Source organism: Dioscorea cayenensis, chromosome 1, assembly GCF_009730915.1.
Source record: "Dioscorea cayenensis subsp. rotundata cultivar TDr96_F1 chromosome 1, TDr96_F1_v2_PseudoChromosome.rev07_lg8_w22 25.fasta, whole genome shotgun sequence".
Taxonomy (NCBI): domain Eukaryota; kingdom Viridiplantae; phylum Streptophyta; class Magnoliopsida; order Dioscoreales; family Dioscoreaceae; genus Dioscorea; species Dioscorea cayenensis.
This window is the reverse complement of record NC_052471.1, coordinates 9,650,123-9,722,211: the sequence shown is the minus strand read 5'-3', so window position 1 is coordinate 9,722,211 and position 72,089 is coordinate 9,650,123. Positions and strand designations below refer to the sequence as shown.

Here is a 72,089-nt window from a genome sequence, read left to right as displayed (position 1 = left end):
TTGTGACTTTTTTAACCCAATTTCTTAAAAAAAATTGTTATTTAAATAAAAATATTATTTGAAATTAGAATTATTATTATTATTATAATAATAATAATTATTATTATTATTATTATTATTATCAACGCGAGAATTATTAAAATGGTAATTATTTTAAATTATTTTATTAATATTTTGATTATTATTAGAGTGGCAATTATTGAAGTAGAATTATTTAAAATTATTTTTACTATTATTAGTAAAATAAATTATTTTAAATTAATTTTATTGATGATTTTAATTATTTTATTATTATTTATTTTAAGAAAAGATATTATTCCGCCCTAACTCGCCCTTGCCGAATGGTGGACCCCAACCATGTTGTCCTCCGTTGCGGTGCCCCGATGTCCCTCTTAGTGGGGTAAGGGAGGGCGGACACACAAGGTTATAGCGTGTCTAAGTGGCAGCCGGTAAGCCACATGGACCTCTCTTGGGTGTCAGGCGACGTAGCCACGCTTGTAGCGGAGACGCCCATCCCTGGGAACCTGGTTTTATTGGACTTGGTGAAACTTGACCAGAGGGGTTTCATGTGATACCAAGTGATGTGGCGTGAGGGACAGACCGAGATGTTGCCATCGCCTGGATGGCCCCACCAGCTATGTTGTTCCATACAGAGTGCGCTCCAATCAAAGTCATGATTCGAACATGATTTCATCAATAAAATTGATTTAATATAATTTTCACTGTAATAATAATATTTTACTACTAATAATTGCCACTCTAATAATAATCAAAATATTAATAAAATAATTACCTTTTTAATAATTCTCGGGTTAATAATAATAAGGGAAAATTATTTAAAAGTCCCTGAAAAATTTCAAACTTCCACTGCAGTCCCTCTGACAATTTCATTTCCCATTAGATCCCTCCTTTTTTAAGCCAAGTTCTCTTTAGCTCTTGCTGTTACTTCCGTCAGTTAAGTGGAGGTAAAATGACTCAAATGGTCATGTACGCATGTGAGATGGAAGAAAAAACAAAAAGTTTCACTCCAAGTCACATCACATTTAATGTAAAGTATTGTCATATCTTCCAATAAAATTTTTTTGTCAGAGAAGAGATGATATTTCACTCCTTCTTCTTATCATTTTTGCCATTGTTTTTGAACTTCTCCTTGTTTATCTCGGTTTGGTCGCTGAAGCTTCAACTTATTTGGTTGCTGAAGCTTTAACTTCGTCTTCCATCTTGTTTTATTTGCAGCTTGAAGTGAAGATATTTACACGTAAGTTGTTGTTGTTGTTGTTCTTCTTCTTCTTCTTCTTCTTCTTCTTCTTCTTCTTCTTCTTCTTTTTCTTCATCTTCTTCACCTTCTTCATCTTTTTCTCTTCATCTTGTCTTTTTCTTCTTCTTCTTCTTCTTCTTCTTCTTCTTCTTCTTCTTCTTCATGTTATTTTGCATGCTTTTGAATCTGTAATATAACAACACTTTTGTCATTTTTTTTGTGTGTGTAGCTTCTTACAAGCTTTTTGCAATTTCATGTAGGCATCATTAACAATGGAAACATTTTTCGCCGTGGTGTGATACAAAGCAGAAGGATGTGTGCTTCAATTCACCGTCTTAAGCTCATGGGAGTCAATCATGGGTGAGATATGTGCGCGTTGGGCTCTAAATGTTTCTCAAGTGTGAGTGAAGTTCGTAACGTACGCCTAACTCATAGAAAACACTTTGCCCAATTGAGTCTAACACGGATTTTCAACGCACGTGTCATATCTACCATAGTTTTAACAAATTTTACATAGACATCATCATCGAGGAAGCTAGTGTGTCTGCAGATGGAAACTTGGCCTCCTTAATCCCATCGTAATATAACAATGACTACTATTGCTGGTTACTTTTTTTTATGTGTTCCTGTGTTTTAGATGTCGTTTATGTGTATTAATATTACTTCATGTGTATTAATATCATTTCCTGTATATTATAACTATTTCCTATGTATTATTGTTGTTTCCTGTGTATTATTTTGGTTTCATGTTTATTATTCTGGTTTCCTATGTAGTATATATGTTTCATGTGTAGTAATAATTGTTCCTGTGTATTTTGCATTTTTTTTACAACGCAGAGAGTCCTTGTTTGACAGCATGAACCCTAATAATGATACTTTCTTCTCCCAGCATCCTTCTTCTGGGGCACTTAGTATTACCGGGTGTATCCGATACACATGATGGGTCCACTTTAAAAGTAAGCCAATGGTTTTAAAAGTAGGACAACAACAACGCATCCAAAAGAAAGCAAGAAGTGGGTTTTTTTGTTGGGGTTTAAGCATGGGTACATGCCATTATTTTTATTTATAGAACTCATTTGCTGACCAAGTATAGTGAGACTTTGTTATGGGCAACATCGAAAGAGGACAACGATGGTCTGTTCCATGTAGCATTTGCTATCGTCGACAACGAAACTGATTAGAATTGGACTTGGAAGCCTTATACGGTCAGGATGACTACGATAAAATTATAACATTTATATCAGAAGATGGGAAGTACATGGGCTACTGTGGAAGCATGCATGTGAGGTGACCATGCAAATAGACACGAATGTCCATTCTTACGTTGACGATTACTTAACATTGGAATGGTATCGTCGGGCGTATGCGAATCTAATATCCCCTGTTCCTGATAGTGACAAACCATCTGATAACAACCGTCAACTACAAATTAGGCCGCTAATATCAAAGAAACAGCAAGGTTATTGAAGAAAGAAGAGAATCGAGTCACAAGCTTTCGATATCCGTGAATTACATTGTAACCAGTGCTATCAAGGTGGACATATATAATCATTGATCATGTAATGCAGTCACAGTGGCCTGACCATGCTATCTATAATGGTAGCGTACATTATTTGATTTTTCTTTTGGCATGTTTGTAAGCTTGAACTATTAATGATTTTCATTTCCTGTGTAGAAATCCTTTTCCTTGTGTTGTTTATTATGTATTATATCTGACTTCCTGTTTAGTGTTTTGCTTTACTGTGTAATATACCCATTTCCTATGGTTTATAATGGTTTGATGTGTGTTATTTATGTTTTCCTGTGTAATTGTTCGCGTTTCTGTGTAGTGTATTTGCTGTCTAGTATAGTTTTTTGCTTTACTGTGTAGTGTATATATTACCAATGTTTTATATTGTTTTGGTGTGTATTATTTATGTTTTCTCTATATTGTCAACCGTTTGTTGTTTAGTAAACTATGTTATCTACATTATTTCATGTGTACCTTTTCCTTTGTATTTACATTTCGGATTTCATAAGTAATTGCATAACCAAAAGTTTCTTTGACAAAAAAATATAGGAAATAAAAATATAAGGTATAGAAAATTTATTGGTTATGAAGTTGGAAATACATTATAACATATTTGAGGCCTATTCAACGTTTGCAACATCTTCATTCTTAGCATTTTCAGAGCCCTGTATAGTTTCATCTGGAAAATCGTTTAAGTCAATCGTGGTTGTGCTTTTCGCATTGGTGGCAGTATCCTGCCTCGCCTCGTCCTGCCTCACTTCAGTGTCGGTAGTATTCTCATTAGCGGTGGCTATTAATTACCAAGAATTATGTATATTAATTACATTTCCTGTGTATTTGTTTCCGTTTTCTGTGTAGTAATTCCATTTCTTGTGTATTATTTATGTTAAGTGTGTAGTAGTTTTATTTCCATTTGGTATGTGTTATTTCTGTTTACTATGTATTGAGTATGTTTCCTGAGTATTACCTTCGTTTGGTGTGCATTATTTATACTTTCCTGTGTATTGCCCATATTTTCCTGTTTAGCATGCTCTTTGATGTGCATCATTTGCTAAGTACATTTCGGATTTACGACTAATTTTGTAATTACAAACAAGAATATTAATCACTTACAAACAACAAAAAAAAAATGATAGGTAATAATATGGATAGTGAAGTTCTTAAAATGTTAATGTTTACATTAACTACTTATGTAAGAGCCCTGCAAATTTATCTCAGGTTCGGTGTTTAAGTCTACCGTTATCTCCTCCATCATGTATAAAACACCATTAAAATTAAGAAAAGCTTAATTTATACAATTAGTATATATATATATATATTGCATGGACCAATTTTTCAAAATTATAAAAATTAAAACCAAATTACAAATTCAATAATTCTTCAAAATTGTAGAAAAACTTAACATATATTTTTAATTTTTTTATGAATAACTGTTTGGTTAGATATGAAATGTAGTTTTTTTTATGAAGTTGAATAAATCATAATTTCATTAACAAAAAAACTACAAAAAAAAAAATGCAAGGTAGCATGACAAGAAAGAAGCAAAAAAAATGGGATAGATCATTGGTCGTGATTAGTCTTCTTACAAAATAAAATAAGTTTTATTAATCAATATAAAAACAATTCCATTAATTGCTTAAAAAATAATAATTAAATATTATTTAAAACTATGTTAATCTTTAAACAAAATTAAAATACTATAAATTTTAAATTTATTATCTTTAAAACAATAAAACCAAAAGTTCAAATTCAATTTTTAACAAGATAATAATAATAATAATAATAATAATAATAATAATAATCATAATAATAATAATAGAATGTGACATTCACCGAGATAAGAAAGAGGCAAAAGGATGCAGGGTTTCGTCCTCGAATCCCAACAACCCGCACTCCCAACCATCCTCGCCAGCTATTCCCAAGGAGAAAAGTAGGGTTAAAAGCGTCATTTTAGCCAATTGAAATGATGGCCAATTAAATCATCTCACAGGTTATCTCTCAAGGGCATTAGTGTAATTTCACAGGCCATTTAACACTTTCCGTCTTCTCCGTTAATAGATATTGGACTGAAAAGTAAATTCAAGAAAAAGGAGGGACCCGTGAGGAAACTTAATACTTTGGGGGATTAAATAGAATTATTCAAACTATTGAGTGATCGTAATAATTATTATTTTAATTTTAAATAATATTTTCTATTTTAATAACAATTTTTTTAAATAAAATTGGGTAAAAAAACCACAAATAAGCTATTTAATAATTACAAAAGAGAAGACTGGCTAAAACGAAAAAAAATGTAATTTAAAAAAAAACCGAGTCAGTAGCCAGTCAGCACTCATGTGCTGACTAGACATTGATGTGATGACCCTAGGGCTATTAACCAAAAACTGGTGTCTGACTCAGTGTATGATGTATAAAATTTATCGCCTGATTAAGTCATAATAAATGTCAACTAGCAAGGCTTCTTCATCATCTCCAAATGAAAATACAAACATAAACTCACCAATCACCAAAGCCACTGCTTGCATTAAATTAACAGATATCAAATTTGGAAACAAGGAGATAAAAATCTTATAATTGCATATATATACAACAGTAAAAATTATATTTGTGCTTGTACTATATAGAACACTAATATTTAAGTGTCTACCTATTTGATGAGATCTGTTAGGGTATCACCGATTTATAACCCCAAATTTCTACCCAAATCTCAAATTTGGTTATGCTACAGTAATTATACTTCACCAAAAATCCCAAATTTTACACCGAAGAAGCATATTTTCAAAATATTCTTTCCACATTTTTTTATTATTACTATTCAATGAAAAAAATACTTGAAATTAATCATTTTTAACAATAATTTAATTAAATATTTATTACAATTTAATAATTTATTAATAAAATCAAATTAAAAAAATTTTACATCTAAAATTTTTTAAATTTATGATTTAATTTATTTACAAACTGAATTATGAATTTCTTAATTGTCTTTTTTGTATAGCAAGAAAATATTTAATACTTAAACACATTATTAATTAAAATTTTAACAACAAGAAAATTACTTTAATTAGATATTTTGCATTGAAAATCATAGATAGACATACAGCAGATACTTAATATTACAACAAAATATTATAAAGAAACATCGACTTATTGGTTTTAAGAACTTTCTGAATTAGTATATTGCTCCCACAAATGCTCTATCAACGCATTTGCGAAATGCAATGTGAGCTTCTTCATCTTTAATTTGATTATATCGAGCTATAAACTTTTCAAATCAAGCATTTTCATCTTCGATGACTTCCACAGTTGGTCCAGGCATATCTGTCGATTCTACAATCGGTTCGTTGAGGTCTCTTTCATCCTTAACTATTATGTTATGCATGATAATACAACCTTTTATTATGTCACCCAACACATCCTTGCTTCAAAAATGTATAGGTCCTGCAATGTAAATCTTGCTTGTAGAGCTCCAAACGCATGTTCCACATCTTTCCTGCATGATTTTTGTCTCATGGCAAAGTACTTTTTTTCGGCTACATGATTCGAGAATAATTTGCACAATAGTTGACCAATTAGGATATATGTTATTAACTAAATAGTATCCCATGTTATATTCTTCGCTTTGAATAACATAAAATTTATATTTAGAGGCGTTTTTACTAAACGCCGCTAAATTCCTGATATTATTAAAATTCAAAGTCATAAAATTTATATTTAGCGGCGGTTTTGCAAAAACACCATGATAGTAATATAATTTAGAAGCATTTTTTGTAAAAAAACGCCACTAAAGTCCCGATAATGTTAAATTTGTAAGTCATAAAATTTATATTTAGTGGCGCTTTTTCATAAACGCCATGAAAGAACTGTAATTTAGGGACATTTCTGACTAAAAACGCAGCTAAATTCTTGATATTATTAAATTTGAAAATAATAAAATTTATATTTAGCGGCGGTTTTTCAAAAATGCCACAAAAGTACTATAATTTAGAGGCATTTCTCACTAAATATGCCTCTAAATTTATGATATAATTAAAATTGAAAGTAATAAAAATTAGATTTGGCGATGTTTTCGAAAAAACACCGCAAAATGGTATAATTTTTTTATTTGAAAATTCATAAAATTTAAAATTGGGCAGCATTTGTCCCAAAAAAAACCGTGAAAATATAAATATTTTTTAATTTAAAACTTACAAACTTAAACTTTAGCGGCGTAACGCCGCTAAGATTTAATTTTTTAAAAATTCAAAATTTGCGCCATCTTTTTTGAGAAAATTTGAGTTTGGCACCATTTATTTTAAAATTTTTATTTAGCGGCATTTTTTTAAGAAAAACAACGCTAAATGCCATCAGTTTTTATTTTCTATAAATATCATTTGATATTCAAAAGAAAAAAAAAGTGTAAAAGGATACCAAGATGATGAAGAAGATGAAAATGAAGAATGTGATGGTGATGATGATGATGATGATGATGATGATGACGATGATGATGATGTGATAAGAAGAAGAAAAAGAGAACAACAAGAAGAAGAAAGTACAAGAAGTGAAGAAGAAGAAGAAGAAGAAGAAGAAGAAGAAGAAAAACTAGAAAGAGAAGAAGAATAAACAAGAAGTGAAGAAGGAGTAGGAGGAGGAACTTGAAAAGAAGAGAGAAGAGAAAAGAGAAAAGAGAACAAAGAGATCATAATAATAATAATAATACTAATAATAATAATTAAAAAAGAGAAAAGGAAAAATAATTAATAAATAAAAATAAAAACAATCTAAAAAAGGAAATAAATAATGATAATAATTAGAGGTAATTCATTTTTTTTTTTAAATTAGGTTAAAAAAAATAACATTATATTTTAAAATGAATTTTTAAAAACACCGCTAAAAGTCACAAAAATGCCGCTAATTTAGGATATATAGATAGCCCTAAAAACCTAATAATTAAATGTACACCTTATTAAAAATAATATGTATAGTTTTTTTTTTCAAGGAAATAATATGTATAGTTATCCCCAATAAAACACTAATCTTTCAATGTTTCCTCTTTTGTTATGTAACATTAGTGATATGTTAGGATATGCAAACTTATAATCATAATTACATATGTAGTGTACCTTATGAAAATGTCCCAAATATCATTAATAAACTTATAAAGGGGCATTTGGTTGGATGTAATTCTAAATGCAGTAAATTTTCAGTTACAATGTAACTGGAAACACTTGGTTTTCAAAATACAGTGCAACCAAATCTTGTGTTTGGTTGAATGTAACTGGAATTACTGTATTATTAGATTTTATATTTGTTTGGAATGATTTATAAATCTGGAATTAAAAAACACATGTGTATATATGCATATATGTATATGAGTATATATATATGTATAAATATATGTATATATGTGTATATATGCATATGTAAGTATGTATGTATATAAATACATGTATATGCATATATGTATGTGTTTGTATAGATGCATATATGCATATATGCATATGTATATGTATGCATACACATGTAAAAATACCTATATATGTTTATATATATATATGTATATGTATATGTATATGTATGTATATGTATATGAGTATATGCATATGTATGTGTATATGCATATATATACATATGGATGTATATGAGTATATGTATATTAGTGTACATATGAATATATGCATATGTATATGTATGTATACATATGTAAAAATACCTATGTTAAATATATAAATGTATATGTATATATATGTGTATAAGTATATGTATGTGTGCATTATGCATATGTGTATATGTATATATGTATGTATATATGTATGCCTGTGTGTAAGTGTGTATGTATATATTTTTGTATATGTATGTATATATATATGCATATACATTATTTGTGTATGCATGTGTGTATATATATATGCATATATACATCACCTAAGGATTTTCAACTCCCAGGATTTCGACTTACGCCCAATTTGGGCGTAAGTCCAAATATATTTATTGGAGTAATTGGTTTTACCTTGGTATTTTAAATCCCTCAAACCAAACAAAGGATTTTTGGATGTGGTATTTGAAGTTACATTGTAACTTCAACTACTTCAAAACAAACACTACCTTAAATTTTTCAAAGTTCATAAAATTTTTAAAAATATACATGCAAATCATAATTATCAATTTTCTTTCATCTATTATTTAGTCACAGCCAACGTTGTTTTTAATCTTGGATGTATACATGCAAATATAAATGATTTGTCAACTTCCATGTGTAAATATATATATATATATATATATACATATATATATATTAGTGATTATACATTTATGGATTTTTTAAGAGTATATATATCTAATTTTTCTTATATATATATAATATGTAGAAGTCAACCGTTTATAGCATATTGACAGTGGATAATATCAAACTCCTTTGGACACACAAGATGTGGTCAAACAAAAATCCACACTTGTCACTTATACAGGCTAATTCAATGTAATTAAAAAAAAAAATCCATGTAGCCTACAATACAATGAAAGGAGTGCTAGAAATGGTTTCTATTGGCTATCAGAAATGGTGCAATTAGGATTGCTGAGTGCTGAATCCTGAACCAGTTCAAGGAGAATTGGGTTCAGTTGAACTAAGCCAGTTCAAGAGATTTTGTATAAAAATTAAAATTGGTTCAAGGCTTGTTGGTTCAATTAAATCTGGTTCAGTGAAATTGAGGTTGACTTAGGTTGGTACAGAAGGGTTCAGTCTAAATTGAGTTGGTTTAAGTGCAAGCTGGAGGCTAGTTTGATTATACATCATTGGGTTTGAATCGGTTGGAGTGCGAATGAGCCCCATTAGAGAGAGTCGGTTATTATTTCTTGTATTTTCTTTTGGGTTCAGTATTGTCATTAGTCTGTATTTATTTATTTTATTATGTTCTCTTGTTGGGTGGGTTTCCTGCTTGGGAGAGAGTTCCAGGTCTAGCGGAAAACCCAAAGGAGACTAGGTGAGTTGGTAGTGACTACTATTTTGAAATAATTACTTATTGGCTACTATTTGAAAATAATTGTTTAATTATTTCATTTTATTATGTTTAATAATTTATATTGTTAAAAGATATTTATATTTATTTGCAATTTGCTATACCATAGAAATTATATTAATACATCCGATTTTGTATAATTATACATAGTTTCAACTATGGTAAATATCTGTATATATGATTTAATTATTCATTTAATGTATTTATATTAATGGTTACGTATACCTTGACTTTGAAATGATTTTGTGAAACTGTGTGTGCTTATTGATATGGTTTTACCATCAATGCTTGTGGAATCAGTTTTCATTCTTGATATTGGGATGGTGTTATGGATTTGGACTTTGAGGGTATTATGCATGTATTGTACTATTGAGCTTCAACAGGTTTTAATGGTGACTGGGAAGAGCCCTTCCCTGCTTGTAGTGGGCGGTGTTCACAGCCATCTTGTTGGGGTGGCATGTAGATCGACTGAGTTATTAGTCCAAATAAGTTGGGAAGAGTAGAGCCCTGATTGGATACACATTGGTAATCCGGAGTCACCACACGGATTCTCGGTGGACCAACATCAAGGTTATGAAGACCTTGAAGGGTTCTCAACCTAGTCGTGATGATAACTAAGTTAAAGAGTATTTTTATGCCATTGATTTGAGAATAGTTTTACAATTCAACAGTGCAAAACATGTTATTTTGGATTGTGATGAGGGGGAGAAGCCTAGCTGTAGCTTTTGAGAGGGCAACCTCTTACAAAAATTATATTCTTTGGAAAATTTTATTTGATGAGGAGTTTCATGTCTTGATGGTTTAAAACTTGTATGATGCCAAATTTTGGTATTTATGAAAGTTGGAAACTTTATTTGAGCAATTGATCTTTATATACATTATATTGTTTTTATTTGAAATTATTGAGCCACTATTAACCAATTGAAATGTGTTACAGTTGAAGGAGCAGGACCCTACTACATCGCTTGTGTGAGTATAGATCGCTAGTTAGGGTTAAGTCCAGGGTAGCAATGGATCCCATTCCTTTCTATGTGTTTGTGTCGTGATCTAGTAGTGACTATACTCGCATATGGGGGTAATTATATTTGATATATATATATATATATATATGTATTTGAACTTGTAGTCGGTGTAAAAGTTATTAGTTATATTTTGTAAATTTGATTTTATTTTACAAAGGTATCGGTTTTCCAGTTAAAATAGTTTTTTTACTTATGAATGCCACATTTACCTTGGTAGAAGATGTGGGTGTGATAACGAGACTACAATGTGGTTCTTATTTTAGAAGTTTTTTAGTCATCAACAATTTGTCAAGCTATGAAAAAAATTATAATAAATAAAATCATATCTTACTAAGTCATTCATCAGGTAATAAAAACATTTAAAAAATTATATTATTAAAAAGTTTACCTTTTTATTTGTAATAAATGTTTATCAATAAATGTGTTTTTTTTTTCAAAGTGTTGCCTATGATCTTTAAAATCATGAAATTAATTATTTATTGTTGAAACTTTTTAAAATTTTTTTCTCAAATGTGGGTTAGCTATTTCTTAGGGGCTAGCACACATGTGGAGCATGATTGCAACCTCAATAATACTTGTACCCTCACATTGCACATTCTAAGATTTGAATTAGTCTTCTTAACGACATACTAACACTTTACACAAAAAAATTAATGCCAATAGACCAAGCAGTTATTGAGAAACCGCTAGAATATATCAATATCTTGAAAAATGGTAAAATATTTAAATATATAAATAATTTCTATAAGTTTCTAAAATTTATAAATAATTTAAAATTATTAAATTTTGCAAATTTTTAAGGCATTTTGAAATTCCTATTTTTTTAATAAATTTAGACTATATAATATTTTTATATAAAATTTGAAAATTTTAGTTTATAAATTTTGGAAATTTTAGTATATTTATAAAATTATTCATATTATTATTTTTTGACAGAATTAAGATTTTTAAAAATAAAATATTTTTCAAATTTCTTTAATAAAACTTAAAATTTTATTTTAAAAAACTATATCCAATCGAATTAACAAGTTGTATCATACTCCCTACATTCCTTTTTACTTGTCACGTTTTGGAGCACTTTCTCTGTTCTTTTTTTACTTGTCACATTTGAAATTTTGAGCAGCATTAAATATTTTTTTTTTCTTCTAAATTTACCCTTTAATTTAATGCACTTGTACAATTTTTAATAAACCACAATTAACTAAGCATTAAGGGCCCGTTTGTTGGGCATGATAAAAACAATAAAATATGATAGACTATCATATCCTACTACTTTTCTTTTTTTGATGTGCCAATAGGATATGATAGTTTTATCCTATTGGCTCACTTTATCCCTGTCGGTCACATGATAATAAATCCTATGGGAGGAGTCAGGATAGAAACGAGAAAGAAATGATAAAAAAATAAATTTATTTTTTTGCCATATTATTTGGTTACTCTCCCTTATCTTAGGTTTCATTGTATATCTTCTTTTGATCTTTTAAACATGATGTTTGGGATAAGAAACTTGTCAACAACTAGATAGGACCCTAATTTAACTACTTTAAGTAGGATTTTAGGCATTTAGAGTAGTTAAAGGCTTTCTCCATCGATCTCGTGCTTGAACAGATTATTTTTCATCTAAATTATGTCCTATTTTTGGTTTCTCTGGTCCAATGATTTTTTTTCAAATTGATTTTGATGTGATCTATTTGTTTTCTATTAATGAATTTGTTACTCTAGCTTTATGCCATATTGATAACTTTGTGTATGATTTTCTCCAAAAAACAATTGGTATGAACTACAATATTTTCAAGTTGATGATATTGCAATCTATATAGTTGTGGACATTATTTATAGGTTATTTTTTAAAAAATTTAAAATATACCGATAAATACATCATTAAGAAAAAAATATCCAAAAAGTTTATTTTAAAAAAGAACATATAAATATATTATAAAGGGTAATTGTGTCTATTTACACATCATTCATATCATATCCTGTCACCGGTCCACTTCAAACATAAAATAAGATAACAAAATACTACCTAATGGTTTATCCTGTGCGCATCAAACAAGTGATAGGATATAGCTTATCATGCTCATATCCTTTCCTACTCCTATTCAGTCCTTATATCATATCCCTCTATATTTTATCTTGTCCACCAAATGGGCCCTAAATTATATACTCTAGTAGTAGAGTTTTAAATAAAGGTAGTTTTGGAAAGTAATAAAATTTTTTATAAAATATAGGTGACTAACTAATTTTAATCAATTTTTTTTAATTAATATAAATTAGATAAATACGACAAGTAAAAAGTAAAAAAAGTAAAAACTATTTAATGAGAGTTGGTGCTAGTAATAAAAGTTTGAGATGATTAAACAAATAATTTTGAATTTGAATCTTAATCCGTGAAAAAGACAAGCAAAAAAGATTCTTCGTAGTGGTATGATGTGCCACATGCCACATACAGGCTAATTAGCACTTCAGAAAATTATATCCACATTATTGTTAAAAAGTTTTAAAATATGAAATTTACCAAATTGCATTAAAAATATTCAAGCCAAAACTTTTTGAAACCTAGAAACAATTAAATGCAATTTCCCAAGTATAATAAAAAGAAAAGAAAAAAAATCTACGTAGTTGTCACAGTAATAGTAAATAAAAAACAGAACATCATTTCCAAATTCCAAGGTCCTTTTCATTTACCAAGTCACAAAAAAAACAAGCTTTTAATTTAATACTTTAATTAAATTTCGTTCAATAATCTCCAAACCCCAAGTCTTTCACCGTTCGATAATATCCCTTGCAAATCCAACGGCTCAAAGTAGTTTTCGTTGCCGATGTGAAAAAGAAGTGCAGGACGTGGCACGTGTGAAGCAGCTCGTCGTCGTTGATCTCTTGCTATAAATAGAGCTTTGGTTTTGCTTACGTTTTGCTCCCGTTTTGCTCTGGTTCAACTGCTTCTCTTCTCTCCATTGGAGGACCTTCTAGGGTTTCAAACCCAGGGATTGAGGCCTTTTTCCTTCTCTTTAATTGGTGAGTTTTTTTTTTGGTATTTTGATTCTTGATTCGTTCATTTGAGATTATTTGTTGGGTTTCGATCGATGTCTGAGGATATGATGTGAAAAATTTTGCGTTTGTGGTTGTTGTTTATGTATGTTGTTGTTGTTGTTGTTGTTGTTTTGTGATCTTTTGGTTTCGCTGTTAATTATGAGATTCATTGATTGTAGCAATGGATAGTTATGGTTTAGGTTTTGGCTTTATGGATGGATTAATATCTAGGTGAAGGAAAACAAGTGAATTTTAGATGAATTTTATAGGGATGTGTAGTGTTAGATTTTCTCTGGAGATTGTTCTATGTCTCAATCAATGTTCTTTTTTTATTTTTATTTTTATTTTTATTTTTATTTTTTTTTGTTACGAATTTTTGTATTTCTTTTATGGATATGATAATTAGCAAGAAAAGCTACTTTAGTGTTTTAGATGTTATCTTCTTTGAGTATTTTAAGCCATAAATAATTTATGGTTTCTTTTAAAAGTGATTATTCACCAAATAATTTCAGTGTTTGATGCAGTTACTAGTTATTTCTTGCTTTCGTGGGTGGTCTTATTCGATTGTATAATTTTGGCCTGGAGAAGATGTAGAAGTTGATCTCTGGTGAGATTTGTTGGCATAGATGTTCATGTTATTTTTCTTAGCTTTTTTCTGAGGATTCCTCTGTTTTCTGATGAATTTGCTCTTTTTCCTTTTGGGTTTCTAACATTTATGATTGCGCTTTGTATTGTATTACAATAGGTGTAATTACTAATGGAAATTTGATAACGTAATTAACACGGAAGTTATCTTTATGGTGATATGGAAGTTGTCTGCTTTGTGTGTTAAACATCATATCTTATGGCTAATCTAAATCTTATGTTTTCTTTCTGATTGAATATTCCCAAAATAATTTTAGCATTTATTATAGTTATTTAATGCCTTTGTTTTCGGTCCATTGAGTGAGTATCTTCGCACAATCCTTATTCGTCCAATGGCATTCCATAGTGGATGACATAATCTTTCAAATGATTCCTACCTATTCATTTAATATTGAGAGATGGAGTGAGAGGACACTCTTCTGCATGTATTTTAATCAAGAGTTTAATGTATACAATTATGTATAGTTTACTTAACCAACCAAAATAAGTAAACTATTGCAAAATTTGTCTTCCAATATCTGCAGTCAAGGACATTAAACATTCACTGTAGATTAGAATAGAACCATTCCATAACTGGCCTCAATGCTCCTTTTAGAAATTGTTGTGACCAAGCATTCCTATTTGTTGAGTATTATTTCCTGTTTTTTTGGCAATACTGATAAAGGTCGAATCAGGATTACCTTCCATTTGGTAAAGGAGTATACTGTGGAAATGAATGGCATGTTTCAGGTCTCATTCATAAGTAGTGGGTGGGAACTTTCCTGTATCTAAAAAAAATTCTTCCCATTCCCAATTTGAGAAACAATACAAGCAGAAAACAAAAGAATGTGTGCTATAACTGCTCTATGTTGCATCATTTGAATATTGGTATCCCTTCTCCATATCTTGACAAGTTTAGGAATCAGGATAAACTTTGGAAAGGAGTATTAAATCATAATTTCCTCTGATCACAATATATTTTTTGCTCATGATAAGAGTAAAGGTGTTTTCTTCTCTACTATCATAGGGAATATATGATTTGGAATGTGGAACCTCACCTTTTCGTAACCCCTATCTCTTTGCCTAACATCTGCTATTATTTTGTTCCTTGGCATCTCCCATGCATCATAGTTAAGCTTCTCCAAGGGCCACTGACTTAAAAAGGCATTGATATGCTCTACTTATTATTATATTGTTTAACTGACAACACTTCATTCGAAGGCCACCAAGATATAATATATTCAATATTCTATCCACTGTATGAAATTCTGAGTAAAAGAAAGGAACAGAATTGATCAAGTCTCTGATGACTCTATTCTGTTATGGCATCTTGTAAAAGCTTTTGTACAAATATCTCAAATCCGAAACAATTTTGATTAATTAAAATACTTGCAGGTAGAATCATAGGCAGGTAGTTGTTGAAGCAATGTTAGATGGAATAGATGAGGATTACTACAACTTCACAGACAAATCACTGTATGAGAAAGAACCGTTGAAGCGGTGCGTCACTGATGCAGAGCTGCCATCAATGGCAAACGGTTGTTTTGACTGCAACATCTGCTTGGACTTCGCAGCAGACCCGGTGGTCACACTCTGTGGTCATCTCTATTGCTGGCCTTGCATGCACAAGTGGCTGCGGATCAAAAGCACATCTCCTTGCAGATGCCCTGTCTGCAAGGCAGTCCTCTCCATTGATTCATTGGTGCCGCTTTATGGCCAGGGCTTCACCAAGAAGGGCTCCAACCAGAGTCTGGATGATGTCCCTCAAAGACCGCAGTTAATAAGCCAACAACAACCATCAAGGCAAGGAGTGCAGTCCCAACATCACTATCACTATGAAAACTACCTTGATTATTATGATGGCAATATGAATGATAGTTACGTGTCACCATATTGGCCAACAGAAACAAGAATATTCCGTTCAACAGCCGGGGGAGTTCTTGAGGGAATAGCAGTTGCTGTGCTTCCCTGGATGTTCCGAAATCATGAGAGAGTGTACAACACTAGATCACATCTTGCCACTGCAAGTACTTACACAAGTAGACAGCAGATGAGGCAGGAGATGCAGGCACAGAAATTGCTTAGCCAGATTTGGTCATTTCTTTTCTTCTGTTCCATATTGTGTCTCCTCTTGTTCTGATTAGCTGATTAGCTACTCTTTTCCAGGATTCTGTATTGCATCTCCATGCACTTGTGAAAAAGAATGTTGCTCAGTAGTGTTGTGTTTCTTACCCCTTTCATTGTGTGATTGGCTAAGTTTGTAAGGTGTGTACCATGAATGTAAGAAGTTGAACTGTTCTAATGAAAATAAGTTCATGTATTCAAGGAATGAGGAGTTTAGCAATTGCTGGGAATTCTATCCATTTATTTTTTGCTATAAACACGTTGAATTATATTCATAGCAAAAAAAATTTAAATCACAGGGATCAAGTATTGCTGTATATCTTTTTTTAAATACAAATTTAATTCCTTTAAGTTCACGGGTGATACTGATTTGTGTTTTTTTTTTAATTATTTTTTTATGAAATGCAACAAGCACGTGTCAAAGTTGTGAATAGGTATGGAGTAAACTCAACAAATACTTGTGCCCTCACTTTACGTGAAATTCGGGGTTTAATCTTAGGTTTTCTATGAAATGAACACCATACACAAATGATCTAGTATTAATAGACCAATTGGTTGTTGGTAGGCTGAGGATATATTTATTTGTAACATTTCAGTTTTCTTCATATGAGGAACTAGACGGTTATTATAATTTGAAAACAAGTGAGGTATTCAGACAAAATTCTTTGTATATATAGCAGGTAAACTGAAAGTGAGACTTATTGAGAATACATAATTATGAATATATATTTAATATGATTTCTTTTTGCTATGTCCCTAAAAATGGCAATTGCTATTATACCTATATAAAACGATATTTAATGGTGTATCACTGTATCGATTTTTATTGGATTAAAGTCATCTGAACACTAAAATTATGGCTGTTGTTCAATTTGGTTGTCGAACTTAGTAAATATATATATATATATATATATGTGTATTTAGGAATCCATTTATTGGACTAGTATTTAGGTGGTTGATTGAGATAATATAGCAGCTCCCTTGGATGACCACATGACATATATATTTTACCGCATTACTATTTGTTTTCATTTTTTTTTTTTAAATGGCATTTAGGTGACAAAACGTGCCACATGAGAAAAACATGAAAAATCATTATCTAAAATTATTTTATATATTTTAAAATATTAAAACCACTAATAATTATTTTTTTTCTAATTTTTACAAATTAAACAATATAAATTTGAGTTTAGTTGCAACTCAGACTAGTTTGGAAAGTTAACATTTTGCAAGAAAATTAAAGTTCTTGAAAACACTTTTCATGTTTGACGGGCTAAGCTTTTTTCCATTTGGTGGGGTCGGAGGATACCCGCTCATTCTCTGTTGGTGTGTTTTTGTTTCCCTCTTATCACTTCTTGTGGTATGAGTGGGGTTTTGTGTCAGGGTTGGTCTTGTACTGTTGCTTTTATTAATTGAATTGGTTTATCCACCTTTTCAAAGAAAACTTTTCATGTTTGATTCATTGATGAACTATGTATAGTAGGTGGTTTCTTTTGTATTCATTTTTTTTTTAAAGAAAAAAAGTGATTCACAAAAGAGGGAGTGAAAAATATTATAGGTTGCGCATTGCGAAAATGTGAGAAATATAAAATTTTTAGATTATCCTTCTTTTTATAAAAAAGAAAATCTCTTTCCTTTTCCTTTAATTTTTTCCAAAAGCTCCAGCCTAAAATTTCTATCCAAGCTTTTTTTGTTTGGATTATAATTCTCTAATAGTACATTAAACTAGTTAAGATGGGATTGTTTTTTATTGTTATTGCAAGTTTTATGAGTCTATACACCTTTGCAATTGTTCAAGTCATTTTGTTATTTTTTTTAATAGAGATTCATATTAATTTGTTTGAATTATTAATTATCATTTACTTGAGAGGAAGTTGTGCTAATATCATGAGCGCTTACTAGGGTGAAAGACATGCAATTTTAAAACCTAGATCAAAGGAAAAAATTTGAGAATTAAGATAACTTTACATGGAGTGTGTTGGTGTGAAATAGTTAAATTAACTTTATATGGCTAACTTTGATAAAGCATAACAAATATTATTTCAATCTTACTTTGCAGGAAACATGATTGTAGTGAAAACTTTTCTTGCAAAGTTTTTTACTGTAAAATTTTTCACTATAAAGCACCAAATTTTCTCAGATATTACCAAAGTTGGGTTAACCCAACAATTAAGGCATTCGTTCCTAAGCTCAGTGGCGCACGGAGCCTCGTGGTGGAGAAGGAAAAAGAGAAGGGGGGGGAAGGGGGGGGTAATTTGAGATTAAATCTATTTAATAACAATTTAATTAGTTGTTGCCCTAATTGCCCCCATCTATTTTTCAATTGACCCTTTTACCCTTTACTAAATTAAATTATAATGAGACTTGAGTCTCCTCTTATCCAATGATGAAGCTGTGACTTTGGTTTGATTTGAAATTAAATTTATTTAATGTTTTTTATTTATTTAATGTCATAACTTTAGCTCTAGTTTTACTAATTTCAATTGCAATTGTGAAGAAGGTTTTTAATATGTACAGCAAGCGCATGGATCATCCAAATAGCAAATTAATATCGTTCCCACGAGAACTTTGTTGCTAATTACCAATTTCTTCCAATTAAAGTTATTTAGAAAAATAGATAGGTATGTGAATTGTGGAAATAATAAGTAATGAAAACCAAAACTAACAAAATTAAGGCTACAAATGGCTGAGATGATTAATTCAGATTGAAAGGGTTTCTAGGATTAAGGTTTACCACAATAATAGATAAAAAAAACTTTGTATTGACTCTTTCTTGGCTAAGTTTAATTGCTTTAAAGGTGAAATACCCTAGAATACTAGCTATTTTCTTTCAGAATATAGTGGGTATCTAACTTAGAACAACTCATACTTTTGTGGTAATTGAATCTAATTAGATCATTTATAGTCTATAGCATCCAGTAATCCTTAAGAAATCATAATCTATGACTTCAAGTTCAATTCTAGGGTTTTCAACACTTTAGTTCACCTGTCATTTCTTCCTTTGGTATCTAAAATCATCCAAATATGTGGGCCCAACTCATTCAAAAGCTAAATAAAAAACTGATAAACATTAATATGAAAATAGAAGTCTATACATAATCAATTATCTAAACATTGGGTTAATCCCAATCCTAGAACAAAAAATCTACTCACTCATGTTTGATTTACAAGCTAAAAAGTTCATATCAATCATAGATCTGAACATGGAATAAATCAATGAATAAGAAAGAAGAAGCTCTTTATCCTCCACGCGTCATATTCTTGTAGATTGATGAATCTCTCCCCTTATCCTTGTTCTATTTATCCTTTTTGATAGCTTTAGATGATGTCCAACCCTAAGAGAAATCACTCCTTTGTTCTCGTAGCCAAAAGATCCTTTAAAATTCTTTTCGCGGCCTTACATAGAGGAGGGTTAAATTAATGTTGTGACGACGAGAAAGATCCACGGCTATGTTCGCTAGCACGGACGAGTTGTGCTTTTTTCTAGAGTTTGAGTCTTGTATAAATTTCTGCACCACGATTCATAGGTGTGATATCTACAACAGGTCACTCATATTTCAAATAAAGGCTAAACTCCACTTTTCTGCATGTAAATTGATAAAGAGCAATAATTTGAACAAGGAAAGATGCATGGCCGACTAAGAAATGAAACATAAATATATTAGAAATATACTATAATTTATTACTTAATAGTTTTCTCTACAATGAAGATTGTGAAGACTCAACTATGCAATGGAATTGGTGATCAATTCTTAGCTGATTGCTTAGTAACATATATTGAGAAAAATTTCTTTGATTGTTTAAATATATAATGAAACAATTATTCATAATTTGCAAAATATTAAAACTCGCAGGGGTTGCTTTTGTTGATGTTTTGTAGTATTTGTTTATGTAAAAGATTATTTTTTTTAGAAAAATAATTATATAATTTTTGATTATATTTGAACTTTAATTTATTAAGTTTCATTTGCCCCCTTGTGTATGATTTTTGGCTCCACCATTGCCCATGTTGCAGGTTGTGTATTCAAATTATACCAAATGCTTAGTGAACAAGTGCTTCTTGTGAAAGAGGGACCTTGGTGTGGGAGTGGGCATGCAGCCCAATCCTTGTACTGTCGAGTGAGGGCACATCGCCAAACATCAATTTCCGGATGTTGTTAAAAAAAAATCTAAAAGTTACCACCTTCACATTAGTAGAATGGTAACTCTTTGAAAAAATATTAATTAAAAGTGAGTCATTTAACCACATTATAGACCAAAAATAAAAAGCTTTCCTCTATGTTTGGTTGCCACTTCGGCTGTTTGGATGCATATAAACCATTCTTCACTTGCAAGTCAAGTTGCAGCTAACTTGTGATTTGTTTAGCTCGTTGACTAACACCTGATTTGTCATAAGGGTCATCCTTACGTATTTGGTTTTGCACACGCTTCATATACATGAGGCAAGAGGAGTTGCTTCACAAGCTTCTGTGGGGTGTTTCATCCAGGGTTAATTTTTTCAAAGGTCACTCAACTTTGCCTTTGTTTCATTTTGGTTATCTAACTTCAATTTGCATCAAAAAGGTTACTCATCTTTAATTTTGTTTCTCCGGCAGGTCACCCGCGAGTAACCTGATTCATCTTTCTGACGTGGCTGCTGGAAAAATACAGTCAGCCAATATTGTATCAAATAAGATATGAAATCCATTTGATTTTTTTTCTTTTTTTTTATCTTTTTCATATGAAGATGACACTTAATTTATTTTTTTATAATTGTCTAATGTGTAATTAGAGTGTCCAATATTAGTCGATCGTGTTTTCCCAAAGAGCCACGCCGGATAGATGAATCAGGTTACTCATGGGTGACCCGCCAAGAAACAAAAATTAAAGATGAATAACCTTTTTGATGCAAATTGAAGTTAGGTAACCGAAATGAAACAAAGGCAAAGTTGAGTGACCTTTGAAAAAATTACTCCGTTTCATGCATGATTGAAATTTTGATTCTATGTAATTATCTTTGTTAGCTCGTAAATGTTAGATGCATAAATAATATTATATGGATATATGCAGATTAATTTTTTTTTAAATATATACATTTATTTTATAAATAATTAGAACTTATTATTATTATTTTTTAAATAGAGAACATGATGCACCACCCACTTCCGTTCTTCTCTAATATCATAAATAACAAGTCTTAATATAAAATAAACTTGAAAAGCAAGATGTCTTTTTTTTCAACAATTATTTTTTTATGCTTATCTATTTATTTATTTATTTATTTATTTATAACCATCTCAAATTTAAATTTTTTTTTTTTTAAAAAAAACCAATCTTCAACACTTAATTTTTTCTCACATCAACCAACTCTTACTCTATTGGTATTGAGTCATTTACATAAAATGCTCTTATTTTTACCAAGAAAGTAAATTCAAACCTTAACTCAAACAGAATTACGAGACACAAATGGGTTAAAATATTAACTCGCTCATGCATGCTTCTAAAGTGGTTTGTCCATCTATATTCATATAAAAAATCTTTGCCCTACCACTTACAGTTAACTCTAATTTTTCAAAAATTAAAAAAAAAAAACAAAAAGCTAAAAACAGAATTGCAATTTTTACGGAAGCAGCATTAAAAGATTTAGAAGTCACTCCTGCATAGAGTGTTCTACATAGCTTGGGCAGAATGCTTCTCGTCTCAATAATAGGAGCACCCCATAGTGTAACTCCACTTTCGAAGCAAACCTCACTTCACCTAGGTGATTAGCCCTCTCAACGGGTTTGCACCAACTACTGCGATATCCTCTTCCTAGAGATGGCAAAACCTGAGCCAGCTTTTTTAACTTAATCCGAGTAAATTTTTTCAGTGAGTATCTAAGTTTGGCCTTATATCAGTTTGAGCACTAACTTTCAATTTATATCAAAATGAGCACCAAGTTTTAATTTCATTTCTCCAGCTGGGTAATTGGGGATTTTCGGTCGATTTTTGGTGATGTGGATGACGAAAAGCTTTTGTTGATGCCCTGTGTCCACATCACCAGGGCTACAGTATTCTGGAGAGAAAGGAAAGGAAAAGGATGATGGGAGAGAATCTGACGTGTACGTCCTATGTGGACCAAAAAAAGCCACATTGGTTAAGTGGCTTAGTTGGTGAACCGGTGACGTGAATCCATGGCATCAACGCAAGCTTTCCAGCATCCACATCATAAAACATCCACCTGAAATCCCCAATTATCCAGTTGGAGAAATGAAATTAAAATTTGGTGCTCATTTTGATATAAATTGAAAGTTAGTGCTCAAACTGATACAAGGCCAAACTTAGGTACTCACGGGAAAATTTTACCCGACTTAATCCACTCCGTTTGAGATGGTTTTTTTTTTCTTTTTAATTTTTTTTAGGAAATGTGCGGGTGAGATGCGGCTTTTTTTTGAAATATTTTTTTTTAAAAAATATTTACTAAATTACGCTTGTTTGGGATTATTTATAAAAAAATACGTAAGTTGGGGAAAAATATAGAAAATTAGAGAGTTTCTCCCGTTTTCATTTTTTTAATTAAAAAATTTTGAAAACATGAGAAATTGTCCCTTTTTCTTGATTTTGTAATTTTTTAATAAAAAAATGAAGAAAGCAAAAAAGAGATGGTTTACGAACGGCTTTCAGAGAAGAGAAACTAACGGTTTTATAAAAAAAGCAAAAACCTTGTGCCATAGCCACTTTACTAACACATTACTAATGGATATAAATATATCCGCTGCATTATTTTATTATTATTTTTTCTTATATAATACCCACTTCCCACTTCATACCCTCTCCCTCTCCATTCTCATTTTCTCCCATTTTAATCTTATTTCAAGTTCTAATTGTTCGGGTGTTTTATACTTATACGTGTATGAGATTTCTGTTGATAATTTTTTATGGCGTTCTTAAGATTACAGAGTGATCACATTTCATCCATTTTGTGGGAAAAGGTAATATTTTTGTATACTTAGATAACCTTGAAATTACCTATTTATTAATAATTATATTAAGAGATTAGTTTCACATAATAAAATTTTATGTCATAATTATTAATTGTATTAATAATTATCTTATTAGCCGCCGAAGAATGTTTAATTAGATAACCCACTATATTTTTAGGGTAATTTTTTTATTAATAATTGTATTATGTCATAATTAATTATTGTATTAATAATTGTCGTATTAACCTTGAAGCATGTTTACTTAGATTACCTAGTATATTATTTAATTATTTTTTTATTAATAATTGTATTAAGTTATTATTTTATATTGATGTTTGTATTATATCATAATTATTAATCGTATTAATAATTATCTTATTAGAGCCCCAATCATGTTTAATTAGATAACACACTATATTTTTAAGGTAATTTTTTTATTATTAATAATCGTATTATGTCATTAGGTTTTATGAATAATTTATTATGTCATAATTAATTATTGTATTAATAATTGTTATATTAACCTCGAAGAATGTTTATTTAGATAACCTAGTATATTATTCGGTTATTTTTTATTAATAATTGTATTAAGTCATTATTTTATATTAATAATTGTATTATATCATAATCATTAATCGTATTAATAATTATCTTATTAGCACCCCAATCATGTTTAATTAGATAACCCACTATATTTTTAGGTAATTTTGTTTATTATTAATAATTGTATTATGTCATTAGGTTTTATGAATAATTTTATTATGTCATAATTAATTATTGCATTAATAATTGTTAAATTAACCTTGAAACATGTTTATTTAGATAACCTAATATATTATTAGGTTCTTTTTTTTATTAATAATTGTATTAAGTCATTATTTTAAATAACCTAATATATTATTAGGTTAATTTTTTATTGTATTAATAATTGTTATATTATGGCCGAAGCATGTTTATTTAAATAACCTAGTATAATATTAGGTTAATTTTCTATTAAAAATTATATTAAGTCATTACTTTATATTAATAATTGTATTATTTCATAATTATTAATCGTATTAATAATTATATTATTAGGTTAGATAGATGATGTATTACATAAATAACACACCAATGTTTATGGTTTACTCTTCAATCATATTTAATTTTTCGATGGCATATGCTCGGATTTATGATTTTTCCGTGTCTTACACTTTTTCAAGTCAACCTATTTTATTTTTCCATTTACTATGAAATTGATTAATTTATAACTTTTTACAGCCTGATCGGGTTTTTAGGTGTAGACATGTGTCTATCGTATAGTCTCCCTCAGAAATCATAGGCCTTTTAAGAGAAGCCGGGTTCTATCATGCGGCTCAAATTCTTAATTTCCAAATTGATGCTGCTCTTGTGAGTGCATTAGTTGAGAGATGGCGGACTGAAACACACACATTCCATATTACATGCGGTGAGATAACAATCACGTTGGAAGATGTGGCGCTATTACTGCGCTAACCCATTAATGGCCACAAAGTCAGCGGGCAGACTTCCGGCTTAGGAAGTGCTCTCTGTGCAGAGTTGCTCAGAGTGGTCCCACCGGCGGAGCAAAGGAAAGGTCAGAGTATAACTCTAATGTAGCTTGAGGAAACATTTGTCATACGATGTAAGTCAACGACAGATAGAATGTTATGCACGTGCCTATATCCTAAGGCTTATCGGTTGTATCCTCATGCCAGATATGTCTCAGAACAGGGTTCATCTGAAGTGGTTACCACTTCTGAGGGATTTACAGAAGCAGGAAGATACAGTTGGGGTTCAGCATGTCTAGCAATCCTGTATAGGTCTTTATGCCAAGCATCCAACAAGGATATGAAAAATATAAGTGGATCTATGATATTACTTTAATCATGGGCATGGTACATGATTTCAAGTATATCCCCTCAAACCCGTGCTTTCGTATCCTTTCCTCTGGCTCGTAGGTGAGAGAAAATTAAATTGATGATTCATTTTACACTCAATTATAATACATTGAAATTATAATTCATTCTCATTTTTAGGTGGGCGGACATTGAAGTGGATGATGATAGCCGCAACAACAAGCACAATGTGAAGGTATATAGGCAGTCACTAGATCGGTTGGAGATGCAACAGGTAATGTTGGTAAAAATCCTGATAATTCATGCACATATTTTAGGTATTAATAATCGTTGATTATTTGATAAACAATTTTGAAAATTTTATATGGCGGCTTTATGATTCGAACGAGATAATTGCACAAGTGCTATAGGACATTTTCGCCGACAGACCTTTATGGACTGCGTTTACATCATTGATTTGCTTCAAAGTTGTTGAGTGACACCAAATAGATCGAGTGACAAGACAATTTGGCTTCGCCCAAGGTGTTCCTCTCTATCCAGTTTGTATTGGACCGACACATGATCATGATCTTCATGGCAGAATTAACACAGATTGGGCATTGATGCACAGAAGATGGATTGGATACTAGAGAGATAGAGCGTCACGTTGCCTTAGCCTCCATGTTTCTGCCTGGAATAATGCAATGTTGGTGGAATATTATGACTGGTATACTACTAACACCATACTATTTTTATCGACAGATTAGGACCTATTGGATCCTCGTACGAGAGGGAACACTCTTCCAACGCCTCTCAGAGCATTTCCAACAGTAGTTGTAGATGTGCTACCACCGAGTCCTCCTGTACAAAGATGTCATTGGCATAGTTCTCGGGCCAAACACGATGAGGCACATATTCCTCGACAACCACATCATGAAGGGTACCACTCATTTCACTCATCAGATGATATCAATGTTACTCGATCATCTCATCTCCATGGATTTCCTCTAGTTGCGCCCAGCAGATACTTGATTGATTTCGGGATGGACTTTATGTGGAGTTTATTTGAGTATCAACCTCATCCACCTATGGAACGCAGACAATCTAGTCGTTCAACTTCATTTCGTTGCCAAGACTGGGAATCACCTCCACACCCTTCGTACTTTGCTGCGAACCTGAATATTCCATCCTCAGCAATACACAATTCAGATGAATCATCTAATGACGACCCGCCAGCCAAGCAAGAATGAAGACCTAGGCCATGGAGATTGCCTGATAGAGATATCCATCCACCTCAATGTTTTACTGAATGGTGGCAGCGTAGACAGTAGAGTAGACTCTTGTATTAGTTGTTGTTTTTCTTTATTGTGTGCGCAAAACCATCTGTAGTATTTTTTTTGCTTGGTGTTCTATGTTGTGTATTTTTTGAAATCTACTTTTTTTTTGCATTTGTTTTTTCTTCATATGCTTTAACAAAAGGCTTTAATGATGAGTTATTGCATGTTATAATTATATGGAAGGCTTACATCATTAAAACATTACAACAAAGAAGACATTTAGAGTACATTATGACTGACTACTTGACCGGCAATGTTGGGACAATTTCGGCGACTATGTCCTTCGTTGCGATATAAACCACAATGTTTTCGCTGGACACCTTCCCTAATATCCATCTCATTATGAATCCTTGTAGATTTTGGTCTTCCTTTCATTGGTCTTCTCATCGTAGTATCAGGATATAGACGTGGACCATTATAAGGGATCCAATCTCCCTTATTTGATACTGGCTCAAACTCTTTACGATATACATTAAAAACTATCTAAAGCCTATACACGTTATCAATATATTCCTCTCAATGTAGACGAATATGTGAGCATGTTGCAAGGACATGCCAACATGGAAAATGTAGCATCTAAAAAGCACTATAGTCGCACCAATGTGATCTTAGGTTGATGCGAAAACTGCTAGCTTGTCGCCCACATTGCGGGGGTGACATCTCATATACCATGGACGACTTCTCTTCATGGTCAAATTGACAAACTTAAATGCTGAATGCTGCTTGTTGATTTTCTTGGATTGCCTTCATTAGTGATTCTAAGAAGATAAGGCCTGATGCGATCTGAGTTTACGCATGTACACCTTTTCTCATAAACAACTCAGCAAGTCAAAAGTACGTTGATTTAACCATAGCTATTATAGGAAGGTTTCTTGTTCCCTTAGCACTAAATTAACACATTCTACGAGGTTGGTTGTCATGTGACCTGATAAGTGCTTGTGTACTAAGAATACGAAGTATTCTTCTTTTACGATGAGCATTACTTTAATCAAGTTTTATCGCTAATATGTGTGTTTTTGTGTTCTTTTGCGCATATAGGGTTGTGGAGCCAAATAGAGAAGAAATGAGCCAAAGTAGATTGCAATGCATTATATTGATGGAATCTTGAAGTGGACACACGAGAAGACGCAAGTTGTGCTCAAACACATATGAGTGTGTGCCAACCTCCAATATGCTTGATGGAATATGTAAATTGGAGGAGCACAAAGGCAGTCACACTCATGTGTTCTGACTTGTGTAAGGCTAGCAAGATTCCAGTCAAATGTGCTTTTACTTGAAGATGCAACGTGATCTACAGCATAGACGTGTGCCCGTTTGTGTTGCCTTAATGAAAAGTGTGGATTTGGGAGTATTTTTTTTGGCGGAGCACTTTAGTAGGACACTGTAGCAATTCACTACAGCAGCTACTGTTCACAGGTCATTGAAAAACCAAGTTCTGCATATTCACATGGCGTGTGGAAATTCCACGCGCCTGTGTGGATTCCCGATTCCAGCCCTATATAAGGTCACGATTTAGCTCGATTTGAGAATCCTTCTTTCCATCTTTTCTCCATCTTTTGAGAGGCTTGCGGCTAGGGTTTAGAAGGGCTTTGGCAAGGCTTTTGGAGTGGTTCTACGGCTTTGACACCGCGCTTCTCTTGGAATATAGTTATTGGGGGAGCTTGCGTCGGCACCGATCCGGCGAGGTGTGCCCTAGGCTTGACAAGGTGACCTTTGGAGAGGACGATGCTACTTTACAAGACCATCGACACGGATACCGAGGGGGTTTTTCTTATGGATTACATATTTACTTTAGATTTCATTATTGATTGTATCTTAATCCATGGAGAGCTAAACCCCCTACTGGATACTTAGACTTGTAAACCCTAGGATGTTATTGTTTCATTGACCTTTTATTATGTTTTCCTTAATTGGTGTCTTTAATTGAGTTCCAATCTTGAATGCTTATTGATTGATTTCTCCCTTAGAGTGACACTAGAGTTGAGAGTCTACATTGGCAATCCTTGTGAGTGAGTGACACACTATGAGAGTTAGACAAAACAAGATTGGAGAAGGTCGAGCGGGTGAGTCGAGAGGTAGCGGAGCGTCCCCTTTCCCCTCCTGTGTGATTTATCCTACCTCCATTTGCTAGAGTTCTTTGCGGTTATAATAGAGTGAAGTGGTAAGAGAGGAACTCCGCTGGGGCTTAGTTGCGCGAGCAATAAAGTGAAGCGTTGAAGTAATTTTTAGTATCTGGGGCTTAATCTTGACTAGGGGTCTTTCACCTGGACCAAAGGGTTAGATCTACATATAGGAATAGAGTTTATCACTTAGAATCCTTAGAACTTCTTGGAACTTTGCACAGTGTGAGGTGTTGAGACTGAGCGATTTCTCCGCCGGGACATAGTGTAGAGATAGTCACGGTTGACCTTAGGTTTGGGACCGTGTATTTTAGTATTTCCATGACTCATTAAGCATCAGTTAGGAGACATAATAGTTGGTCTTGTACTTGAAGCAATAACCCTAGGGGGAACAATGTTCGAGTGCCCCACATTCTATCGATAGCCGTTCCTCTCATTTTATCGTGCCTTTTTTTTTCTTATTTTCTTTAGTCTCGTTCACATTGATTTTATCCACACCATTATTGTTTCATCTTTACTTAGTTAAGTAGCAATCATTGTGTTTATATTCACTATTCCCTGTGGATACGATAACCCACTCACCTGGGATTTATTACTTTGACAAACCTGTGCACTTGCGGGTCACACGCAGGGGGTCATGTCATGACCATACCTTCTCTCTTCTTTATTGAACGCTCGAGCCCATTTATTCTGCGGTATGTTATCCAACCATCTTGTCGCCTCTGTATCGTTGTCCCACAATAAACCATACCAGTAGTTAAAATCTTGAATGGTTTTCGAATAACCTGTAATAGTAAACTTAAAAAGTTAAGATAACTTCAATAATTAACAACAATGTAAAAGTTAGATTAAAAAAAATTAATCTTGTAACTTGCCAATATTAACAATTATCCATTGGATTTCTTTGTTTCTGAAACGACGCATGAAATTGGCCGAGATATGTCTGATGCAGCAAACATGGTACGCATAAGGAGCACTCATCTGACGGCCAAGTGATCTAAAAACTGATTTGATAGATTCATGGTGATAATATATGAAGCATATTCTTTGTTGTCGTGTTACACTGGAACGTAAGTTGCGCAAGAAGAAAGTCTATGCACCCAACGTCTCTCCTTCCATGATGGCAAAACCAATCGGCAAGATATTTTTATTACAGTCTTATGCGATTGCCAACAACAAAGTGCCTTTGTATTTGCCATAAATATGGGTGCTATCTATCTGGATGACTGGTTTGCAATATTTGAAAGCCTCCATGCACGTGGGGAATCTTTAGAAAACTCTATGAAAGATTCGAGTATCATGTACCAGGTAAGGTCCATCGTATGCCGGCTGGGTCTCAAGATCAACTATTGTCCCAGGAACAAACTGTTGCAACACTGATAGCCATCTTGGTAATTAGTTATAGGACTCCTCCCAATTGCCAAATGCTGCTTCAACCGTTTTTGGCTTAGCTGTCCATACTTTCCTATATGTCGGTGTGTATCCGTATTGATTCTTGATCTCCGCTATTAAAACCGATATATTGATGCTTGGCTGTTGTTGGACTAGTACTTGTATTTGGTGATAAATCATGTTTGAATCCAGCTTCGAATGATCCTGCGAGATCATTATTGATAAATACGTGTGAGGCCCAGTGTACTTTGTAATTTCCCAAAGCTGTCTCTGCTTGCTGTAGGATGCGCGAACCCTCCAATAGCATCCATCGCCATATGACTTACATTTACCGGAGTATCGAGTTTGATCGGACTCGATAACTTTGTGTTCGACAGATTTAAGTAAGCAGTAATGCTTAATTGCGGTCACAACATCATCTTTGCTTTGAAACCTCATGCCTACATGTAGATCTCCATTTGTCATTGCTCCGCCTAATGTGTTAGCATACAACAAAGGGTACTCCGGGAATTCTTGTGCGAACATTGCTTTCAAATCAGGGGTCCACATATGTGCTGGAGGCTCTATTGGTGCCATTGTGAAATTATGGCCGGGCATTGGAACGTCTTCGAGATTGCATTCTTCTAACTGGATGTCATCAACACTTGCTTCAGTGTCTTCCCCAAAAGTCGCCACCATCGCCGTCCTCATCGTCTCCACTGGATCGCCCATAACGATCAATTCGGCTTTCATGAGTATCATGAAAAGAACTTGTTCTGCCTTGTAGATGTTGTGAATTAGTAAAATAAATATTAGGTGGTGCCAATATCTTGATTTCGTTTGTGGCAGTCGAACATCATCCGAACATCTCGGTCATTACGCAATTTGAATAACCGATAGCAAATCTTACCAGATCCTGAAGAAATTGGGAACCGGTATTTGATACATGAGACTCCTTGGTTGTTAGCAGTCTCAATGCTTTCTTCAATGGATCTCTTTAAATTTTTGTAAGAGATGTCATCTTCGACATAAAAATATGCTTGATCTTTCAATGAAAATATAATTTTGTCTTCACTAGCAGTGATTGAACCATTGTAGTAAACCAATAGAAGTGAAGTCTCTGCCATTGTTGAAGACAAGAAGAAGTATGGGTGAGTGAGCTGAAAGAGAGTAAATAGTTTGCAAGGGTGAAAATGGGCTACTAATGTTGGTTTATATAAAGAATTCAAATTTTGAAAATTTCATTTATGAACATTGTAGGTTTGACTGTTCTAATTACTGATTAGTACTGGTTTGACCAACCTACTTTGTGCTAAGTACTGATTGGTGCAGGTTTGACTGTCCTACTTTGTGCTAATCACTGAGTGGTGCAGGTTTGACAGACATACTTTGTGCTAACCACTGAACGGTGCAGCTTTAACCGATCTATTTTGTACTAATTACTGACAGGTGTAAGTTTGACCGTCCTACTTTATCCTAATTAATTACCAATGCAAATTTGACTTGTGCTAATTACTGATTGGTGGAGGTTTGGGCGACCTACTTTGTGCTAAGCAATCGACCGTGCAGCTGCGATGCCTTTACTTTGTGTTAATTATTGACCGATGCAGGTTTGACCGACATACTTTGTACTAATTGCTGACAGGTGCAACTTTGACTGCCCTACTTTGTGCTAATTACTGATCGGTGCAAGTTTGACCAACTTACATTGAACTAATTACTAACTGGTGCAGGTTTGACCAACGTACTTTGTGCTAATTACTAACCGGTGCAGGTTTAATCGTCCTACTTTGTCCTAATTAATTACCGATACAAGTTTGACTTGTCCTAATTACTGACTGGTGGAGGTTTGACTGACCTACTTTGTACTAATTACTAACCGATGCAGGTTTGACCGACCTACTTTATGCTAAGTACTGACCGGTACAGGTTTGACCGTCTTACTTTGTGTTAATTATTTACCGATGTAGGTTTGACCGACATACTTTGTATTAATTGCTGACAGGTGCAACTTTGACTGCCCTACTTTGTGCTAATTCATCGATCGCGCAGTTTCTGACCAACTTACATTGAACTAATTACTAACCGGTGCAGGTTTGACCAACGTACTTTATGCTAATTACTAACCAGTGCAGGTTTAATCGTCCTACTTTGTCCTAATTAATTACCGATACAAGTTTAACTTGTCCTAATTACTGACTGGTGGAGGTTTGACTGACCTACTTTGTACTAATTACTAATCGATGCGGTGTCTGACCGACCTACTTTATGCTAAGCATCGACCCAGCATGTGTCTGACCGTCTTACTTTGTGTTAATTATTTACCGATGTAGGTTTGACCGACATACTTTGTACTAATTACTAATAGGTGCAAGTTTGACTGTCCTACTTAATGCTAATTACTGATCGGTACAGGTTTGACCAACTTACTTTGAACTAATTACTAACCGGTGCAGGTTTGATTGACGTACTTTGTGCTAATTACTGACCGGTGCAGGTTTGACCGTTCTACTTTGTCCTAATTATTGACCTGTGCAGGTTTGACCGAACTACTTTGTGCTAAGTACTGACCGGTGCACATTTTATCGTTCTACTTTGTGGTAATTATTAACAGGTGCAGGTTTGACAGTCCTACTTTGTGCTAATTACTAACGGTGTAGGTTTGACCGTCCTACTTTGTACTAAGTACTTACCGTTTTAGATTTAACCATCCTATTTTGAACAAATTAATTACCGGTGCAACTTTGACCATTTTATTTCTAATATTTTCCGGGATTCGTAGTGTATTTTAAATAGAATGTTAATATATATATATCAACAACTATTTTTTAGTTAAAAAATTAATTATATAAAAAGAATATTTTTAAAACTTAACGGTACAACCGTTGAGTTTTTTTAAAATAAAAAAAAAATGGGAAAACGGGAGTTTTATAGTAAATATTTTTTTTTGTAATATTTAAAAAAAAGCCGTGGGATGCTTATGTTTTTATCGTACCATGTCCTATAGAGAAATTATTTATATATTCCTATTTATATTATATTGTATGTTTTTTTTTCTATTTTTAAAATTTAAATAAAATAAATTTATATTCACTTAATTATAATAATTGTATGTTTTAATTATACTTATGCATTTTAATGTTTTATTAATAAGAAAATATAATACTTAAAAAAATTATTATAATTTTAATTTTTTAGTATATATTACAGGATGGGTGCTTTGATGCAAAATTTCTTCTCAATTTCAACCTAATCATGTGAACAATGTTCTCGAATAATTAATAAAATTTTAAAAATTAAAGATATTAATTTATTAAAAAAAACAAAGTTATTATAATAAAAAACCCTTTATTATGTTTTGAGCATTCATTTTGAAATAGAAATTGAATTCGATGCTCAAATTAAAAAAATGACTATAGTACGGTACACACCCAAAAATTTTACCCTTTATTATGTTTTGAGCATCCATTTCTAAATAATCTATGATGGTATTTGTATTATCTATGTAAACCTAAATTCTCGTATTAGCTAATAAAAATTACTTTGAATTTATATGCATGCATGTACATATATTTATACAATGAGTTTTGTGTCACGCCGCGACCGCGGGCCTTGGGATATTCGACAACTTTACCCTCGAGTCGCCGTAAGGCTAATACCAACCTTGAAATCAACAATACTGAACCAGAAAACACTTAAGCAATAAGATGCACAAAACCAATGGTATGTCCAATACGCAAAAGAAGCAACAACAACAAACCTATAAATAGAATTCAAGAAATATACTGATAATGAATACCACAAGGTTCAACAGAAATAGTCAACATATAAAGCATACAGGTAGAGTGGCAAATACACTAGTGGATCTATGTTCTTATACAAGCTGCATGTTTAATAAAAAACATACATAGGATTGGAAATAGCAAGATAAAGAGAACAATGCCCAACACTTCATTGCACTGTCTCACTACTGCCTGCTAAAGCCTGGAAAGGAGGGAAAGGGAGGGTGAGTAACCTAATTAAATCACTCAGTGAATGGGTTAGCACATTTTTGTAGAATAATAAAATAAATCAAAGGATTTTTCTAAAGCAACAACTCTCATTTAAACATGAATTCTGGCATTTCACACAAAAATGGGTGAACATAATACACAAGAATCAAATCAATAACTCCACAAAAGACACATTTTCGATCAAGAAATCTTTTCAATAGTCTAGGCTCCACGGACATACACAAAACCAGTTTCAATAATCTTTACACGATAAATAAATTATCAAAATATCGATCCAAAAAGGTAAACAAGAAAATGCTACTTAAAAGGCTGATACCATGAAATCAAAGTTTTCTCAAATACGAAAAATTCAATTCAAAAAAATTAGCAATGGCCTTAAAACACTCTCTAACTTAGCTGCCATCGCGACTAGGTCAAGAGCCGTCAAAGTATTCATAACTTTGATGTTGGCCCACCGAGAGCCAGTGTGGTGATTCCGAATTCTCAGTGTGTATCCATCAGGGTTCTACGCGGCACCTGAATTAGACATAAGCTCGGGTCTTCACACCACCTCAATAGGCTGGCAGTAAAGACAGCTACTGCAGTAGAATCGGGCACCGCCCAGTCACCATCAAAACTTGTGGAAGCTTAATAGTACAATATATATGTAACAAGCATGCATTCCAGATCCATGACACCATCCCTAAACTGGGATGAACACTAAATCCACAAGTCTCAATGGTTAAAGCTCCTTAACAAGTAAACATGCTCGCAAGAACCATTTTGATTTCCTAAAGAATGAAGCAATAAAAGCATAATACTTTCGATTAACATATAAGAGTTTTCCAAATACAATTCAAAGGCCGGGAAGTATCATCCAAATCGATCAACTAGCGAAATGAATATGATAAAACCAAGACATGGTTATAAATCACACAAAGACATCATTTAAATCAAATTCTACTAAAATGTGCATCACCATAACCCCACTCACTCTTAGGTGGTTTACTCCTCCAACGCTAATCTTCTGCCAGTTCCTTGCCTCGAGCCTTGATTTCACCGCCTAGCCGAAACATCAACACAAACCAAGCAAACCACAACCAAAGAACCCTAGATTTCACTAATGATAAGAAACCCTAGATCGACCCAAGGTTTGGCTCAAAACTAGGTTTGAAAGTCACCAATTAAATTATAGAGGTTGGGGCTCTACTCTAAACCGAGGAACTCAACTAATCAATCAAATCCTATCAGTGCCACAATAACTTCGGAATCAAGGAAGAAGAACATCCCAAGATTATCCTAGATCAGAGACAAACAAATCAAGGAAAACACTTATTTCAAGATCCACTAACAATAAACAAAAAGAAGAACAAATAGCAAGCTCTAAATGAAACTCACAAACCAACCCTAGCTCCATTCATCCAAAAGAAGAAGAAATGAGAGAATGGAAGCTTACCTTGAGGAAACAAAGGGAATGATCTCTAAGCTCCACAAACAAGCCCAAGAATACCTTTAAAACCAGCCCTTAAACCTCAAAGAAATGTAGGGAGAGAGAAGAGGAGGAAATGAGAGGGTCTTGGGAGAAGAAAGCAATGAAAAAGGGCTTAAAACGGGCTTAAAAACAATAAAACTGTGCGTGTGCAGCCTCATGTGCGGCCTGCGCCGTGCCCACTGATAAGTGCTTGTGTATAAGTAATACGAAGTATTCTTTGCTTACATTGAGCATCACTTTTATTAGATTTTATCACTTATTTGTGTGTATTTGTGTTATTTCGTGCATTTAGGGATGTGGAGACAAGTTAAGGAGAAATGAAGCAAAAGTAGATCGCGGACGTGATTGTTGATGAAGATTCTTGGATCGAACAAAGGTGAAGACACAAGTTGTGCTCAAAGACATGTAGGTGTGTGCCAAACTCCGTTGTGCTCAAGTGAATACACAAAGTGGAGGGGCACAAAGGCAGTCACACTTATATGTTCCGACTTGTGCAACATTGTCAAGAGCTTCATTAATGGGGTTTCATTGAAGACGCGACGTGATCTACAACATGGATGTGTGCCCATTTATGGGGCTTCGATGAAAAGAGTGGATTAAGGAGCATTTTAGTGAAATACTGTAGCAGTTTAATGTAGCGAAACACTGAAGCAAAATTACTATAGCAGTTACTGTTTACAGTGCCCAGGAAATGGAGACATGAAAATTCACATGGGCGTGTGGAAATTCCACACGTCCATGTGGATGCCTGATTCCAGCCCTATAAGTACCACTTTGAGAGCTTTTTTTGGGGATTTTCTTCCTATCTTTTCCCTATCTTCTGGGGAGAGGCGGCTAGAGTTTAGAGAGGCTTTTGGCTAGGTTTTTGGAGTGGTTCTATGGCCGTCGACATTAGTTTTTGGAGGAGAACTATTGTGGGAGCTTTCATCAGCATTGATTCGGAGAGGTGTGCCTTAGGTTTGACAAGGGAACCTTTGGAGAAGATGAGGTGGCTCCACAAGACCGTCTATATGGGCTTCAAGGGGGTTTTCTCTATGGATTACTTGCACCTATTCTTGATTTCATATTTGTTTTTGTATTGCTCCATGGAGAGCTAAACCCCTAGTGGGTGCTTGGACTTGTAAACACTAGGATGATTTTGTTTCATTAACTTTGATTATATTTCTTTTGTATTGCCTAGGTCTTTGGAGTGGTTCTACGGCCTTCGACACCGCATTCCTTCAAAAGATAGTTATTGGGGTAGCTTCGTCGGCAACGATTAGGCGGGGTGTGTTCTAGGCTTGCCGAGGGAACCCTTGGAGAAGACGAGGTGACTCTACATGCCCAAGAGTTCTTTATGGTCACCATAGAGTGAAGTGCTAAGAGATGAACTCCTCTGGGGCTTAGATGCGCGAGCAACAAGGTGAAGTGTTGAAGTAATTCTTAGTGCTGGGGATTAATTGTGACTAGGGGTCTTATGCTTGGACCAAAGGGTTAGATCTATATTAGGGAATAGGGTTGATCACTTGGAGTCCCTAGAGCTTTAAGCAATCTTGCACAGTGTAGGGTTAGTTACGGTTGACCTTAGGTTTGGGACCGTGTGGTTTAGGAATTCCATGACTCATTAAGCATCAGTTAGGAGACATAATGATTAGTCTTGCACTTGAAAGAATAGTTATCACACCCACCCCTTCTACCGAGGTAAAGATGGCACCCATCAGTTAAAAAATCTATTTTAACTCGAAACTGACACCCCTATCAAAGAACAAAATCAGACTTACAGATATTAATTTACAACTTTACACCAACTATAGGTTCAAGTACATAAATACAACAAATATAATTACTCCAATTTGCCGGTACAACCGCAACTAGATCACAACACCAACAAATGGAAAGAAAAGGGACCCACTGTAATCATGGACTCAACCCTGACTAACTCTATACTCTAACGGTGATCTGCTAAGGTCCTACTCTGGCAACTAAAACACATTCAGTTGTCGATAGTGGCTAAATAATTTTAAAATAATTAAATGTAGCATACATAAAGTATATAATGATCAATTTTCACATATAGCTTCCAAACTTTTCACAAAGACCAGAATTTTAGCAGAATACAACTTTAATGAGCTTTTGAAGCATAAATTCATCACAATTCAAAATAACAAGTAATATAAAAACTGTCCTCAAATCCACAGCCTAAAAACTATCCCCGACTTAGCCGCCGTCGTGACTAGGTTGGGAGCCGGCAAGGTCTTCATAACCTTGACGTTGGCCATTGATATTCCCGTGTGGTGACCCTAGGTTTTTCACATAAAAGATCCATCTGTCAATGGCTCCGCGCACCTTTTGACCAAGGTAAACTCAGGGTTAACCACGCCGCGTCCCATCAGGCCGGACCGTGGAACCCCACACTACAGTGTCAGACTAAAGTCTGTAGTCACCATCAATATTCGTAAAAGATCCACAGTACAATACATGCATAATATCAGTAAAGTCTAGATCCATGATACCATTCCTATACCAGGAATGAAAACCAATTACATAAACATTGCCGGTAAAATATTTTAATATGCACACATGGTTTCACAAATCATTCCAAATCAAAGCATATGTTACCATCAAAAATAAATACATGAATTGAATAATTAGATCATATATATATATATATATTTCAACTGTTTGAAAATACATATAATAATATAGAACAGATGTGTCAATACGATTATCATGGCACATCAACGTCAAATAAATATAAGTATCTTTTAACATTATATATAATTAAACATAATAAAATGAAATAATTAAACCATTATTTCCAAAATATTAGCTATTAAATAATTATTTCAAAATAATAATAATTAATCAACTATTCAAAATAATAGCCATTATCAACTCACATGGTCTCCATTGGGTTTCTTACTAGACATGGAACTCCCTCTGACACGTCCGAATATGCGTGTAAACCGCAAGTGCACGGGTGTCAAAGTAATAATCCCAAATGAGTGGGTATTGTATCCACAGAGAGTAGGGAATAAAAACACTTAAGTTGTTTCTTAACTAATGTGGAAGATGAATAGTGATAAGTGTGACAAAATATGAAATAACAAAAATAAAAACAACAAGATAGAGGGCACAAGTAAAGGAGAAGATATGGCAATCGATAAAGATGGGGTACCCGGATATTGATCTGCCTAGGACAATCATTTCAAGTGTAAGAACCCTCTATTATACTTCCTAATTGATGGAACAATGAGTCTTGGAAATCCTTAATTACATGATCCTAAATCTAAGGTCAACCATGCCTAACTCTATACATGTCCCGGAGGAGAGATTGAATAACCTCTCAACCTCGCACTCGCATAGAATTGCAATGAGCTCTAGAGATTCCAAGTGATAAACCGTATTCCTATGTATAGACCTAACCATTTGGTCTCGGTGGAAGATCCCTAGCCACAATTAAGCCCTAGGTGCTAAAATCACTTCAACGCTTCACTCCGTTACACTCACAACTAAGCCCCAGCGGAAGGTCATCCCTTAGCCCATTCACTCTACTATAGCCGCAAAGAACTCTTGGAATGTGGAGGTAGGATAGATCACACTGGAGGGGAAAGGAGACGCTCCGCTACCTCTCGACTCACACTCTCAACCCTCTCCAATCTAGCTTTGTCGAACTCTCATGGTGTGTCACTCACTCACAAGAGTTACCAAGAAGAACTTTCAACCCTAGAGTCACTTTAGGGGAGTATTCATACAATCAAGCCTCCAAGATTGGAACTCACAATAAACATTAATTAATTGAAAGCATAATAAAGAGGTTCAATGAAATGAATAAATCTTAGGGTTCACAAATACCCAAGAACCCACTAGGGGTTTATCTCTCCATGGAGCTAGATACAATCAATGAAATCGAATGTAAAAACAAAACATCCATAGAAAACCCCTCGTTAGTCGTGGCATGTTCTTTTGTAAAACCGCCGAGCAAGATGCATCTAAAATCACTAAAGCACTCTCCTCTAATTTCCTCTTGTTGGTCAACAAGTCTTTCAAGTATTGTGCATACTAAGGCATTTGAGCCAATGCCTCAACAAAAGGAATATTGATGTGGAGTTGTTTGAACAAACTCAGGAACTTCTTGTACTGTTCATCCCCTTGGTCATTCTTCAATCTAGAGGGATAAGGGATTCTTGGCTTCAAAGTGGGGGTGCCACCTCCTTCTTTTTGCTTGCTTCTTTCTCAACCTCTATAACCTCAGGTGCATATTCATTGGGCTTCTCACTCGAAAGCTTACCCTCAATCTCACGACCACTTCTCAAAGTGATCGCCTTCACATGCTCTCTAGGGTTGGTCTCAATGTTACTCGGCAAGCTTCCTTGTGGCCTTTCCGATAAGAACTTCGTAATCTGCCATACTTGATTTTCAAGATTATGCAAAGAGGCGGTGTGATTGGGAAGTGTAGCCTCAACTGATTGGAACCTTGTATCAGATGATTGCACAAACCTAGTTAAGCCCTTCTCCAAATCGTTCATTTGGGTCTCCAAACCTGAAACTCTGTTTTCCATGTTTGGGGCTTGCTGTTGTTGTTGGAAACCCGGTGGCCCCATGGCCTTGTGTGGACCTTGGTTGCTCCACGAGAAATTGGGATGACTTTTCCAACCCGGATTGTAGGTGTTCCTGTATGGGTTTCCTTGATTCCTCATAGCATTACCTACAAAATCGACATTCTCAACCGAAGATGCATCACCAATAGAGATCTGGTAATCGGAGGGAGCACGTCCTCCACCACACCCGGTGCAAGTAGTCACGACCACCACTCAATTTGAAGTTAGGAGATCGAACTTCTTACTCAATGATTCCACTTGAGCTGCCAATGAGGTTACTGCATCTATCTCATGGAGAACGGCCACCTTTTTCTTCTACCTAGCATTCTATTGGTAGTTGTTTAATCCCATTTTGTCAATTAATTAACGAGCCTCACCGGGGGTCTTGCTACCTAAGGTACCTCCTGCTGCCGCATCCAAGAGTTGCCTTATACTCGGATTCAGACCGTTGTAAAAGATTTGAATAATCATCCACTCCGGGAATCCGTGTTGCAGGTACTTTCTTAGGAGCTCCTTGAACCTTTCCCACGTCTCAAATAGAGACTCCAATTCCAATTGTACAAAGGATGAGATCTCATTCCTAAGCTTTGCAGATTTTCTGGGAGGGAAATAACGGCCATGAAAAGCTTCTACCATCTCCTCCCATGTGGTAATCGATGCTATAGGTAATGAGTATAGCCACTGCTTCGCTCTCCCTTTCAAGAAAAATGGGAAGGCTCTCAACTTGATGGCATCATCAGTCACCCCGTTTATCTTCAGCATGTCACACACCTCGAGAAAGTTCTCTATATGACTGTTCGGATCCTTATCGGCCAAACTATTAAACTATGTGGATTGCTGTAACATGTAGATGAATGCCGGCTTCAGCTCGATGTTCTGAGCTGTAATCGGGGGACACACAATGCTCGATTGTGTCCCCAATACTCAAGGTCTGGCATAATCGGATAATGTCCGCTGTTGCTCATTCTGTTCTGCCATGTTTTTAGATTCTTCTACTTCCAAATCAGCTAGATTAGATTGTTCTTGCACAGGTTCTTTCCCTTTTCTTCTAAGTTTACGTTCGAGCTTAGGATCTCCTTTAATTAGTATGGAGGGGTTCCCTCGGATCATAACCTGGAGCCACACCCAAAAAGGAAGAAAAAGAAATCATAATGATGATAGAATAAGAAAATATAAAATATAATCAATAAATAAATAGCTAAGAAAACAAAGTGTAAAGTATCTCTAAACGCCTACTCCCCGGCAATGGCGCCAAAAACATGACACGTCAAAATATGCGTGTAAACCACAAGTGCACGGGTGTTGATAAGTGCTTGTGCGATATGAATGCGAAGTGTTCATTTCTTATGTTGAGCATTACTTTTCTCAGGTTGTTACACTAATATGTGTGTTTTTATGTTACTTTTATGCAGGTAGGGTTGTGAGGCCGAGTATGAAGGAAATAGGCCAATGTGGATCATAATGCACCTATTTTGTAGGAAATCTTGCTAAGGTTCAAACGCGGAGACATAGGTCAGGTGTCAGATGCTAGAGTGTGTGCCAACCTCCTCGCATTCGAGTGAGCACATCCATTTGGAGGGGCACAAAGGTAGTCACACTCGAGCATTCCTATTTATGCACATAAGAACGAGAGCTCCACCAACATGTATATCATTGAAGAAGTAAGTGATTCACGACGTAAACGTGTGCCCGTTTCCGTTACCCTGATGAAAATATGGAATTGGGAAGTTATTCAGGTCGAACTGCAGCATCTACTATAGCAGCACTGTTCACAGCCGGCCGAGAAATCAGAGAAACCAGGGAATCGACACGGGCGTGTGGAAATTATCCACGACCGTGTGAAATTCCGCACGGGCGCGAGTACCGTCCACGCCCGTGGAGTCGCTCGATTCGAACCCTATTTAATGCCGATTCAGCCCCGATTTTGGTATTCTTTTCTCCATTTTTTCACCAACTTGAGAGAGGGCTTCGGCTAGGGTTTTGAGGGGTATTGGCTAGAGAAGAGATTGAATAACCTCTCAACCTCGTACTTGCATAGAATTGTAATGAGCTCTAGGGATTCCAAGTGATAAACCCTATTTTTATGTATAGACCTAACCCTTCGGTCCAGGTGGAAGATCCCTAGTAACAATTAAGCCCTAGGTGTTAAAATCACTTCAATGTTTCACTCCGTTGCACTCGCAACTAAGCCCTAGCGGAAGGTTATCCCTTAGCACATTCACTCTACTATGGCCGCAAAGAACTCTTGGAATGTAGAGGTAGGATAGATCACACCGGAGGGGAAAAGGGACGCTCCGCTACCTCTCGACTCACCCTCTCAACCCTCTCCAATCTAGCTTTGTCTAACTCTCATGGTGTGTCACTCATTCACAAGAGTTACCAAGAAGAACTCTCAACCCTAGTGTCACTCTAGGGGAGTATTCATACAATCAAGTCTCCAAGATTGGAACTCACAATAAACAACATTTAATTGAAAGCATAATAAAGAGGTTCAATGAAACGAATACATCCTAGGGTTCACAAATATACAAGTACACACTAGGGGTTTAGCTCTCCATGTAGCTAGATACAATCAATGAAATCGAATGTAAAAACAAAGCATCCATAGAAAACCGACTCGTTAGTCATGGCGATGGTCTTATGGAGAGTCCTCTACTCGTCGTAAGGGTCCTTTTGTCCGGCCTAGGATATATCTCGTCGGATCGGTGCTGACGAAAGCTCTCCCACTAACCTTCTTCCAAACGGCGCGCGATGTCAGAGCCGTAGAACCTCTCCAAAGCCCTAGCCAATACCTCTCCAAACCCTAGCCGCCGCCGTCTCTCAAGTTAAGAAATGATGGAGAAAAGAATGCTGAAATCGGGGCTGAAATCGGCTTTTAAAGGGCTAGAATCGGGAATCCACACGCCCATGTGGGCGCCCCTGTGGATTTTTCACATGGGCGTGTGGAATTTCCACACGCCCGTGTGGATTCTCTATTTTGTTGTTTTCTCAGTCGGCTGTAAACAGTGCTGCTGCAGTATTTTTGCTACAATGTTTTCTATAATACCCTGCTACAGTACCAGCTTGAAATACTCCTGAATCCATACTTTCATCGAGGTAACGCAAACGGGCATACATTTACGTCGTGGATCGCCTTGCTTCTTTAATAACGGACATGTTGGTAGAGATATTGTTCTATATGCACAAGTCGGAATGCTTGAATGGGACTGCCTTTATGCCCCTCCAAAAAATTGTGCTAACTCGAGTAAGAGGAGGTTGGCACACATTCCTGCATTTGGAACCCGACCTATGTCTTCGCTTTTGAACCTTAGCAAGATTTCCTCCAAATTAGTGCATTATGACCCACATTTGCTTTTTTCTCTCATAATCGGGCTCACAATCCTACTTGCATGAAAGTAACATAAATACACCTATATTAGCGTTAAAACCCGAGAAAGTAATGCTCAACACAAGGAAAGAACGCTTCACATTCTTATCACACAAGCACTTATCACCCTCCCAAGCCTGAACAGCACCTAACAGGATAACAGAATAAAATAAACACATATAACAACTTGAAGATATAAAGGAACTCAAAATAAAATACAAGAAACGAATAAAGTGACTCTTTAATTGGGCCCACTCACTCCAATCAATTAAAACCCGACCTTGCATAATTAAATTGTCTCCAATTGCACTTAAACCAACTCAATTTAGGCTAAATACTGCTGAATCAACCTGAACCATCCTCAATTTCACTAAACCAGATTTAATTTAACCAACCAGCCTTGAACCAACTCCAATCCTTGTACAAAATCCTTGAATTGGTTCAGACCAAAAGCCCTTAGACCAATATCTGAACCAAGCCCAAATCAACTCAACCAAATTAACTTAACCAAATAATTCGAGTCCAACCACAACTCAACTTGATTTGATCAAACTTAGATCAAATCAATTCAATTGGACTTAATCACTTCAACTCTCATCCAAACCCAACTCCAATCCAAATTAAATGAACTTGACTAAACCAAATCAAATCCACTTCACTTGATTTGATTAAGCCTAACTCAACCAAATCAATTAAACTCAACCAACTTACTCCAGCTTCGTTTGATCCAACCAAATTAATTGGACTAACTCAACCAAATCAGTTCTCATGCATCATCATTACCATCTTAATCATCATTATCAACTTAATTAACCAAAACAAACCCTAATCCCGGTTACGACAGTAACGCTACAGTAAAACCGAGAGGTTCTCCTTTATTTCAAGAAAGAATCCACTCAAATACAAAGGTTTTCCAAAGGAATTTGAAGCAACAATCATTACTAACAACAATCTCATCATTTCCATCATAAACCCTTCTTCTTTCTCAAGAAAAATGAGATTTTTCAATCCAAAATACACCCACAAATACATCCAAGTATATCAATAAATAAACCACCAAAATACTTACAAAAGAATACTTCATCCTATTTTCCCTCCATCAAGCACAAGGCTCCATCACTCCCATTCTTTCCCTTTTTTTTTCCTCTGGAATACTGTAGCACTTATGAAGAGGAAGGAGAAGAAGACCATCCATCTCTAGATTTTTTCTCTCAACTTAAGTTTCTGCCAAAATTCAGAGTTAGTCCCTAAAAATAATATTTCATACAAAATGGTCCTTGAAAAGTCACCAATGGTCCCTAAATCATGAAATGAAATAGTATTCCCAAAAGGTCCTTGCAAACTTGCCTTTCAGTCATTGATCTCCGGAAATATTTTAGATCAAATCCTTTTCATGTACTTGTGAACCCAAAATCTTTTATAACCCTCACACTTAGGTCCATGAGTTTTCTACTTTGGGTTTCTCAATAGAACTGCTTTGCAGGATTATATTACTGTAGCTGTGATAATACCCTGAATATATTTTTCAACATGTATCCAAAGGTTCAGGGTATTACAATAGTCCTAAGGTAAGCAATGTCTGGGTGCCCCATTTTCTATCAATTGCCTCTCCTACTATTCTATTGCGTCTCTTTCTTATTTTCTTTATTTCTATTTGCATTGATATTGTTGACACCACTCTTAAATCATCTTCACTATAGTTAAATAGCAATTCTTGTGTTTTTGAGCACTATTTTCTGTGGATACAACTACCCACTCGCCATGGCACTTTATTACTTCGATTACCCGTGCACTTGCGGTACACACACGCAAGGGGTGTGTCAAGTTTCAACCTTGAATGCTTGTTGATTTGATTTTTTCTTAGAGTAACACTAGGGTTGAGAATCTATCTTGGTAATCCTTGTGAATGAGTGACACTTCATTAGGGTTAGACAAAGCAAGGTTGGAGAGGATTAAGAGGGTGATTCGAGAGGTAGCAGAATGCCCCCTCTCCCTTCCGATGTGATTTATCCTACTTCCACGTTCCAAGAGTTCTTTGCGATCATGATAGAGTGAAGAGCTAAGAGACAAATTCCACTGGGGCTTAGTTGCGCGAGCATCAGAGTGAAGTGTTGAAGTAATCCTTATTGTTGGGGCTTAATCGTGGCTAGGGGTCTACATTAAGGAATATGGTTTATCACTTGGAATCCCTAAAGCTTTAAGCAGCTCTACACAGTGTGAGGGGTCAAGAGTATCCCTTTCCGTCGGGGCATAGTAAAAAGTTTATTCACGGTTGACCTTAGGTTTGGGACCGTGTGTCTTTGGACCTTAGTCTTGCACTTGAAACAATAGTCCTAGGGTGAACAATGTCTGGGGACCCCATCTTCCCATCGATTACTTCTCTTTATTCCTATTGCTCTCTTTTCCCTTTTCTTTATTTTTATTCACATTGATATTTTTCACTCAAATCACAAATTGATTCACTCTTTAGCTAAATAGCATTACTACTTGCTTCTTAACAACTATTCCCTATGGATACAACTACCCACTCACCGGGTACTTTATTACTTTGACAACCCGTGTACTTGCGGTATCCCCAAGGAAGGGGTGTGTCACCCACACACCCTAGGCAGAAGGGTGTGCGGGCTGGTGTGTGGCCACACAAGAGGCCGTATTGCTATTATGAAGGCTGTGTGGCCTATGCACAGCCCACACACTCTAAATGGCTTTAAAAGCATCCTATAATGTTCAGCAAGAACCCCCGAACTAAAAACCAAAAAGAATGTAAGCAAGACATCAAATCGTCAACTAAAGAAATACCAAACTACGCTACTCTACACAAGAAAGAAAACCCGAAATATTACATTTTGTGTTAGAGGCATGATTTTGTACAATTGGTGTGTTGCATCTATTCATGGTTATTTTTATATTTATTTTTTGAAATTTAACACAATTGGCCTATTAAATTTGTTCTTTCTCAAGTCTATTTTTTTTGTTAAATTCTATTATGGATCGCCAACATGTGGGAAATTTCATGGAACTTGAATATAAATCATCAACACCTTGTCAAGATTGGAATATCAGATCAACTTCTATTATTTTACCGATAATGGAAATCATAAATTTTCTATCCTAACTCTAAGTTCAAATGCTACTTCAGTTACAAATCCAGCTTACCCAACACCTACAATGAATGATGTTGACGAGTGATAAATGCATAACTGAACATATTTTAATATGGATTTTCTATGATTAATTGGCATGGATCATAGTATTCATTTCGCAGATGATGCTTAACATGGTGTAGAAATTGATTCTAAGTCATGGACAATCCATAATGAGCAGAGAGAGAGAGAGAGAGAGAGAGAGAGAGAGAGAGAGAGAGAGAGAGAGTTAAAAGAAGCAATTTTGATGTAAAAACAAGGAAGAAAAAGCTCTCTCAACATCAAGAATAAAAAAAGAACAGGCCAAACAGAACACCTTATTGTCCCTTTATGGCTATAAGCCTAATCCAGAGAACCTTGCCTCCATACTTATACCCATAAGCTGGAGTATAACTAACAAATAGATGGCCTAAGAGTAGGACTTACACCCGTAAGGCAGGGCATAAGTTTCATATAATAGAGTTTGCAAGGAGGACATACGCCCGTAAAGAAGGTCGCAAGCACCATCTAGAAAAGTTTATGATCCAACACATACGACCTTAAGCTTTATTGTAACATCAAGATAGAAGATCTATATAGCTTACGGCTGTAAAATTCCCTAAGGCATGTGACCCATCATCTTCAGCTCGTTACGACATTATTCTTATACCATAAGTCAGCTGTAAGAGGTTAGGTATAAAAGATTTTATTGAGGGTTTTGGAGGAGAGTTTTGGCGGCCAAGAAAAAGAAGGAAATGAAAAATATATCAAGCCTCACTCCAGTAATCCAGTGACTTGGAGGGCTTCATCTACGGCCTAGTGAATCATTCAAACCTTCGATATAAGTTCTCAGTTGTATTTTGTGAAAGATTTGCGGAAGATTCATCAGCACTCAAAGGTCGCAAAACTTAGAGGGAATTTTAATGATTTTATTTGGTTTCTTCATATTAATTGGATTGTATGATTGTTCTCCTCCAATGGAAAACTGAACTTATTGGTGTTTGGACATAGATAGAAACTAGATTTTACTTTTATTGACAATGGTTGTAGACTTTAAGCTTTTAATGATTGATTTATTGTAATGCTTTGATGTTGAATTCAATTCTGTATTAATAGTTGTTTTGAATCCTAATGAGTGCCTAAATGCACATGTTTTTATTGTAATTTTTATATGCTTCACAAGTAATATTTATGGATTGATGCCCTTTTAGGTTTAATTTATTGTATTTTCATTTACAGGGCATGAGAAGAGGCTATAAGGGCTCAAGAAAGTGATGCGGTGTGTTTTCAAGGCAAAATAGGCATTTTTTGAAGAAAGATTATTGTAGTCACATCGTTGTATATTGTAATTGTAGTTCTATAGTAGTTTTACTGTAGCACAGAACAAGATTTTGTGCGGTCCACACACTAGCCTGCTTGGGACAGGCTGAAAGGTGTTCTGGCATTTGTGCGCCCATACAGGAGGCCGCACACATCATCAAGTTTTCTAGATTTGAGTTTAACACTTTGTGCTAGCTCCCATGTGGCCGCACTCGTTGGACTATAAATAAACCCTTTTTTGGGGCCTTTTGAGGGAGCCTTATTAGCTATATCAGCCAATGCCTATTGGGATGAGTTTTTGTGGTTTAAAGGAGATTTGAACATGGTTTTGATAAGCGACAGTTAGATCTTGAAGATCTAACAGCAAGGAGCAAGCATCTTCGAAGAAAGCTATGTTTTGGGTAAAATAGGGGTGGCATCCTTGGGTGCTTTCGGTGTTCTCCTCTCTTTACTGCGATCTTCATCAAAGGGGGAGTTTGAACATTCCTTGTTCTTAAGCTTGTTTTTTCTTGTTGATTTGAAGTATATGTTGAACTAAACCCCAAATGTCACACGATTTAGGTGACTCTTGGGGTGAACAAGTGATTTGTGAATGTTTGGTTTGGTTTAATACACTGTTGATGATTATTATTCATTCTATGACATTGTATGTCTTGAATTACATTAATGAGAGCTTTGTATTTCTTATTTGAATTGTGTATTTGAGGAAGTTGTTCCCTTTGAACTAGGTCATGCATAGATTGATAGGGTTTTGAGGTGTCGGCATGACCCATAATTCTAGTGTTGGAAAGTTGTACGCTTTAGGGAAATCCTTATGACAAAGGCTCCTAGAATATAATGTTATCATGGGAGAGTCGGTTTATGAGCGAGTCTAAGCAAATCTCGTATGAGATTAGGAGCTAATCATGAAGGTGTTCAAGTTAGCTCATGTTAGAGAACTTTCGGTCCAATCACAACTTTGTAATACGAAACAAAATTTTTAAATCACACTAGCAGCCTTAAGGGGATCCAAATTAGGGAACTATCATCTCCCAATGATTGCTCCCAAAGAGATCACATCTTGGATTGAAGCTCTTTACTCTTTGTTTTCTTAGTTAGTCTAAACTAAAAACAACCGTTCAGTCATTTAGACTAGATAACAGGTGAAGAGTGAGTATTAGTACTTCCTTGGCCTCAAGGAATATGATGTGTTCTCCGCAAGTGCATGGGTCGCACACAAGTAATACAGTGGTACCCCTGGTGATAAGTGTTTGTGTAAAAGTAATATGAAGTATTCTTTTCCTTACATTGAACATCACTTTTATTAGATTTTATCACTTATTCGTGTGTATTTGTGTTCTTTTATGCATGTAAGGTTGTGGAGACAAAGTTGAATGAAAGATAGCAAAAGTAGATCGTGGATGCAATTGTTGATGAAGTTTTCGGGTTGAATAAAGGTGAAGACACAAGTTGTGCTCAAAGACATGTGGGTGTGTGCCAACCTCCATTGTGCTCAAGAGAATATACAAAGTAGAGGGGCACAAAGGCAGTCACACTCATTTGTTCAGACTTGTGCAATACTAGCAAGAGTTTCATCAATATGGTTTCATTGAAGATGCCACGCGATCTACTGCATGAATGTGTCGGCATTCATGTGGATTCGATGAAAAGAGTGGAATCAGGAGCATTCCAGTGAAGTATTGTAGTAGTTTACTACAGCAAATTAATGTAGTAGTTACTATTCATAGCTCACTGGAAACAAGTTCTGAAAACCCCCACGGCCGTGTGGAAATTCCACATGCCTGTGTGGATGCTCGATTCTAGCCCTTATAAATACCGCATTTTGAGAGTGACCTTTTCCCAATCTTTTGTCCATCTTTGGAGGCGCTCGTGTCTAGGGTTTGGAGAGGCTTTGCCTAGGTTTTTGGAGCAATTCTCTGACCTTCGACATTTCATTCTTTTTGGAGGAGAGTTATTGGGAGAGCTTTTTGTCGATAGCGATTTGGCTAGGTGTGCCCTAGAGCTTGACAAGGGAAGTTTTGGAGAAAGGCAGGCGGCTCCACAAGACCATCGTCTACGGACTAAAAAAAGGTGTTTATCTATGGATTGCATGTTTTCACTATTGATTTCATTGTTGATTGTGTATTGCTCACTAGATAGCTAAACCCCTAGTGGTGCTTGGAGTTGTAAACCCCTAGGATGATTTTTGTTTCATTAACCTTTATTATGCTTCTTTAATTGATGTTTTTAATTGAGTTCCATCCTTGAATGTTGGTTGTATTGATTTTCCCTTAGAGTGACACTAGGGTTGAGAATCCATCTTGGTAATTCTTGTGGATGAGTGAAACTCCATTAGGATTAGACAAAAGCAAGGTTGGAGAGGGTTGAGAGGGTGAGTCGAGAGGTAGTGAAACATCCCATTTCCCTTCTGATGTGTTTTATCCTACCTCCATGTTCCAAGAGTTCTTTGCGGTTATGATAGAGTGAAGTGTTAGGAGACAAACTCCACTGGGGCGTAGTTGTGCAAGCAACAAAGTGAATTGTTGAAGTAATCCTTAGTGCTGGGGCTTAATCTTGACTAGGATTCTTTCGCCTGGACCAAAGGGTTAGATCTATTTTAGGGAATAGGGTTTACCACTTGGAGTCCCTAGAGGTTCATACAACCCCACACAGTATGAAGCGTCGAGAGTATCCCTTTACGTAGGGGCATAATGTAGGGTTAGTTACGGTTGATCATTAAGCATTAGTTAGGAGGCATAATGATTAGTCTTGCACTTAAAATAATAGTCCTAGGTGAGCAATGTCCGGGTGCCCCATCTCTCTATCGATTACCTCTCCTTATCCCTATTGCACTTCTTTTCTTTTCTTTACTTTTATTTGTATTGATATTATTCACACAACTCCTCAATCATTTTGACTATAGTTAAATAGTAATTCTTGTGTTTCCAAGCACTATTCCCTGTGGATATGACTACCCACTTGCCTGGCTACTTTATTACTTTGACAACCTGTACACTTGCGGTATACACACGCAAGGGGTGTGTCAAGTTTTTAGTGCTGTTGCCGCGGAATAGGTGTTTTGGAAGAGTTTTGCACTTTGCTATTTTAGCTATTCATCACTTGTTTTATTTCACACTTTCTTATTCTTTGATTGTTCAGATTTGTTTTTCTTTTTTGGTTATAGCTCTAGGTTATGAACCGAGGAAACCTTTCTACATTGGTTGCAGGTGATCCGGATATTGGAAGAAGAATTCATGAATAGGGAATGGAACCTGTACATAAACAGTAAAATCAAGCTGAGATAGAAGGTGAAGGGTCTGATTATATGGCAGAATAACATAAGCAGCAGAGCGCACTATTAGATGATGCCAAACCCATAGTTATTGGCACATAATCTAGTATTGTACGACCACCGATCAAAGCTCAAAGTTTTGAGCTCAAGCCAGGCTTCATCCAGATGTTATAGCAGTCGGAACAGTTCAATGATTTGGTCAATGAGGATCCAAATAATCACATTGAGAACTTCTTGGAAGTGTGCGACATGCTCAAGATTAATAGTATCAGGGATGATGCTATCAAGTTGAGGGCCTTCCCATTTTCCTTGAAAGGGAGAGTAAAGCAATGGCTACATTCATTACCTAGAGCATCGATTACTACATGGGAGGAGATGACAGAAGCTTTTCTTGCCCGATATTTTCCTCCTGAAAAATCTACAAAGCTTACGAATAAGATATCTTCCTTTCTGCAAATGGAATTGGAGTCTCTTTTTGAGACATGGGATAGGTTCAAGGATCTCCTGCGGAAATGTCCTCAGCATGGGTTCCCCGAGTGTATGATCATCAAAATCTTCTATAATGTTTTGAACCCAAGTATAAAGCAATTACTTGATGCTATAGTAGGAGGTATCTTAGAAAGCAAGATCCCCAAAAAAGCCCCACATCTTATTAAAGAAATGGATATGAACAGTTATTAGTGGAACACACGAGATAGAAAGAAGGTAGCCGGACTTCATGAGATTAATGCAGTCATATCATTAGCGGCCCAAGTTGAATCATTGAGCAAGAAGTTAGACACTCTAACTTTTTCTAGAGGGAAAAGCGTGATGAGTTGCCTTTTGGAGTGTGGGGAGGACATGCTCGATAAGTGCTTGTGAGATAAGAATCTGAGTGTTCTTTCCATGTGTTGAGCATTACTTTTCTCGGGTTTTAACTCTAATATGTGTGTAGTTATGTTACTTTCATGCAGGTAGGGTTGTGAGGCTGAATATGAAAGAAAGAAGCTAATGTGTGATCAGTAAATACACCAATTTGGAGGAAATCATGCTAAGGTTCAAGCGAAGACACGCAGTCGGGGTTCAAGATGAGGGAATGTGTGCCAACCTCCTTGTATTCAAGTTAGTATAACCATTTGGAGGGCACAAGGGCGATCACATTCAAGCATTCCGACTTGTGCATATAAAACAAAATCTCCACCAACATGTCCGTTATTGAAGAAGCAAAGCGATCCACGATATAAACGTGTGCCCATTTGCGTTACCTCGATGAAAGCATGGATTTGGGAGTATTTCGGGCCGGCACTGTAGTAGGAGGCGTAGTAAAATTGCAGTACCCGAGCCATCGTTCACGAGATCGAGAAAAGCAGGAAAACAAAGAATCCACACGGGCATGTGGAAATTCCACACACCCGTGTGAAAAATCCACAGGGGCGCCCACAAGGGCGTGTGAAATCTCGATTCTAGCCCTTTAAAAGCCGATTTCAGCCCCGATTTCAGCATTCTTTTCTCCATTTTTTCCCCAACTTGAGAGAGGGCTGTAGCTTGGTTTTTGAGAGGTATTGGCTAGGGCTTTGGAGAGGTTCTATGGCTCTGACATCACGCGCCGTTTGGAAGAAGGTTAGTGGGAGAGCTTTCGTTGGCACAAATCCGGCGATGTGTATCCTAGGCCAGACAAAGGGACCCTTGCGACAAGTAGAGGACTCTCCATAAGACCATCACCATGATTAATGAGGGGATTTTCTATGGATGCTTTGTTTTTACATTCGATTTCATTGATTGTATCTAGCTCCATGTAGAGCTAAACCCCTAGTGGGTACTTGGGTATTTGTGAACATTAGGATGTATTGTTTCATTGAATCTATTTATTATGCTTTTAATTAATTGATGTTTATTGTGAGTTCCAATCTTGTATGCTTGATTGTATGAATACTCCCCTAGAGTGACACTAGGGTTGAGAGTTCTTCTTGGTAACTCTTGTGAGTGAGTGACACACCATGAGAGTTAGACCAAGCTAGATTGGAGAGGGTTGAGAGGGTGAGTCGAGAGGTAGCGGAGCGTCCCCTTTTCCATCCTATATGATCTATCCTACCTCCACGTTCCAAGAGTTCTTTGCGGTCATAATAGAGTGAATGGGCTAAGGGATGACCTTCCACTGGGGCTTAGTTGCGAGTGCAACAAAGTGAAGCGTTGAAATGATTTTAGCATCTAGGGCTTAATTGTGGCTAGTGATCTTTCACCTAGACCAAAGGGTTAGGTCTATACATAGGAATATGATTTATCATTTAGAGTCCCTAAAGCTCATTGCAATTCTATACGAGTGTGAGGTGTTGAGATTGTTCGATTTCTCCTCCGGGACATGTATAGAGTTAGGTATGGTTGATCTTAGATTTGGGACTATGCAATTAAGGGTTTCCATGACTCACTATTGCATTAATTAGGAAGCATAATAGAGGGTTCTTGCGCTTGAAACGATAGTCCTAGGCGGAATAATACCCGGGTACCTCATCTTTATCGATTGCCTTACCTTCTCCTTTACTTGTGCTCTCTTTTTTGTTGTTTTTACTCTTGAGAATTGAATCTTGTCACACATATCACTACTCATCTTCCACATTAGTTAAGAAATAATTTAAGTGTCTTTATTCACTACCCTCTTTGGATACGATACCCACTCATCTGGGATTATTACTTTGACAATCGTGCACTTGCGGTGTACACACATATTCGGACGTGTCATGCTCCATCTGATTGCCCAATTTCTATTGGTGTTACCACTTCCGTGGAATAGGTTGATTTTGTAGGTAATTCAATGAGAGGTCAAGGAAATTTGTATAGTGATAAGTGCTTGTGTGATATGAATGCGAAGCATTCTTTCCTTATGTTGAGCATTACTTTTCTCGGGTTTCTACATTAACATGTGTGTTTTATGTTACTTTCGTACAGGTAGGGTTGTGAGGTCGAGTATGAAGGAAAGAAGCCAATGTGGATCATAATGCACTGATTTTGGAGGAAACCTTGCTAAGGTTCAAACGCGAAGACATAGGTCGGGTGCGAGATGCTAGACTGTGTGCCAACCTCCTCGTATTTGAGTTAGCACAACCATTTGGAGGGGCACAAGGGCAGTCACACTCAAGCATTCTGACTTATGCACATAGAACAAGATCTCCACCAACTTGTCCGTCATTAAAGAAGCAAAGCGATCGATGACGTGAACGTGTGCCCGTTTGCATCACCTCGATGAAAGTATGGACTCGGAAGTATTTTAGGCCAGGTACTGTAGCGGAATAATGTAGCGAAAGTAATGTAGCAGCACTGTTCACACCCGACCGAGAAAACAGGAATTCAGAGAATCCACACGGGCTATTTCTTTGATTGTACTATCGAGGGGGTTTCTCTATGGATTCATTGCTTTTACATTCTATTTATTTGATTGTACTTAGCTCCATGGAGACCTAAACCCCTGGTGGGTACTTGTGTATTTGTGAACCCTAGGATGTATTTTTTTCATTGAATTTCTTTATTATGGTTTCAATTAATTGATGTTTATTGTGAGTTCCAACCTTGAATACTTGATTATAAGAACATTTCGCCTAGAGTGACACTAGGGTTGAGAGTTCTTGTTGGTAACCTTGTGAGTGAGTGACACACCATGAGCGTTAGACAAACCTAGGTTGGAGAGGGTTGAGAGGGTGAGTCGAGAGGTACAGGAGCGTCCCCTTTCCCGTCTGACGTGATAGATTCTACCTCCGTTCCTCGAGTTCTTTGCGGCCATAATAGAGTGAATGGTCTAAGAGATGACCCTCCGCTGGAGCTTAGTTGCGCGTGCAACAGAGTGAAGCGTTGAGATGATCTTAGTATCTAGGGCTTAATTGTGGTTAGGGACCTTCCACCTGGACCAAAGGGTTAGGTCTATAATTTGGAAAAGATTTATCACTTGGAATCCCTAGAGTTCATTGCAACTCTATGCGAGTGCGAGGTTGAGAGGTTATCTAATCTCTCCTCCGGGACATGTATAGAGTTAGGCATAGTTGACCTTAGATTTGGGAGTATGTATGTAAGGATTTCCATGACTCACCATTGCATTGATTAGGAAGCATAATAGAGGGTTCTTGCACTTGAAACGATTGACATAGGAGGAGCATTATCCGAGTACCCCATCTTTATCGATTGCCTTACCTCACTCTTTACTCGTACTCTCTTACTTGTTATTTTTACTTTTGAGAATTGAATCATTGTCACACTTATCACTACTGATCTTTCACATAGCTAAGAAGTGGATTAAGTGTTTTTATTCCCTATTCCCTATGGATTCGATACCCGCTACTTCGACAAACCCGTTCACTTGTGGGATATACACAAGGGGACCTTGTCAAGTTTTTGGCGTCGTTGCCGGGGAATATGCGTATAGAGATACTTTGCACTTTGTTTTCTTAGCTATTTCACCATACATTCTATTTCATATCTTCTTATTCTATCATCGTTCTGATTTCTTTTTTCTTTCTTTTTGGGTGTAGCTCCAGGTTATGACCCAAGGGAATCCTTCAATATTGATTGAAGGAGATCCTGAGCTTGAACGTACACTTAGAAGAAAAGGGAAAGAGCCTATGCAAGAACAGTCTAATTTAGCTAATTTGGAAGTGGAAGGATCTGAAAACATGGCAGTACAAAACGAGCAACAACGGACATTATCTGATTATGGCAGACCTTCAGTGTTGGGGACACAATCGAGCATTGTGCGTCACCCGATTACAGCTCAGAACTTTGAGTTGAAGCCGGCATTCATCCATATGTTGCAGCAATCCGTACAGTTCAGCGGTTTGGCCGATGAGGATCCAAACAATCATATAGAGAGTTTTCTCGAGGTGTATGATATGCTAAAGATAAATGGAATGCCAGATGATGCCATCAAGTTGAGAGCCTTCCCATTTTCCCTAAAGGGGAGAGCGAAGTAGTGGCTACACTCATTACCTAGAGCATCGATTACCACATGGGAGGAAATGGTAGAAGCTTTCTTGCCCGTTATTTTCCTCCCGGAAAATCTACAAAGCTTAGGAATGAGATCTCATCCTTTGTTCAGTTGGAATTGGAGTCTCTATTTGAGACATGAGAAAGGTTTAAGGAACAACTGAGAAAGTGCCCGCATCACGGATTTCCAGAGTGGATGATTGTTCAGATCTTTTACAACGGTTTAAATCCGAGTACAAGGCAACTCTTGGATGCGGTAACAGGAGGTACCTTAGGTAGCAAGACCCCAGATGAGGCCCGTCAATTAATTGAGGAAATGGGGCTGAACAGCTACCAATGGAATGCTAGGGAGAAGAAAAAGGTGGCCGGTCTCCATGAAATAGATGCAGTGACTTCATTGGCAGCTCAAGTGGAAAATTTGAGTAAGAAGTTAGATCTTCTAACTTCAAATAGAGTGGCAGCTGTGACTAAGTGCACCGGGTGTGGTGGAGGACATGCTCCCTCTGATTGCCTAGTCTCTATCGGTGATGTTTCTTCGGTGGAGAATGTTGATTTTGTAGGTAATGGCATGAGACCTCAAGAAAACCCATATAGCAATACCTACAATTCGGGTTGGAAGAATCATCCCAATTTCTCATGGAGTAATCAGGGTCCACAAAAGGCCATGGGGCCACCGGGTTCCCAACAACAATAACAAGCACCTCAGGTGGAAAACAGAGTCTCAAGTTTGGAAACCCAAATGAATGACTTAGAGAAGCACTTGACTAGATTTGTATAATCTGCAAATACAAGGTTTGAATCAGTCGAGGCTACACTTCGCAACCACACCGCCTCTTTATATAACCTTGAAAATCAAGTGGGGCAAATTGTGAAGTCTCTCTCTGAAAGGCCACATGGAAGCTTGCCGAGCAATACATAAACCAACCCTAGAGAGCACGTGAAGGCGATCACTTTGAGAAGTGGTCGTGAGGTTGAACGTAGGCTTCTGAGTGAGAAGCCAAAAGAACACACACCCGAGGTTATAGAGGTGGAAGAGGAAACAAGCAAAGAGAAAGAGGTGGCACCTCCACCTTTCAAGCTATGAATCCCTTATCCCTCTAGATTGAAGAATGACCAAGGGGATGAACAGTACAAGATGTTCCTGAGTTTCTTCAGCAACTCCACATCAATATTCTTTTTGTTGAGGCATTGGCCCAAATGCCTAAGTATGCGAAGTTCTTGAAAGACTTGTTGACTAACAAGAAAAAATTGGAGGAAAGTGCTTCTGTGATTTTAGATGCTTCATGCTCGACGGTATTGCAAAAGAACATGCCGAACAAGAAGAAAGACCCTGGAAGCTTCATCATTCCGTGTAATACTATAAATCTAGGTGAGGAAATGGCATTGGCGGACTCAGGTGCCAGTATCAATGTTATGCCATACACCTTCTTTCAAAAGCTAGGCTTGGGCGAGCCTAGGCCTACTCGGATGACTTTGCAACTAGCGGACCAAATAGTGTGTCATCCCAAGAAACCACTGGGGCATGCGTCTGATCCTATGGGTCTCTCCTGTGGAGTCACACAAGCGTGGGTAATTTCCACACGCCCGGGTGGATGTATAGAACTCAAAAGGCTGCGTTTTCTCTTTATAAATTTATTTTGCCTTTTCATCTTTTCACTCCCAAACATTCTAAGAATGCATCCTTGCACTCTCTCGACCTCTCACCGTCGTTTTAGAGGGTTGTTACTTGAGTTTTCCGGTCATTTTTTCTATTCTTTTATTCTCATTTTGTCGGTAAGCTTCTCGTTCTCTTTCTTTGCCCAATCTTCATTTATTTTGCAGCACCAGCGTCATCTTTACCAGCAGCGGCAACAAATGCACCAGCAATTAACACCGACACTTTAGGCGTCTTTACCTTCTTTGTTCTTATTTTTAGTATTTTATTTTTGCATTTTGTTTTGAACTTGTATAGTCAAAAAGGATCTTCCTTCTGAGTTTATCTTTTATTTTTGTCTCGAGTTGTATTTCATTGCTCTATCTTTTATATAATCAAGTCATTTTTGTTTATTGAGCTTCATTGAACCCCCTTGTGTATGCGTGCAGATGGTCTTGTCAGTATGGGAATTGAGAACTAGTCATGGGCACTGTCAAGGTGTTTTACACTTGGCCGTGTGTGCTTCACAACCCATTGGAACTTCATTCCAAAGGATTTAGCTCCATCAAATGCACCACTAATAGCCAGGGAAGTATTGTTTCAATTGCCCACTCTCACATGTGTTTTAAATTGTATTACTTTTATTGTGCTTTCATGCGTACATTGAAGGCAATGTACATCATAAGTGTTGGCTGGGAGTTCACATTGCACATGTCCTATATATAAATTTTGATTGGCATACGTGCTCACCGAGGCAATGGTGGTTCACCTTAATTGCAATGCTTGTATTCTTGAGTTTAGGAGAAATTTTAACATTGAATGTTCTCATGCTCTATTTCTTACTTGAATTTCTAGGAATTTTTGCAAGATGAATATTTGTGCAGTACTCTTGATAAGTGCTTGTGCGATATGAATGCGAACCGTTCTTTCCTTATGTTGAGCATTACTTTTCTCAGGTTTTTACATTAATATGTGTGTTTTTATGTTACTTTTATCCGGGTATGGTTGTGAGGCTGAGTATGAAGGTGACACGTCCGAATATGCGTGCGTAAACCGCAAGTGTACGGGTGTCGAAGTAATAATTACCCGGTGAGTCGGGTAGTCGAATCCACAGGGAACGGAAGTACTAGTAATAACCACTTCTCAATTATCTAGTCGGAATCAGTTAATATAATGGAGTGAACTAATTGCAAGCAAAGCAAACAAGTATGCAAGAAATAAAGTAGAAGAGTCTCAATCACTAAGGATGAGGTATTCGGGCAATGATCCCCCTAAGATCTTCTTTAAAGCTCAAGATTCACTAAATGCTCTAGAATCGAGTCTAATGAGTCGAGGTAGTCCAACGATAACCAATCCTTGTCTCCAAGCAAAAGGCACTAGTCCCCTACAAGGTCCCGGTGGAGAAATCGACCAATCTCAACACTTCACACCCCATATGACCACAATATGCTCTAAGGAAACCTAAGAGTGAAACCGATTCCTAAATGTAGATCCAACCCTAATTCCCGGCGAAGGATCCTAACCCCCCTACAAGGTCCCGGCGGAGAAATCGAGCAATCTCACGCCTCACACCAAATATGGTTGTAAAGAGAAAATGGAATACGGAGATAGGAAACACTCAATCGAAAGGGAAAGGGGACATTCCTCCATCTCAAGGCTCACCCTCTCAACCCTCTTTAATCTTGGAAATCTAACTCTAATGGAGACCTCACACATTAAAGTATTAAATCATGCAATGTAAATCAACCACAAGGATTAACAACACTAGCAAGCAATTAAATCACAAGATTAAAACTCAAGACAACTCAGATTAACTAGAAACATTAAGCGAATCAATCCAAAAATATAAATCTTAGGGTTCACATGCCCAAATACCTACTAGGGTTTAGCCCTCCATGGGCCTAGTTACAAAACAATAATGAATACAATGAAAAGCAATAAAACCCATAGAGAAAACCCCCTCGAATTCGTGCGGATTGGCCTTGATTGGTAGTTCTACATCTTGAAGGATTCCTCTCCGAAGCTAGGTTGCCAATGGCTCCCCAAAATGCTATGACGTCGAAGGAATCTATCAAAGTTGGTGAAGAACTCCCTATCAATCGGCGAAGACCTTCTCCTCAAACCCTAGCCGTCTCTCTCTCAATGTCTATGCTCAAAGCTCCGCAAAAGTCCCTTTAGAATCGGCCAAAAGGTGTATTTATAGCCTCACAACGCGTCTGTCACGTGCCCCCCACGCGCCCGCGTGGGCTGCAGGAATTTTGCTACAGTAATTCTGCTACACAACGATAAACATTCTCCTCTTAAGGCCACACGATCGGGCACACGATCATATGGTAGGCTATACGGCTTTTCCTTCATCAATGCGTCTTGAAAGGTCTTGAAATCTTTACAAAGAGGAGGAATGTAGAGACATAGCTGCCTTTGTGCCCTTCCATTAATAACTTGGCTTGCAAAAACTATGGAAGTTGACACACATCTCCTCATACACGAACTCCTCTTGTGTCTTCCAACTTGATTTGTACAAGAACTCCCAATATTATGCCATAATAGCCTATCTTCGCTCCCTTTTGAAATCCTGATAAGTGCTTGAGTAGACATATTTTTATATATGTTTTACATGCATTGAGCATCATTTTTACTGTGGTTTATGTCTCATATTGTGTATTTGGTGTTCTTTTATGCATATAGGTTGTGAATGCCTTGAAGAGTAAAAAGGAAGCAAAGATAGGCTATAAAGACACAATGTTGGGAGTTTTTGTTCAATTCAAGGACCAAGACACGAGAGCAGTTCATAAACGTGGAGATGTGTGCCAACTTCCAAGAAGATTCAAGTCAATTCACCATTTGGAAGGGCACAAAGGCAGCCACATCTTCATATTCCTTCTCTTTGTGAAGATTGCAAGACCTCTCAAAGATACGTCGATGAAGAAAAGTTTTATAGCCTACCACATGGACGTGTGCCCGGACATGTGGCCTTAAGAGAAGAGTGTTCGGATCGCGGTTTGTGAAAAGTACTTGTAGCAATTTCATCGTGGTAATGCGGTAGCAGAATTCTGTTCAGCGGCGCGTGGAAATTCCAGCAGCGCCGGGTGAAATTCTTGCACGCAGCGGGCGCGTGGAAAATCCACGCAGGCGGCGTGAGGGGCACGTGACGAGCGCGATCTAAGGCCTATAAATAGCCGTTTTGCCCTATTCTTTCTCATCTTTTGTGCGGCTCTTGAGGGGTGAGGCGGCTAGGGGTTTGGAGAGGAGGTCTTTGCGGCTTTGGAGGCGCCGTCACCAACTTTGATCGATTCCTCCTCCGTCATAGCATCAAGGAAGCCACCGGTGAACCTAGCTTGAGTGGGTCCTTCAAGGCGTCGAAGCTCTCCATCAAGGCCATCGAGTTCATATATAAGGGGTTTATTTCTATGGTTTTAATATATTTTCATTCATTGATGGTGTGTTTTTTGTATGTTGCTCCATGGAGGGCTAAAAACCCTAGAGGGTATTTGGGCTTGTGAACCCTAGGATTCTCATCTTTTGTGGATTTGCTTTGTGTTTCTATTTAATCCGAGTTTGATTAAGTTTCATTCTTGATTGTTTTAATGCTTGCTTGCCTTATTGATCCTATGGTTATTTTGGTTTTGCATTATTTGTTGCCTTGGTGGGAGAGAGATCTCCATTAGGGGTTAGAACCTCAAGATTGAAGAGGGTTGAGAGGGTGAGTCATGAGATAGTGAAGTGTCCCTTTCCCCTCCGAATGGTGTATTCTATCTCCATTCCCTAAGCTCTATGCAACCATGTATTTGGTGGGAGGCGTGAGATTGCTCGATTTCGCCACGGGACCTGTAGAGGGGTTAGGGATCCTTTCAGCCGGGAATTAGGGTTGGATCAATCTTTAGGGAATTGGATACACAATTTGGAATCCCTAGAGTGCTGACGGGTCAGTATGTGGTGTGAGTGTTGAGATTGAGCGATTTCTCCACTGGGACCTCGTAGGGGACTAGTATCGGTGATCTAGAGATAGACCTGATTATGTTTGGATTTCCACGACTTAACTTATTCATCATAGAAACACTTTTGCTTATCGGTACCTAATAAGCTGAATCCTAGGGGGAGCATTGCCCGAATACCCCACTTTTCTTGATTGAGATCTCCATCCATTTTACCCTTGCATATTTGTCTCCGGTATTCATTACTTAGCACAATAGATCACCACACTATCCCATTATCATTAGGCTAGATAGCAGAGAAGAAGTTAGTACTAGTAGCCCTGTTCCCTGTGGATTCGACTACCCGACTCACCGGGTATTTATTACTTCGACACCCGTGCACTTGCGGTACACACACGCATATTCGGACGTGTCAAGTTTTTGGCGCCGTTGCCGGGGAATAGGATACTAGGAACGCTAGGACTTTGTTGCTCTAGCCATTTATCCATTTTTCATTTTATTTTTTTCTATTCCACACTTTCTTTTTCTTCCATCATTCTCATCGGTTTTTATTTTGTTTTCATCCATTTCACTTTATCTTCTTCCACCGTTCTATTTTGTTTTATTTTGTCTTACTTACTTTTTCTTGCGTGGAGCTTGAATGATGATTAATCCAATTTTAAACTTATATTTTCAGGTTGAAGCTCTCACTAGAAAACTTGATCAATTTGTTAATGTTCATCAACATCATGATCCATATCGCATCAACTATCATCCAAATCAAAGGAGCTACCCAAATCTCTTGTGGGATATTGATGAACAACAATGGGAAGCACCTCAAGAAGAATTTCAGATGGATGAGAAGCTTGAAGATGATGTACTTCGGTTGGAAAGAGTGTTACCAAGATTTATTGAAGCCACCAATGCCCGTTTCCAAAATATTGAGGCCACATTAAGTTGTCACGAGGTCTCCATCAAAAACATTGAACATCAATTAGGAGAGATCTTGGACATGCTTGCTAAGGAAAAAGAAGAATTTGAACAAGCAAGGCAAGTATCTCCGGGACATGATTGAGGCCATGAGCAACATTGAAGAAGTTGGGCAAATTGAGTACATTGATGTAGAAAATAAAAAAAGAAAAGAAGTTGAATATCATTTTTGAGATTTTTGGATTATGCGAATGAAGATTGTGCTTGTGAGCGAGGGAAATTTTCAAGGGGATTTGCTTGTCTCATGTTCCTCTCAAGTTGAAAATACACAAGAAGAAGCAAACCCCCAAGTTAATGGAACAAGCATCTTCCTTTAGGATTGATCAACTCTTACAATGCAAGAGAGAGGTTTTGGGAAGGGAAGAAGATGTGGGTAGGAGATTGAAGCCATCCAATGACCCACTGTGCTAAGCTTGGATAATTCCCAACCCAAATTGTTTCCTTGGAGGCCAAAAAGTAAGATGGTTGGAGTCTCTAACAAATACTTCACCCGGCAAGTTGACTCTTGGTTTAAAGGAAGTAGCTATGCAATGTCTAGTCGGGAGGAACACACTCTTTTCAAGCCTCCATAAGGTAAGGAAGAGAGTGCGTCAAGCTTAGTGACGTAAAACAAAAGCGCTTCTTTGGAGGCAACCCAAATTTTTTAATTGTTTTTCTAGTTTAGATTTTTCATTTCTGCGAGTAATAAATTCATGAGTGGGTGCTTTGATGAATTTTTTTGTTGGTGTTGAAGTTTTTCATGGAAAAATTTTGGTGATTTAACTTGATTTTTCGTGTATGTGGCATGGTTTAGGGAGTAATTCATGTTTATAGTTGAAGAATTAGTGTTAATTTGAAGTTTGGAGCCTTGCGTGGGACTACTGCAGAAATTTTTGCAGCTCACTGCGGTCGCGATGGAATTTCCACCACGGCCGTGTCTGATCTCTGCGGGGGTGTGGAATTTCCACACCCCCATGTGGCTTATAAGATTATGAGGGGTCGGTTTTTCATTATCTTCACCACTTACACCCATCTTCTCCCACTTCTCCATCTTCAAGAATCTGAACTTTTTGAGCATAAAAAACTAATTTTTCTTCAACTCCTTGGAGATTTAAAAAGTGTTTTGCCGGCATTTGCATTAAGTTTCCTTCACCAATTTGCTCAGTAAACTTCATTTTCCCCTATCTTCTCTATGCCCTTATTTTGCCAATCCATAGAGTTTTTATTGGTTTTATAAGTGTTGTTTTTCATGGAAAAATCTTGTAGAGACACTTTAGAATGTATGGATCGGGAAATTTTTTTGGAGCGTTGGAGCCCAATCATGGCTTCTTGGCCATGGTTGGGCGCCCTACATGAGGCGTGGCGGCCCACTGCGCCCAGCGTGGGCGGGGCCGGCCGTTCGGTCCAGGCTCCGCAGCGGCGCCCGCCAGCCACGCGCTGGCGTGGGGCTGGCGATCGATCGGTGTCGCTGCGGTAGCGGCGATGCCAGCGCCCGGCGTGGGGCTGGCCACCGCTCGGTTAGGGCGCCCGCTAGCGCGCCAGCTCAGCGCCCGCGTGGCGCCACGGCCGAGACGAGCAGCGCACGCTGGCGCGTGGCTTCCCTGCGCCCGTGTGAGCTGGAAGAAAGTACCCAATAAGGCAAGAAAAAGTGCGCGGCTTGCCCTCCGCGCCAGCGTGGAGCCACAGTACTCATCAAATTCATGCTAGCGAGCTCCTTTTTGAAGCTGTTGCGGTATGACACCAAGGACGAAAAAAACTTGTTCGAAAATGCTTGAATTTCATACGGTTAACCTTGGATGAGAAGATTATTTTTTGGCACACCGCGACACGAGAAGGCGAGCGTTGATGCTTGAGGCGTCCCACTCATGATTCTTTAGTTTCCTTTACTTTTGTTTTCATTTTTTTTAGTTTTATTTTAACTTTTAGAGTTTAGTTAACTTTAGGTTTTGTTTGTGCGAGTTTGTGCTGCATGTGTTTACTTATAAGAACTCGTATATCTTTTCTATTTTGTTGAGCTTCACTGAACCCCTTATCTACGTGCAGATGGCCTTGAGAGTGATGTTGATGGTGTTTTAGTCATAGACACGATCATGTGCGTTGTCCCATGGTTGTGTGAGCTTCACAACCTATACAACACGCCCTATGAGTTGGACTTCACCAAACGTTTAATAAGGAATTCAGGGGAGTATTGTTTTAATTGCATTCCCGAACACATTATGCTTCTATTGATGCTATTTTTATTGTGCTTACATGTGTACATTGAGGACAATGTACATCTTAAGTGTGGGGATGGTTCACCTTATACATGACTTATACTTGTGTTTTCATGAGCATGCTTTTCGTTGCCAATGAAGGTTCACCTTAGGGTTAAGAGTTTAATTCTTAGTTTTTTTGGAGGTTGTAAACATTGGATTTTTATCATGCTCTAGTTTTTCATCCAATTTTTCTTGAATATTTTTGTCTGTTTGCTCTTTGTGCACTTTTTCTCACTCATTAGACCTATGAAGACTCTAGTTCATTTTTTGTTTGGGACTTTAGTGTGCTAGTTTTTATAAATAAATATATATTTGAAAAATTATTTGTTGTTTGTACATAGGGGGTGGAAAGAGCTACCACTCATGATGTATGTAGCTACTCTCATAAGTCGGATACTTGTTATGCCCTAATGAGAGAAAGAGCTATCTCATGGGATGTGTGAAAGCTACCACCCTTGGTAGAAAGAGCTACCACCTCGAAAGTGTGAAAGCCACCCGGGAGGCATCTTGGGAAAGGGCTACCTTAGAGGATTGTGTGAAGCTACTACCTATTCTTTTTGTTCATAAATAAGTCCCGTTTTAATAAGAACTTGGTAGTGGACATAGTGTTGACATGAGTTGAGTTTTTCACACACACACGCATTCGGATTTTATCATATTCATTTTTGATTGGATTGTTTGCTAGAGCATTGATTGCTTTGTCTAGTGTTTGATTCTCTCCATGACTGTAGAACTTTATTCTTGTACTCATTTGGTGAACCTAAGGCCAAGCACTTCTCTTTTCTTTCCATAGGTATAATGTTTAATTTTGCTTGAGGACAAGCAAAGACTTAAGTGTGGGGGAGTTTGATAAGTGCTTGAGTAGACATATTTTTATATATGTTTTACATGCATTGAGCATCATTTTTACTGTGGTTTATGTCTCATATTGTGTATTTGGTGTTCTTTTATGCATATAGGTTGTGAATGCCTTGAAGAGTAAAAAGGAAGCAAAGATAGGCTATAAAGACACAATGTTGGGAGTTTTTGTTCAATTCAAGGACCAAGACACGAGAGCGGTTCATAAGCGTGGAGATGTGTGCCAACTTCCAAGAAGATTCAAGTCAATTCACCATTTGGAAGGGGCACAAAGGCAGCCACATCTTCATATTCCTTCTCTTTGTGAAGATTGCAAGACCTCTCAAAGATACGTCGATGAAGAAAAAGTTTTATAGCCTACCACATGGGCGTGTGCCCGGACATGTGGCCTTAAGAAGAGTGTTCGGATCGCGGTTTTGTGAAAAAGTACTGTAGTAATTTCACTGCGGCGATGCTGATAGCGAATGCTATTCGCAGCGCGCGTGGAAATTCCAGCGCCCGCGTGGAAATTCTTGCGACCCAGCGGGCGCGTGGAAAAATCCACGCAGGCGCGTGAGGGCACGTGGCGAGCGCGATCTAAGGCCTATAAATAGCCGTTTTGCCCTATTCTTTCTCATCTTTTATGCGGCTCTTGTGGGGTGAGAGCGGCTAGGGGTTTTGGAGAGGAGGTCTTTGCGGCTTTGGAGCGCTTCGTCACCAACTTTGATCGATTCCTCCTCCGTCATAGCATCAAGGAAGCCACCGGTGAACCTAGCTTCGAGTGGGTCCTTCAAGGCGTCAAGCTCTCCATCAAAGGCCATCGAGTTCATATATAAGGGGGTTTATTTCTATGGTTTTAATGTATTTTCATTCATTGATGGTGTGTTTTGTATGTTGCTCCATGGAGGGCTAAAACCCTAGAGGGTATTTGGGCTTGTGAACCCTAGGATTCTCATCTTTTGTGGATTTGCTTTGTGTTTCTATTTAATCCGAGTTTGATTAAGTTTCATTCTTGATTGTTTAATGCTTGCTTGCCTTATTGATCCTATGGTTATTTGGTTTGCATTATTTGTTGCCTTGGTGGGAGAGAGATCTCCATTAGGGTTAGAACCTCAAGATTGAAGAGGGTTGAGAGGGTGAGTCATGAGATAGTGAAGTGTCCCCTTTCCCCTCCGATTGGTGTATTCTATCTCCATTCCCTAAGCTCTATGCAACCATATTTGGTGGGAGACGTGAGATTGCTCGATTTCTCCGCCGGGACCTTGTAGGGGGTTAGGATCCTTCGCCGGGAATTAGGGTTGGATCAATCTTTAGGAATTGGATACACAATTTGGAATCCCTAGAGTGCTTTGCGGTCATATGTGGTGTGAGGTGTTGAGATTGAGCGATTTCTCCACTGGGACCTCGTAGGGGACTAGTATCGGTGATCTAGAGATAGACCTGATTATGTTTGGATTTCCACGACTTAACTTATTCATCATAGAAACACTTTGCTTATCCGGTACCTAATAACTGAATCCTAGGGGGAGCATTGCCCGAATACCCCACTTTTACTGATTGAGATCTCCATCCATTTTACCCTTGCATATTTGTCTCCGGTATTCATTACTTCGCACAATAGATCACCACACTATCCCATTATCATTAGGCTAGATAGCAGAGAAGAAGTTAGTACTAGTAGCCCTGTTCCCTGTGGATTTGACTACCCGACTCACCGGGTATTTATTACTCCGACACCCGTGCACTTGCGGTACACACACGCATATTCGGACGTGTCAAATCCCAATGCCTTCACAACCTATATGCATAAAAGAACACCCAATACACGAAATGAGACATAAACCGTATAAAATATGATGCTCAATGTATGTAAAACATGCATAAAAACATGTTCACTCAAGCACTTATCAGAAGGAAATAGCCCAATGTGGATCATAATGCACCTATTTTGGAGGAGATCTTGCTAAGGTTCAAACGCGAAGACATAGGACAGGTGTGAGATGCTAGAGTGTGTGCCAATCTCCTCGCATTCGAGTGAGCACATGAATTTGGAGGGGCACAAAGGCAGTCACACTCGAGCATTCCGTCTTATGCATATAAGAACAGGAGCCCCACCAACATATATATCATTGAAGAAGCAAGTGATTCATGGCGTGAGCGTGTGCCCGTTTGCGTTACCCCGATGAAAGTATGGAATTGGGGAAGTTATTCGAGTCGAAAAAAATGTAGCAACAACTGCGGCGAGGAACTGCGGCAGCCTGATTCACAGCCGGCTGAGAAACCCGAGAAAGCGAGAGAATCACACGGACGCGTGGAAATTATCCACACCCGTGTGGAAATTCCAGCGCAGGCGTGTATCATCCACGTCCGGGTGGAGTTGCCCGATTCGACCCTATTTAAAGCCGATTCAGCCCTGATTTTTGCTATTCTTTTTCTCCATCTTTTCCCCAACTTGCGAGAGTGCTTCGGCTAGGGGTTTCGAGGGTATTGGCCAAGGTTTTTGGAGAGGTTCTCACGGCTCCGACATCGTGATTCCATTAGGAAGAAGGTTGGTAGGGAAGCTTCGATCGAGGCGTATCCTATACTGGACGAAGGATTCCTTGGACGATGAGTAGAGGACTTTCCACAAGACCATCGACACGGCCATCGAGGGGGTTTCTTTATGGATTCATTGCTTTACATTCGATTTTTTTATTGTACTTAGCTCCATGGAGAGCTAAACCCCTAGTGGGTACTTGGGTGATTGTGAACCCTAGGATGTATTCGCTTCATTGAACTTATTTATTATGCTTTCAATAAATTGATGTTTATTGTGAGTTCCAACCTTGAATGCTTGATTGTATGAATATTTCCCCTAGAGTGACACTAGGGTTGAGAGTTTTTGTTGGTAACCTTGTGAGTGAGTGACACACCATAAGCTTTAGACAAAGCTAGGTTGGAGAAGGTTGAGAGGGTGAGTCAAGAGGTATAGGAGCGTCCCCTTTCCCCTCTGACGTGATAGATTCTATCTCCATTCCTCGAGTTCATTGCGGCCATAATAGAGTGAATGGTCTAAGGGATGAACCTCCGCTGGGGCCTAGTTGCGCGTGCAATGGAGTGAAGCGTTGAGGTGATCTTAGTATCTAGGGCTTAATTGTGGCTAGGGACCTTCCGCCTGGACCAAAGGGTTAGGTCTAAATCTAGGAAGAGATTTATCACTTGGAATCCGTAGAGCTCATTGCAATTCTATGCGAGTGCGAGGTGTTGAGATTGTTCGATTTCTCCTCCGGGACATGTATAGAGTTAGGCATAGTTGACCTTAGATTTGGGACTATGTATGTAAGGATTTCCACGACTCACCATTGCATTGATTAGGAAGCATAATAGAGAGTTCTTGCACTTGAAGCGATTATCCTAGGTGAAGCATCATCCGAGTACCCCATCTTTATCGATTGCCTTGCCTCCTCCTTACTTTTGCTCTCTTACTTGTTGCTTTTAATTTCTGAGAATTGAATCATTACCACACTTATCATTGTTGATACTCCACATAGCTAAGAATCAAATTAAGTGTCTTTACTCCCTACTCCCTGTGGATTCGACCCCGTTCATCCGGGATTATTACTTCGACAAACCTGTGCACTTGCGGGATATATGCAAGCGGACCTTGTCAAGTTTTTTTGCGCCGTTGCCGGGGAGCTAGGCGTTTAGAGATACTTTGCACTTTGTTTTCTTAGCTATTTCACCACACATTCTATTTCATATCTTCTTATTCTATCATTGTTCTGATTTTCTTTTTCCTTATTTTTGTTGCAGCTCCAGGTTATGACCCGAGCGAATCCATCAATATTGATTGAAGGAGACCCTGAGCTTGAACATACACTTGGAAGGAAAGGGAAAAGAACTCATGACAAGAACAGACCTAATCCAGATTGATTTGGAAGTAGAAGGATCCGAAAAACATGGCGAGAACAAAATGAGCAACAACGAACACTATCCGATTATGCCGGACCATCGAGTGTTGGGGACACAATCGAGTATTGTGCATCCCCCAATTACTGACTCAGAACTTTGAGCTAAAAGCCGGCATTCATCCATATGTCTGCAGCGAGTCCTGCACAATTCAACGGTTTTGGTCGATGAGGATCCAAACAGTCACATAGAGAGCTTCCTCGAGGGTGTGCGACATGTCGAAGATAAATGGTGTGATGGATGATGCCATCAAATTGAGAGCCTTCCTATTTTCCATAAAGGGGAAAGCGAAGCAATGGCTACACTCATTACCTAGAGCATCAATCACTACATGGGAGGAGTTGGTAGAAGCTTTTCTAGCCCGTTATTTCCCTCCCGGAAAATCAGCAAAGCTTAGGAATGATATCTCATCCTTTATGCAGTTGGAATTGGAGTCTCTATTTGAGACATGGGAAAGGATCAAGGAACTCCTGCGAAAGTGTCCGCAACACGGATTCCCGGAGTGGATGATTGTTCAAACCTTTTACAATGGTTTGAACCCGAGTACAAGGAATCTCTTAGATGCTGCGGCAGGAGGTACCTTAGGTAGCAAAACCCCTGATGAAGCAGGTCAATTGATTGAAGAAATGGGGTTAAATAGCTACCAATGGAACGCTAGGGAGAAGAAAAAGGTGGCCGGCCCCCATGAAATTGATGCGGTAACTTCATTGGCGGCCCAAGTTGAGAGTTTGAGTAAGAAGCTAGATCTTATAGCTTCGAATAGAGTTACGACCGTGACCAATTGCACCGGTTGTGGTGGAGGACATGCTCCCTCCGATTGCCCAATCGTCATTGTTGATGTTTCTTCAGTTAAAGACATGTATAAGGTGAACCCTCCCTCACACTTAAGATGTACATTGCCCTTAATGTATGCATGCAAGCACACTAGAGATATCCTCAATAAAAGTCAAATGTTTGCGTGAACACAATTGAAATAATACTCCCCTGAACTCCTCATTAATCATTTGGTGATGTCTAACTTATGGGTATGTTGTGTTCCATGGGCTATGAAGATCATATGGCCGTATGACATAGTCACATGCCCATTTACATAACAAAACTACCATCAACATCACTTTTAAAGCCATCTTCATGGATACAAAGGGATTAGTGAAGCTCAATAAAATAGAAAAGATGTACGAGTTCATATATATAAGACAATAAAGCACAAACTCTCAAAAACAAAATAAAGCATGAAGATAATCCTCAGAAGGAAAAACGTTTTTGAGTAAACAAGCCCACAAAATAACAAACCAACAACATAAATAAAAGTGTAAGAAAATTGCATGAGTGGGGTGCCTCAAGCATCAGAGTCCTATGTTGTTGCTTCTGGCAAGTGAGAAACGATGTCCTCATCTAAAGACTACTGAATGCAATCAAGACGCTCTAGGATCCGTGCCTAGTTCTCGAGAATGGTGGTAATAATAGCCTCGAGTCTTGGCAGAAGATCATGGTGAAACTTCCTATGCTGCTATAGCTGCCTTTGTATCCATTAGCCCTCTCTCAAGTGGTGCGTCTATAGCCTTAGTAGGCTCATCATCATCCTCCAACTCCTCAGATGATGGCTCCACTAGCGCATATTCACCCATGCTAGTCTCCCTCACAATACCCATTAGTCACATAATAAGCAATCCCAAAGATGTAAGGGTGCTGATCTTCTCATCCGCACGAATAGTGTGAACAAAACCCATCTTCAAGAGGAGTAACAAAATGTATGGTCTAGAAAGCAGTACCCTTACCCATAAATACTGACTCTGGTGGAAAAGATAAGTAGCCACAACATACCAAAGATGAAGGGGTAATCTCTGAGTTACGGAGTGGAGATAAAGGAGATCCAACTGGCTAAGTGAGCTGGCACCCTCGCCATATCCTATCACTGATCTATTGAGAATAGCTTAGACATACCTGTATGATGGATGGGAGAGCATGGAGCTCTTGGAGTGGCCTAGAATAAACTAATAATTGCCACAAATAGCTCTGAAAAACATGGGCTGGTGTAAGACCAGGAGGATAATTAGTGGGAAGCTGTGTATACTCTTCCGTGCCATTGAAGTCTCTATCATACAGGATTAGCAACATAAAAAATTGAGTTAAAGACATGCTATGATACCTACTAAGAGCCCGAAACCGAATAGTGCCTTCCTTGTTTAAATCGGTGTGCGAACGTTCGAAGGAGAATGAAGCATGGACCTCAAGAGTAATATCTCGATGGGCGGGGTCTCAAATGGAAAGAAGT

The 72,089-nt window shown here is 37.1% G+C and overlaps 1 protein-coding gene and 4 non-coding genes across 9 annotated transcripts; 2 read left to right on the top strand and 3 right to left on the bottom strand.

Moving 5' to 3' along the window:
* Positions 1–13,657: 13,657 nt before the first annotated feature.
* On the top strand, positions 13,658–16,786 carry LOC120259911 (E3 ubiquitin-protein ligase RMA3-like). Of its 5 annotated transcripts, none has more exons than XM_039269802.1 (3): positions 13,658–13,803; positions 14,331–14,425; positions 15,842–16,786. In XM_039269802.1, the coding sequence occupies exon 3, from the start codon at positions 15,869–15,871 to the stop codon at positions 16,580–16,582; it is 714 nt and encodes a 237-aa protein (XP_039125736.1). In that variant the 5' UTR covers positions 13,658–13,803; positions 14,331–14,425; positions 15,842–15,868; the 3' UTR covers positions 16,583–16,786. The 5 variants fall into 5 exon arrangements, with proteins under 5 accessions (XP_039125736.1, XP_039126436.1, XP_039124987.1 ...); XM_039269053.1 differs by having other exon boundaries at positions 13,659–13,803; positions 14,343–14,425; positions 15,838–16,786; XM_039268283.1 differs by having other exon boundaries at positions 13,659–13,803; positions 15,838–16,786.
* A 23,929-nt stretch (positions 16,787–40,715) lies between these two features.
* LOC120267299 lies at positions 40,716–40,822 on the top strand. Its single transcript, XR_005538435.1, has one exon. It is a non-coding gene; the product is annotated as a small nucleolar RNA R71 (small nucleolar RNA).
* Positions 40,823–51,737: 10,915 nt separating this feature from the next.
* On the bottom strand, positions 51,738–51,844 carry LOC120266050. The gene has a single exon (XR_005537898.1). It is a non-coding gene; the product is annotated as a small nucleolar RNA R71 (small nucleolar RNA).
* A 4,493-nt stretch (positions 51,845–56,337) lies between these two features.
* On the bottom strand, positions 56,338–56,444 carry LOC120265923. Its single transcript, XR_005537808.1, has one exon. It is a non-coding gene; the product is annotated as a small nucleolar RNA R71 (small nucleolar RNA).
* Positions 56,445–70,203: 13,759 nt separating this feature from the next.
* LOC120267255 lies at positions 70,204–70,310 on the bottom strand. The gene has a single exon (XR_005538427.1). It is a non-coding gene; the product is annotated as a small nucleolar RNA R71 (small nucleolar RNA).
* Positions 70,311–72,089: the final 1,779 nt, after the last annotated feature.

What these genes read in the sequence shown, in the direction of transcription:
- LOC120259911 (XM_039270502.1), top strand. Translation starts at nt 15,869, where the DNA reads ATGTTAGATGGAATAGATGAGGATTACTACAACTTCACAGACAAATCA.